The sequence below is a fragment of the Ylistrum balloti genome, unplaced genomic scaffold (assembly GCF_031769215.1).
Source record: "Ylistrum balloti isolate Yb309-2 unplaced genomic scaffold, AGI_CSIRO_Ybal_v1 Utg370120, whole genome shotgun sequence".
In the NCBI taxonomy this organism is placed as follows: domain Eukaryota; kingdom Metazoa; phylum Mollusca; class Bivalvia; order Pectinida; family Pectinidae; genus Ylistrum; species Ylistrum balloti.
In genome coordinates this window covers 1175640-1247728 of record NW_026782137.1, presented here as the reverse complement: position 1 = coordinate 1247728, position 72089 = coordinate 1175640, and the positions used below count along the sequence as shown (strand labels likewise).

General features: G+C 33.4%; 5 protein-coding genes across 6 annotated transcripts; 2 read left to right on the top strand and 3 right to left on the bottom strand.

Moving 5' to 3' along the window:
* Window positions 1-7388: 7388 nt before the first annotated feature.
* LOC132550334 (uncharacterized) lies at window positions 7389-8610 on the bottom strand. The gene is made up of 2 exons (XM_060214379.1): window positions 8503-8610; window positions 7389-8325 (listed from the first exon to the last, which is right to left on the bottom strand). Exon 2 carries the CDS (start codon window positions 8321-8323, stop codon window positions 7970-7972), a length of 354 nt encoding a protein of 117 aa, XP_060070362.1. The 5' UTR covers window positions 8324-8325; window positions 8503-8610; the 3' UTR covers window positions 7389-7969.
* A 16355-nt stretch (window positions 8611-24965) lies between these two features.
* On the top strand, window positions 24966-36010 carry LOC132550320 (uncharacterized). The gene is made up of 9 exons (XM_060214365.1): window positions 24966-26309; window positions 26666-26764; window positions 27115-27216; window positions 27516-27647; window positions 29288-29310; window positions 29624-29751; window positions 30950-31291; window positions 31844-31929; window positions 35921-36010. The coding sequence occupies exons 1-9, from the start codon at window positions 24966-24968 to the stop codon at window positions 36008-36010; spliced, it is 2346 nt and encodes a 781-aa protein (XP_060070348.1).
* Window positions 36011-41829: 5819 nt separating this feature from the next.
* Window positions 41830-48520, bottom strand: LOC132550365 (NADH dehydrogenase [ubiquinone] 1 alpha subcomplex assembly factor 2-like). Its single transcript, XM_060214415.1, has 6 exons — window positions 48402-48520; window positions 47462-47557; window positions 46550-46590; window positions 45532-45606; window positions 44713-44782; window positions 41830-42392 (listed from the first exon to the last, which is right to left on the bottom strand). The coding sequence occupies exons 1-6, from the start codon at window positions 48511-48513 to the stop codon at window positions 42292-42294; spliced, it is 495 nt and encodes a 164-aa protein (XP_060070398.1). The 5' UTR covers window positions 48514-48520; the 3' UTR covers window positions 41830-42291.
* Window positions 48521-48848: 328 nt separating this feature from the next.
* Window positions 48849-57400, top strand: LOC132550335 (telomerase RNA component interacting RNase-like). 2 transcript variants are annotated; one of them, XM_060214381.1, is made up of 4 exons: window positions 48849-49091; window positions 50108-50182; window positions 52204-52325; window positions 52952-57400. In XM_060214381.1, the coding sequence occupies exons 1-3, from the start codon at window positions 48849-48851 to the stop codon at window positions 52309-52311; spliced, it is 426 nt and encodes a 141-aa protein (XP_060070364.1). In that variant the 3' UTR covers window positions 52312-52325; window positions 52952-57400. The 2 variants fall into 2 exon arrangements, with proteins under 2 accessions (XP_060070364.1, XP_060070363.1); XM_060214380.1 differs by having other exon boundaries at window positions 52204-57400.
* Window positions 57401-59879: 2479 nt separating this feature from the next.
* On the bottom strand, window positions 59880-64149 carry LOC132550319 (uncharacterized). Its single transcript, XM_060214364.1, has 3 exons — window positions 63846-64149; window positions 61364-61507; window positions 59880-60499 (listed from the first exon to the last, which is right to left on the bottom strand). The coding sequence occupies exons 1-3, from the start codon at window positions 64147-64149 to the stop codon at window positions 59880-59882; spliced, it is 1068 nt and encodes a 355-aa protein (XP_060070347.1).
* Between the last annotated feature and the right edge of the window lie 7940 nt (window positions 64150-72089).

Below are 72089 nucleotides of genomic sequence, written 5' to 3'. Positions count from 1 at the left end.
AGGTTTTACTGGAATAGCCCTAAATCAAAACATAGCACCTGCATTATATAGGTAATTATAATATATAGGTTAATCTCAAACAAATTGATCTGTCTTTAAAAAGAAAATTTTTGTTGCATTTTTATATTTATATTTGTAATTTACGTTGTATTACTGTTCTTGGTGTTGAAATGTTCACCCCAAACATATTCTAAAATGATTGTTGATCTTTCAAACTATATGGCACTTTTGCTTCACAAATTATGAAATGTTACAAACTGCAGTTATATATGTATATACGGTTTTGTAGAGTTTTAGCCCACATCATCAGATGGTGGGCTATTTAAATCGCCTATGTCTGTGGTCTGTCTGTCCATAAACAATTTTTGCTATCACTATTTCTTGAGAAGTACCTTTCTCAAATTTCATTTGTAGGCTCCGCTTGGTCCCTAGTTGTGCCTTTTTTAAATTTTGGCACTGATCAGAAAAAGGAAAAGGTCTAGAGGCATCCATCTTGGATTTGGCAGGTATAGATTATCAGCACTATTTCTGCAAAACTTTCAAAGAGCAAATTTTAATCAAACAATGGTGGGTGCCAAGATCCCTCTTTGATCTCTTGTTATTGTTTCTTAGATGCTTCTATTATAAAGAATCAACTTCCTATTAAAATACATCCATGAGATTTGTAGCCAAAAGATGTGAAAGTGTGTTATATAATGACCTTGGTAATTTCATGAGAGCTCATTGGATCCAAACAACTTGCTGAAGAAGATTTCAGTATCCTAGTATTGAAAGACCATTGAATTTTGGCCTTTCTCTCATGTTTTGGCAAAGGCTTTTAAGTTTTAATTTTGATATTAGTCTAAACTGGTCAATCAGGATTTAGGTTTGAAATTATAAGAAATTGTTTATCTGCATTTTACAGAGTTACAGCGCTTTGATTGTTGCTACAATTGCTCTTGCTATGCAAGTGGTTATTGAATTATGATTTTGACTTCAAATAATGTGGGATGTGTTTTCTTCAAAAGATTTTAACTTTTACATAAATTACGAAATTCTGACAATGAAAATTGAACATTTTATATTGTATTAGGTATTGTAATGATTGACTGCTATGATATTTTCTTCTGAAAATGTAAACTTTTTAATACTGTAAACATACTTAATTTGACACAAATCAAATTTAAGTACATTTTGACATTTTGGCAAATTACTACATCAACAATGATTGCTATATATATAGATTCAGAAGCTGCAATTAGCACTGTCACATTTCAGTGCAATATTTTCAGGGCAGCAAGCTCTTAAGTAAAATAACTTCAAAGTTTGAACATTATATTGTTCTAAAAAGTTTTTTACAATTAATCTTGAGACATGTACACTCCATACTGTATTGAATTTTAAAATATTTGAAAGCCAGATAACTAATTCAAAATGGGTATTTCTTCAACTTTGTCATAAAAGTAATTATCATTTGTTTGAAACTGCCAAGAATTTGTAGCAAATAACTGCCAAATTATTATTCATTAATAATGGAAATTTTATGATAAACAAATACATGTGGTAGATTTTTTCATTATTTTTTTTTTCTTTTCATTTTAAGCCAAAAATTGTTACTTTACTGTGACTGGGGCTGTATGGATATGCCATTATTTTCAAATTTTTAAAATCTGCCAGAATTTACTCTACGAAAATTGTATTTAAACATGTTTATTGTTTTTCAAATAGTATTTCAACTACATCAAAGAAAACTGTCTCATTTAAAATGTTTAGTTGACTTCAAAATGCCATTCTATTAAGGTACACCACAGAACTTCTGTGAAGAAACTGAAAATAAACTTGTAATATTGTTTGGGTAAAACTGTGTTTACTTTTTCTTGTTTTTTATTCTGCTGCCATTTTATTAGGAGGGATGGGTATACATGTTTTTTTACCTTTGTCTAATTGTCATGTTCTGAACCAGTATCATATCTATAATACCTCTCAACAAGCATAGTATCATGACATCAAGTTCTACACCTACAAAACATCAAATTCTACATCTACAAAACATCAAATTCTACACTTACAAAACATCAAGTTCTACACCTACAAAACATTAAGTTCTGCACCTACAAAACATCAAGTTCTGCACCTACAAAACATCAAGTTCACATCAAGTTCTACACCTACAAAACATCAAATTCTATACCGGCAAAACATAAAGTTCTACACCTACGAAACATCAAGTTCTACACCTACAAAACATCAAGTTCTACACCTACAAAACATCAAGTTCTACAAGTACAAAACATCAAATTCTACACCTACGAAACATCAAGTTCTACACCTACAAAACATCAAATTCTACACATACCAAGCATCAAATTCTTCACCTACGAATCATCAAGTTCTACACCTACAAAACAACAAGTTCACATCAAGTTCTCCACCTACAAAACATAAAGTTCTCAACCTAAAATATATATTGAGATGGTCATTGTTCGAGATTAAAGTGTCAAAGGTCACATTTAAAAACTTTTGCATTTCATCAAACAGTGACAAAGTACCTGTTTGGGAACAAGAACATTCACGTCTTACAGACATTTTAAAGAACTTTTTTCTGGGAAATATTGTGCTCCTGTATTTTGTTTCACACTGCTCTTGACCCCAGCAAATTTTTTATATCAGTTTATAAAAGGGGCTGGATAAAACTAACGAAAAAAATGTGGAGAAAAGTAAGTTTCCTAGAAATCTGTTAAGCAGCAGGACAAAGTTTATACTGTACTTTTAAAATTGATTCAAGATATTACTCAACCTTTTGTTAAAGAATGTGTACAATTGGCCTCATTCTGATGACAAATTAATTTACTATTAAGAACTGTACAATTTTAGTGATGAACTTAACAGGTGAGTAATTTAATAGATCACTGAAACTACCAAAATTCTTGGGTGGAATAGAGAAACCCTATTAACAATAACACTGGTGGATTAGTGATGATCTGACAGAAAACTACCAAAATACTGAGGTGGAATAGGGGAACTATAAACGAATAACACTGTTGGAAAAGGGGAACTATAAACTATTAACCAAAAACACTGTTGGAATAGGGTATCTATAAACTAATAGCACTGGTGGAATAGGGTAACTATAAACTAATAACGCTGTTGGAATAGGGTTACTATAAACTAATAACACTGGTGGAATAGGGTAACTATAAACTAATAACACTGATGGAATAGGGTAACTATAAACTAATAACACTGATGGAATAGGGTAACTATAAACTAATAACACTGTTGGAATAGGGTAACTATAAACTAATAACACTGATGGAATAGGGTAACTATAAACTAATAGGGTAACTATAAACTAATAACACTGTTGGAATAGGGTAAACTATTAACCAAAAACACTGTTGGAATAGGGTAACTATAAACCAAAAACACTGTTGGAATAGGGTAACTATAAACTAATAACACTGGTGGAATAGGGTAACTATAAACTAATAACACTGGTGGAATAGGGTAACTATAAACTAATAACACTGGTGGAATAGGGTAACTATAAACTAATAACACTGGTGGAATAGGGTAACTATAAACTAATAACACTGTTGGAATAGGGTAACTATAAACTAATAGGGTAACTATAAACTAATAACACTGGTGGAATAGGGTAACTATAAACTAATAACACTGTTGGAATAGGGTAACTTTAAACTAATAACACTGTTGGAATAGGGTAACTATAAACTAATAACACTGGTGGAATAGGGTAACTATAAACTAATAACACTGTTGGAATAGGGTAAACTATTAACCAAAAACACTGTTGGAATAGGGTAACTATAAACTAATAACACTGCTGGAATAGGGTAACTATAAACCAAAAACACTGATGGAATAGGATAACAGGTTAACCCATTACACTGGTGGAATAGGGTAACTTTAAACTAATAACACTGTTGGAATAGGGTAACTATAAACTAATAACACTGCTGGAATAGGGTATGCTATAAACCAAAAACACTGATGGAATAGGATAACAGGTTAACCCATTACACTGGTGGAATAGGGTAAACTATTAACCAAAAACACTGTTGGAATAGGGTAACTATAAACTAATAACACTGGTGGAATAGGGTAACTATAAACCAAAAACACTGATGGAATAGGATAACAGGTTAACCCATTACGCTGGTGGAATAGGGTAACTTTAAACTAATAACACTGTTGGAATAGGGTAACTATAAACTAATAACACTGGTGGAATAGGGTAACTATAAACCAAAAACACTGATGGAATAGGATAACAGGTTAACCCATTACACTGGTGGAATAGGGTAAACTATTAACCAAAAACACTGTTGGAATAGGGTAACTATAAACTTATAACACTGTTGGAATAGGGTAAGCTTTTAACCAAAAACACTGATGGAACAGGGTGAGCTATTAACCAATAACATTGGTGGATTAGATGGAATATCGTCATATTATGAAATTCTCAAGATGAAAACATTTCGGTGGTCATCTGTCAAAAGGCTGCATGCAACATTTTTTTGAAAACAAGCATGTGCACAAGATATTACATGAAACCGAGAAACATAATCATCAGGTCACACCATCGTGTTTTACGCGTGATCGAATTTTACTGACCATCGGTTAAGGTGAGATGGTCATTGTTCGAGATAAAAGCGTCAAAGGTCACATTTGAAAACTTCTGCATTTCATCAAACAGTGACAAAGTACCTGTATGGGAACAGGAACATTCACGTCTTACAGACATTTTAAAAAACTTTTTCTGGGAAATGTTGTGCTCCTGTATTTTTTGGTCAAGGTCAGTAGTCAAAGATCACCCTTGACTTCATTGGAAATAGTGAAGTTTGTGTACAAGATATGTCATTATCTTTTTGCATGCATTTTGTATCTACTGCCTTCTCCTGTAAGGTAAGTAAAGTAGTTCTTCCTAGGGATTTCCACCGTTCAGTCCGTAATGCGCGGTTTCTCTCGAGTCGAGACAATGACAAAAAAATTCCCAATGCAAATGAAAATTCTAGTTGAAAACTCTACAATCAAATCTCAAAGATTCTTACACCAATCGGTGGGACAGTACATCAACATGAAAGCAGAGAAACCAGGTAGTGGATAAACCACGTGACATTAGTGTTGTAAGACTTTTCCCGTTCTGTTAAACTGAATATTTCGACTTATGTGTTGAATCGGCCTATTAAAGTATCATATTCTGTTACCCTTGCTATCCCTCAAATTGTCGTAATGATTATGACAGGGAGGGGAGCAACATGTACAAGTAGAACAATCGTACTGTGTTAGTGCACGGACTATACACCTTCAACGTGGCATCTGGAGCAATAGCTTCAAAATTCGTCTAACACGTAAAAAAAAAATCGTAAATGATGGAGACATCCCTATCACGTTTTTTATGTAGATTTTTTAAAATCCCTTATCCGTTTAAGGATATATCTTAAACATTCGAAAGTATACATTTTAAAACACAGTTTTTAAAGAAATTGCAGACATCATTGAATTTTAAATATATGAGATATCTCGATCAATTAATCGATATCATCTCTCAATCATTTTATGTGATACTTTAAGCTTCTAAAACTTATGGATCGTTTCATTTTACTTACATTTTACTTCTCTGTTTATGTGTTTGAACGATACCACCGTTTTAACTATTTTCTATGAAATGATGTGTAGAGGTTTCATGTCACCATGACGACAGATTTCCTCACCGACATGGTACGAGGCAGTAAGATTAGTCTCCCTTGGACTATTATGAGGTAGGGGTGGGGTTGCGAAGTATGGGCTTCTAGCTATTAACTTGTCTGTTGTTGAGACCAGATGCTATCTATATACACCCCAAGTAGTCAGTCAAAATCCAAATAAAGACCTAGTTCTCGGTACTGTCACATTGGTGTACAATTAATCGTACCGAAATTGATATGTACAGAACAGCCACTCCTCGTTTTAAAATAGATTTGTGATCCTATTTTTACTTCATGTAAGGTTATAGGAAATCAATACACTGATTTTTTCTCCTGTTCTGCCAAGAATGATTTAATTTAGTGTGTCCGTTGCCGTAAATAGGTGTGTATACACGTGACAGTCTGATGTTGCAAGTCTTCTGATTATATCTGTGTCGGTCGATTAACTCTGTATAAAGAATGTGAACTTTTAATCTTGTTTGGTAAACTTACATATATATGCACAAAATTCGTCACAACACTCGACAATGCAGCCAGCTGGGTTAACCAGATGTGTCTATAATTAGTTCAGTAAAAAAACACAAAATATTTTCAATGTTTTGGCGTGAATATCCTTTATTCACTCCAATGACGCCCATCTATAATCACGTGTACGGTACATCCGTTATTTATGGAAACGAAATAAACGTGCACAACTTACCATGTTTGAAGTAAATAGTCGGAGACACTTACTTTATGTCTACCGACACCTCGGCTTATTTTTTAAAAAGTATATCTGGTATAAATTGATTCGAGCACCAGAAGTTGCATCGAAAAAATAAATTCGTCTGGTCAGTGTAAACGATCATTTTGTCGGCCATCCACAAAAATACGTCTATCATGTAGGAAACAAGCGAATTTGTAAATTAAGAGTTTCAATTAATATATGTTTGCTAGTTTGTTTAAATCAGATTCTGTTGACTGATTTTGACTCGAGGTGACAGCTATTTATGTGAACTGTTGTTAACCCTATTAGCTTGACGAGCTGTTCTTAGGTAATTTACAGGACTTTCACTGCTGGGGACGGTCTCAACAACAAATTATGAAGTGAGCATTGTGGCTATACTACTCATGGTGTTCACCACATAGCTCGAACATCAACAATCACACTTCGTAAGTCATTCAAAGTACAACTATAGACGAAAGCTATTAAAATCATTAGTCATAAATCAACACGTGACCGACATTTTAGATCTCGGTCTCGAGAGCTGGTCACGCCGCAGTTCAAGGGCATGCATATCTAGATCAAGCTAGTCATGTCTTGGGTGCGCAGACGCAACATTCGGGACGCCTCTGGATTCTTCAAGCTCATCCAACTAGGACATGTTTTGACCGATCTTGTGGGAATAGACCACGTGGTAACTTTGTTTACTAACAAAGCAATCGACCCGGCCGCGTCTGATAGGAAGCGGACAATCAACAATTCCCGTTGAATGCTAGTTGTTCGCGATCGTGTTAAAACACATCAGCGATTAATAAGCATACATTTCCGTTTATAGTTCTGTACACAGTTTTGTCTCGCATATAAATAATTTCGGAACAATCAGTGTGCCCTTATTTTTTCTGAATGCATGAAAATGTCAAGATACCACAACTAGTTCTCAAGAAGACAAACATGAAACTGTCGATGAAATATCGAGTAAATAAAATACAAATGCATTTGATTTTGTACAAAAATACGATTTAATGAATGAATACGCAATCAATGAAAAAACAAATGTAAACACGCAAAATTTCAAAACCTCACATTTCTCCCTATATATACACAATCCCGTATTCCCCCGAAATGAAAACATTTGTTCAAATTAAACTAACGTTCAAAGAGTTTCTTTTGTTCATCACATTTACACACCTTATCACAAATTTGTCAATTATGGAAATTATCGCAAATTAAATCTGTAGAGACGTGACAGAGACTAGATAAACAAAAAAAAAAAAAACTAGTGCTGACACTACTATCTGCCCTTAAATTTTACCCATCGGAACAAAGATAATGATGGTAAATTTACAATAATTTTCAATGTTTATCGACACGACTGACTTAGAATACACAGCAGTATACCTCGATTACGAACTTGTCGGTATTTCCACTTCCAATGTCCGTAGCCTTTTTCAAGATTTCCGGAAGAACTACATGGTTGCAAATTGTTCCCCAATAGTACAAATATTTACCCCAACAATTTTGTGAAATATATACATAAGCCCAGTCCGTTTTCCGGCGAGATTCAAGTCCTTTATGATTAAGATTTGAAGTCAAATGCATGGTAGAATTGTTTCTCGGATTTTAGTTGCGTCGGTTGGGAGGCGAAGTTGCTGAAGGAGAAGGTAGATATCGGAGGAGAGTTTGGCATGGCCGACGACCCTACAGAACCAACGGACAAAGTTGGGGAACCGACCGGAGAACTGGGTTCATCCACGCTTCCTTGGCGTCCGATTTGTATAGACTTCGCCTTCGCAACATTGACTTTCGGTTTCTTCGCTGGTTGATTTAGCCAATTATAATCTACTGTCTTTGGTATCGGAACAGTGTTCAGATGTGGGGCATAGTGAGGCTCGTTTCCGCCCCCGATCTTGTGGAAATGTCTCCCGTCCATGTCTGGAAGAAATAGAAAAAAAACATCTACAATACTGTCGATATTGGGGAAATACATGTGTTAACCTTTACAAAACAAACGAAAAACCGACATGTTATTAATTTGAAATGACAACCGAATAAACAACGAAAATATTAAATGGCAGTGTGACATGCAACTAAATTGAAAGTTTTACTTACCGCTTTACAATTTTTCGGTACGTAATATGAAAGTGCGTTCACTTCTTTCTCTGCAGCCTGGGTTTGTTATGGTTAGAGAAGGCGTGCATTCGTTTATATACCCAGCCCCTGTCGCGGGAAATCAAACCCCACAGAATTTTTCACGTAAACAAGACGAGCTCGAACGACCTTGAGAAGCCACGTCGGGCGAATGTGTTTACTAACACTGCTCGGCCCGGCGAACCCATCATGTGACCAGTGATTTGATCATCAACAGATATTGATTGTATTTTGAACAATGTAGACACAAGTCTGCATAGATATGTAGCAATAATAAAGACAGTAACTGTTTTTTATCGTCTTTTCATCGTGTTTAGAAATGGGATTGGCCATTTAAATGCACATGTAGTTAAGTGTGTTGTAGCCTGTAACAGACGACTTAATTAAAATGAGGTCACATATCACTGTTTTGAAATCTACAACTATAAATACACAATGATCGACAGTGACTGTGTCGTGATATCTGTTAAGCATTGTTTCTTTAACAGCAGGCATGGGATTAGCCTCGAAGGGGGTGACAGCTGCATATATTTTTGACTCACCACTTTGCTGTTTTCTGAATGTTGGCATGTATACAGTTACATAAATTACATTAACTGTATGTAACTGCCAAAATGCCGAAGACGGATTCTGCACCAACAAAGGTGCATTGCAATTTACATGCATACGTTTGATGAGCAACCAAAAGGCCTAGGAGTCCTGTATCACACAGCCGACTGAAAATTTGTTTCTCGTCCTAACTCAAAAGATCGCAGAGTAAATTTGTAGAACTAGGATACAATTTTGTGATTTCCTTTTTCAGTGAATCATAAGGGTTAATCATGGTCAATAGGTACAGGTGGGAATCTGGTGGTTTGATTCAGTTTTTATTAACGAGGAAGTTTGTCTGGACCTTCGAGAGGGCATCACAACATTTTCCCATGCTATTTCTCATAGTCCCGATGAAAGGGGGTTGGGTCAGACTCGTGTGTTTTTCACTTCAGGTCCAATGCTGGTACATGTGTATTTTTCACTTCAGGTCCAATGCTTGTACATGTGTGTTTTTCACTTCAGGTCCAATGCTTGTACATATGTATTTTTCTCTTCAGGTCCAATGCTGGTACATTTATATTCTAAAGGATGGTGATAAATTTACGCGTCACTCGTACAGCATTTGTGTAAGGATAAATCAAATCTTTCATATAACTTACTACAGCGTCACCATACTAAAAAAAGGGGTCGGACGTGACTTAACTACATTTGTTATGTATACATATTCAACCCATTTGTATCTAAAAAAAAAGATCATTATAAAGTTAGAAAACTTAACTGAAAGCGAATAGATGTTGATAATGATGTAAATTCCATTAAAAAAAAATTAACCTAAGATAACACCAATACCACAGTGAATACATACCCACGTGTTTATGTGGACTGTAGGACATTCTCGCTGTACCAGGTAAGTGTAAACAGTCTGCTCGACGCGATGAATGTTTAAACAAATAACTTACAATTTAAACCTGTAACGTAAACAATAACATGACCTATAATTGTACGGTGACCTCGTTGTGTTGTGTTTATTTGCAGAACGAAAATAGTGCTGTTGTTGGCGAATTCATCACATTGCCAAAGTTTATGTAAGAAATTAGAATAAATAAAAACTTTTTCGTTAGAAAATAAGGGTTCATACATAATCAGGAGAAATATAATTTAAAATTTTCTTTCTAAATATAATACTCTAGAGACGGACAATCTGTTGAGTTATACTTACTACATAGAGAAATGTCACAGAGAAAATGAAATGATTTCTTTCGGTTTTAACAAATAACTAACTAACCATGTCACAATAAACGGACCATTCACAGATCAGGGTTTAGTGTCAAAAGAAAAAAAACAATGATACATTGTCATGCTTTTCTATTTATGCTACGCTCCAATGATTTTGAAGTACTCACCATGCATTAAATATAACTGATAATCGTATATAGTCGTATATGAAGTCAATGGGCCTTTATATTAAAATTATACTCGCGTAAGATAAAACTATGTGCATTTTTTAAAATCATACTAAGTCCCTACATATATATATATATATTGATATTTCAAAAAAATCTGTTTATCACACCAGCCTGTGTCATTTTCAGCGGAGTCTTCATGTAGTTGTTGGTGGTTGACTCATTGCACACAATACGCGAGGCCCATTGTATACCAATAGAAAAAACACAACAGCACAGGACGGTCGAATAAGTAAACATTGCTTCAACAAGTAATGCATTAGTTAGCTAGACCGGAAAAAAAATCTTTAAAAAGATATGACACCTTTGTGCCTCAACTATCTCAAGGCTTTCTGATATTACTTACTTCAGTTATTCGTTCTGAAACGTATCGTGTCACAATATGTAAGTCTTTATAAACGTCATTAAGAAATTATCAAATAATGAAATAAAAAAAAAAGAAACCAGATCATTTAATGAAGTGATGACGATATATAACCCCAAGTTCGATCATCTGCACATGACCACAACATTCAAAATTAATCAAGAATGCAAACTTTAATGTGATATTCCCAATGGTATTCAATCAACGTGCCTGGAGATATAACGAGATGTAGCGATAGTCACGTGATTTTCAACACTAGATTGTCACATCTTTTGCCCCTGACGTGGATTTCATTTTTTCTTGATGCTTTCGATATTTACCGATTTCAACTTCTTAAGTCTCTTTCTTGACAACATCATTATCTTTTTCAAAAGAACGTGTTGTCAATCAACCCAAGTTTAAAAAATCGTCACAAGGAATTGTATCTGTCTGAACCTAACCGTACATGGCATCGAATCCGTAACCCATATCGGCCGATGACCTGTAAGGACGCACCCCTGAATGGTATTTCTGATAAGCACGTGGATTTCTGCTCGGTTAGATTACAAACAAACACTACATATTACAACAAATGTTTTGTCAGGAGATCCTCTCTTAATCAAATGATAACATTAAACTGTCACCTGTATATCATCCTCCATTTACATGTTGTTTACTAGCGGAATATGCTCGACCTACTATTAATACACTGTCAACACATTAAATATAATTCACCTATGAAACATGTAATGGATAGATAAACAATGTTCGTGAACTCAGATGTTTACATCTTAACAACACAGTCTGTTTTAGAGAGAAATATAAATCAACCACATAATTCAGAATATTTCACGAGTCGACGAATATATCATTTAACCAAGCCTCTGGCAAGTTAAAAATAATCATGAGGGATTTCATAAATCTGAAATGGAAACGAATGTACATCTTTTAATACATGGCTTAGATATTTTAACAAATATTTGTAAAAACTTGAAATTTATTACACTGACGTGACATCTGAATTAACCCAGTCTCTTTCTATGGTTACATCACAATACATATGCTTTCAAAAAATTATGACATCACAATTTAAACAATGGAAACTTTCATTTCCACTAGGTGCTGCGCGTGCTATTATTTACATTCATAGCTGGGTAGCTAAATGGTTAACGTACATGTTTTAAACATTTTCATTTTGATCTTAATAATTCCTCTTACTGACATTTTTTGTGTGTGGATTATACAACTAAAGTTTTCTGAATAAAGGCATTCTAGTAGCCAATAATGCTGGCAGAACTTTAGCATTATGCAAGCTGCAAAAATGTTAATAATTTTTATAAAACTTTTATTACACATAATCAATTTCATGACACATAGTCATCATTTTAATTTTCAAGAATGCCATACATTATAATTCTAAGGGTTCCAAGCTGGTTTAGTAATAAATATATCCATATTTACATATAAATTCCAAGAGATACTTTATCGTAATACTTAAAAGATCTACCATTATGTAAAATATAGAATATAATTGATGACTTCAAGTTGTGCGTCACACCATCAGTTAAATGAACTTATCGGTGTAGATTTTAAGGTGAGCTGTGAGTCACTCCTGATTATCTACGATACATGTATATAATTGTCCAGTCAGCTGATTTCTATTGGTCTCGCGCCGGGGTAAACAACACCGCGGTCGTTAGTAAGAGGTCATTCACGAGCATGTAAACACGGTCCGGAAGTTCACTGCGCCATAATGTTTTTTATGTTGATGCTATTCAGGTCAGACTATCATACTATCCTAATGTAATAGTTTGAAAACTTCAGTGTCTGATGGAAGAACTAAACTTTGAAACGAATCTACTACCGATCGAAATAGATAAAGATGTATTTAACGAACCAACATAGATTACATGAATTTGTTATGATTGTTTTGATTGTGGCGTCGTTACTTCCTGGCATAATGCCTATTGTACTAGGGCTAATTGATAAGTTATGAACCTCATATTTAAGGATTTTCTTTTGGGGGACATATTGCTTTATTTTTCAACATTATCTCCTTCAGTGTCGATACTCTTTGACAGTGATGTTTTAAGGATTTCAATGCCACTTTTTGAAGAAGTCTTTTTCTTGACCGTTCAGAAATGGCATTTTTCAATTTTGATGAAAGATGAAGGTCTGACTTGGAGCGAGGTCAGGCTAATAAGGCGGATACGCAATCAATTAAAAGTCACTTCCGTTAATGGCAGCCATGACGATGACAGACTTGTGAACAGGGGCATTGTCCTGGTGGAACAACATACCTTTACCGCGTTTTCCGAGGTGCTTGAGTTTAATGGATTTATATAAGTTGTTTAACTTGTTTCCAATTCCAATTCCTCTGTATACTTTACTATGTATTATTCGCATGTTGTTATGGAATAAAATAAAGTTTATATTAATGTTTTCTCTTAACTGCATAAGAAGTGATGCATATGTGCCATTGGTTGTTTATCCTTTTTGCAGAAAATCTACCACCAGAATACCATTAACATCCCAGAAAACCGAGACCATAACTTTTCCAGCTGATGGAACAGTCTTTGCCTTCTTTGACGGGGATGAACCAGTGTGCTTCCATGGTTTAGACTTGTTTGGTCTCTGGGGTGAAATGATGGACCCACGTGTCATCCGTTGTCACAAACCTCTGCAGAAAGTTAGCAGGATCTTTCTTGTGAAATCCCAACTATACTATCTATTTATCTCTCTGTAACTCGCCTGGTAGCCATAACAATACCTTGGACTTTACTGACCATTTCTGGGGTTGCAATAGTGACAGGCTTCCCAGGACAGGCGTCATCCCCAAGGCTCTGCCTGCAACGCTTAAATTCCGCCAACCACCTTTTCACTGAAGCATATGAAGGCGCATCATTCCCTAGTGTTGCTGCTATACCAGTATGGATATTCGTAGGTGCTAGACTCTTCTTATTTAAATATTGAATCATTGATCTTTCAGCGATTTGGTCCATTTAGCAAAAATCACTTGCATTGTTTACCTTAGAGTGCTACCTTTTCGACATACAATGACCAAATGACACCACTCTTCGAGTACATAGCCTTAGATAGTAAGGGAATAGCAGAGCTGAATAATCTTGTATTAGTTTTCATTTCTTGTGAAATACAAAAAAGCGTTTGCAATTTTTCATTTTGCTTTGCGAGTGGCTCGATCGATGATATGAAAAGAATCCTCTCAGACTCGTTTCATAAGCAAAGGAAACTAATGGCCGTGTTATATATTCCTTATATCCATCTAATGACTTTGCCTATCTCTGGACGCGTTTTGATAAGGCTCATAAGCATGTTGTTCCAAAGCAATCCACGTTATAACCTTAGTGGTCGGCGGACCAATTCACGACATTCCTCTTTTACCTTATAGTACTTTACGAGGAGGTTTCGGGCAAATATTGTATAGAAAATGTCAGCATGTAATTTCTGTAATTTGACTATATCATGGAACATTGAGAAATGTTTGTATAGGAGAGAGAGTAAGAGAAAGCACACGAATTTGAATAATACTTAAAATACAAATACGGACTTCAGGCTTGGAATTGTGCCAATCACCAGTTCAGAAAATCATGATCATTTTTTTGTGTTTATGTGAATTAAACTCCAAACATTATTTTTCATAAATAGAATACATTGTCAACAACAGCCCAATTGTATTTAAAACAGTTAGGGTAGGGTAAGTCAGTAATGGGGTTTTATCAAACAATTTGAGCCATTATAACCACTTAGCGGTCATGTTAGGGGCATATATGTACATGTATACTCTTCTGTAGTCATATGGCATGCTTAACGTTATATAATGTATATGATGGAAACTGCAGTACCTGTTTAAAACATCGTAATTATACTCTAAACTTTCACAGTTATAATGCTGTATTATACATTTTATCGTCATTGTAAATTTTGTGTTAATATAATTTACCCCATTATGCAAAGGTTATGTGTTTATCGAAGGAAGAAATCTTTTAAAATGATTCATGATATTAGAACGCACATTGTGGGTGGAAATCTGCACACATTGTATTAACCTCTTTCAGTGAATTTATTATTTCGTCTGTAGTTTCAATGGGTATCTGTGCACATACTTATATTTTTATGCATTATTCCATGTAACATAAAGCATTTTGATAAAAATGCATTGGGAACCGACAGCTCTTGATTCAATGGAATAATAAGGACCTGTACATCTTCCTTCACCTATTTATTTTACTACAGTATATATCAAAAATATAAATCGACCGGGAAACTTTCCTCAATGCCTACCACTAGACTTTAGGCTTTTCCCGTGGGAGCAGGCTAGTCCGTCAAATTGTCTTCGTCTGGTGTTTGATAAAATGTCTGGTGTTTCATCAAATGTTTGTTGTTTGATAAAAAAATGTCTGGTGTTTGATAAAAACGTCTAGTGTTCGATAAAACGTCTGGTATTTGATAAAACGTTTGGTGTTTGATAAAATGTCTGGTGCTTGATAAAACGTTTAGTGTTTGGTAAAACGTCTGATATTTGATAAACGTTTGGTGTTTGATATGAATTATGATGTTTGATAAAACGCCTAGTGTTTGATAAAACGTTTGGTGTTTGATAAAAGTCTGTTGTTTGATAAAACGTGTTGTGTTTTGATAAAACGTCTGTTGTTTGATATAACTTCTGGTGTTTGGAAAAGTTGAGCTATTGTTCCAGCAGTTCAGTGTAATACGTTGTTTAAAGAACGTATATATCTATGTTTTAGTGTTTGCTATTTTCAGGTGTATCTAAATTCAAATTTGAGTTTATTGAATTTAAAACTCAACAATCTAACCGTAATGTAAATTGATATGACTTTCTTCAGACCATACCTTAACCAAACACGAGACGGAATGTGTTTTGTTAACCTTGGGTATTTATTTTAGTGTACTAGGTCATGCTGTCATGGCGATTTGGGGTTAGTTGTTATTTAATTCTACCTGAAGCTGATACCATATGAACATAGAACATATCATATGATTTTCACCATTAGACCGCAAATACTTGTGTGTAAAGTGAATACATACTTAGTTTGGTGTCTTTTTTATAAACTGAAACTGATAGACTTCAAGAGTTATTTAGGACCGACCGAGTAAAAATGTACTTGTTGGAAATGTGTCAGTTGGTGATATATATATAGATAGACAGTATATAGATAGACAGAAGTCATCTCATCAAGGACGCGTGCCAAGAGACAAGCAACTGCCGAGGATGTTAAATACTGTTAGGTTGATATTATCGCTTCCAAAGGATTGTACATAGATGTATTATTTTTAGATATAAACATCGAATGCACATGAGTTGGGTACACTGGAGTTGCTGTGTGCATTTGTGTTTTATAGTTCCAATGTTTAAATTACAACACTTGTGATGAAAAGTCAAGCATCAGTTACATAATAGTGTGGAAGTCATGATATACAGAGAATTATAGATACAAACGAGAGTATAGTTCTATCACTTAGTAATCAGCACAGGGATTTGGCACGAATTCTAGACCCACGGTCCATATATAGATATGTATTATAGTCACTTATAATACATATCAGAGCCCTGTGCTAATTAGGTGTGATATCTTTACATCCCAATATGAATATTGCTGTCTTATTTTTAACAAAGTAAATTGTATTTGCTGTAACTGCCAGAGTCCTATTGTGGTGGCGGATGTAACATTCAGGGCCATATGATGACGGATGTAGCAATCAGGGTCCTATGGTAACTGACGTAACAATCAGGTGTTTGATAAAACGTCTGGTGTTTGATAAAACGTTTAGTGTTTGATAAAATGTTTAGTGTTTGATAAAACGTTTGGTGTTTGATAAAACGTTTGGAGTTTGATAAAATGTTTAGCGTTTGATAAAACGTCTGGTGTTTAATAAAACGTCTGGTGCTTGATAAAACGTTTAGTGTTTGGTAAAACGTCTGTTGTTTGATAAAACGTTTGTTGTTTGATAAAACGTTTGGTGTTCGATAAAACGTCTGGTGTTTGATAAAACGTTTGGTGTTCGATAAAACGTCTGGTGTTTGATAAAACGTTTGGTGTTTGTTAAAACGTCTGTTGTTTGATAAAACGTTTGGTGTTTGATAAAACGTCTGGTGTTTGATAAAACGTTTGGTGTTTGATAAAACGTTTGGTGTTTGATAAAACGTTTGGTGTTTGTTAAAACGTTTGGTGTTCGATAAAACGTTTGGTGTTCGATAAAACGTTTGGTGTTCGATAAAACGTCTGGTGTTTGATAAAACGTTTGGTGTTTGTTAAAACGTTTAGTGTTTGATAAAATGTTTAGTGTTTGATAAAACGTGTTTGTTAAAACGTCTGTTGTTTGATAAAACGTTTGGTGTTTGATAAAACGTCTGGTGTTTGATAAAACGTTTGGTGTTTGATAAAACGTTTGGTGTTCGATAAAACGTCTGGTGTTTGATAAAACGTTTGGTGTTTGTTAAAACGTCTGGTGTTTGATAAAACGTTTGGTGTTTGATAAAACGTGTTGTGTTTTGATAAAACGTCTGTTGTTTGATAAACGTTTGATGTTTGATAAAACTTCTGGTGTTTGATAAAGCGTCTGGTTTTTGATAAAATGTTTAGTGTTTGATAAAACGTGTTGTGTTTTGATAAAACGTCTGTTGTTTGATATAACTTCTGGTGTTTGGAAAAAATGGGCTACTGTTCCAGCAGTTCAGTGTAATACGTTGTTTACAGAACGTATATATCTATGTTGTAGTGTTTGCTATTTTCAGGTGTATCTAAATCCAAATTTGAGTTTATTGAATTTAAAACCCAACAATCTAACCATAATGTAAATTGATATGACTTTCTTCAGACCATACCTTAACCAAACACGAGACAGAATGTGTTTTGTTAACCTTGGGTATTTATTTTAGTGTACTAGGTCATGCTGTCATGGCGATTTGGGGTTAGTTGTTATTTAATTCTACCTGAAGCTGATAAAAAATGAACATAGAACATATGATTTGATTTTCACCATTAGACCGCAAATACTTGTATGTAAAGTGAATACATACTTAGTTTGGTGTCTTTTTTATAAACTGAAACTGATAGACTTCAAGAGTTATTTAGGACCGACCGAGTAAAAATGTACTTGTTGGAAATGTGTCAGTTGGTGATATATATATAGATAGACAGTATATAAATAGACAGAAGTCATCTCATCAAGGACGCGAGCCAAGAGACAAGCAACTGCCGAGGATGTTAAATACTGTTAGGTTGATATTATCGCTTCCAAAGGATTGTACATAGATGTATTATTTTTAGATATAAACATCGAATGCACATGAGTTAGGTACACTGGAATTGCTGTGTGCATTTGCGTTTTATAGTTCCAATGTTAAGTTACAACACTTGTGATAAAAAGTCAAGCATCAGTTACATAATCGTGTGGAAGTCATGATATACAGAGAATTATAGATACAAAAGAGAGTATAATTCTATCACTTGGTAATCAGCACAGGGATTTGGCACGAATTCTAGACCCACGGTCCATATATATATATGTATTATAGTCACTTATAATTCATATAGGTGCTAAATCTCTGTGCTAATTAGGTGTGATATCTTTACATCCTAATATGAATATTGCTGTCTTATTTTGAACAAAGTAAATTGTATTTGCTGTAACTGAAGAGCTGATATCTGACTTTTGGTAAAGGCATACAAAATCTATTTTTAATACACAGCATAAGAACAGAAAATACATCGATCAAAATGCTTATTTGTAAAGTAGAGGGTCCTGTGGTGACGGATGTAACAATCAGGATCTTATGATGACTGACGTAACAATCAGGATCCTATTGATGACATATATGACAATCAGGTCCCATAGTGACGGATGTAACAATCAGGATCCTATTGTTGACGTATATGACAATCAGGTCCCATAGTAACGGATGTAACAATCAGGTCCCATAGTGACGGATGTAACAAATATGTCCCATAGTGACGGATGTAACAATCAGGTCCCATAGTGACGGATGTAACAATCAAGGTCCTAAGATAACTGGCGTAACAATCAGGATCCTACTGTTGACGTATATGACAATCAGGTCCCATAGTAACGGATGTAACAATCAGGTCCCATAGTGACGGATGTAACAATCATGTCCCATAGTGACGGATGTAACAATCAGGTCCCATAGTGACGGATGTAACAATCATGTCCCATAGTGACGGATGTAACAATCAGGGTCCTACTGTTGACGTATATGACAATCAGGTCCCATAGTGACGGATGTAACAATCAGGTCCCATAGTGACGGATGTAACAATCAGGATCCTATTGTTGACGTATATGACAATCAGGTCCCATAGTGACGGATGTAACAATCAGGTCCCATAGTGACGGATGTAACAATCATGTCCCATAGTGACGGATGTAACAATCAGGTCCCATAGTGACGGATGTAACAATCAGGTCCCATAGTGACGGATGTAACAATCAGGTCCCATAGTGACGGATGTAACAATCAGGGTCCTACTGTTGACGTATATGACAATCAGGTCCCATAGTGACGGATGTAACAATCAGGTCCCATAGTGACGGATGTAACAATCAGGTCCCATAGTGACGGATGTAACAATCAGGTCCCATAGTAACGGATGTAACAATCAGGGTCCTACTGTTGACGTATATGAAAATCAGGTCCCATAGTAACGGATGTAACAATCAGGTCCCATAGTGACGGATGTAACAATCATGTCCCATAGTGACGGATGTAACAATCAGGTCCCATAGTAACGGATGTAACAATCAGGTCCCATAGTAACGGATGTAACAATCATGTCCCATAGTGACGGATGTAACAATCAGGTCCCATAGTGACGGATGTAACAATCAGGTCCCATAGTGACGGATGTAACAATTAGGTCCCATAGTGACGGATGTAACAATCAGGATCCTACTGTTGACGTATATGACAATCAGGTCCCATAGTGACGGATGTAACAATCATGTCCCATAGTGACGGATGTAACAATCATGTCCCATAGTGACGGATGTAACAATCAGGTCCCATAGTAACGGATGTAACAATCATGTCCCATAGTAACGGATGTAACAATCATGTCCCATAGTGACGGATGTAACAATCATGTCCCATAGTAACGGATGTAACAATCAGGTCCTATGGTGACGGATGTAACAATCAAGGCCGTATGGTGACGGGTGTTACTAACAGGGTCACATGGTTGACGGATGTTACTTACAGGGTCATAAGGGTGACGGATGTAACATTCATATATGATAGGTGCAGAATCACAGAAGAAAGGTATACAAAGAAAAGAAGGGATAGGGCAGCAGGTTACAATCAAGAATACACCAAACTGTTCGTTTGGAGAAGAAGTAGTTGTAATAAATATAATTTAATATACAAGACGCGATAATCAAAACAAGAGGTTCAAGGTTGTTAACGGTCTACTGAGTTCTATATTTGCTGCTGTTGTTCTTGTAACATATTTCATCTTAATCATCTTAACAAAGTAGGATAACTTGAACTACGTTGTACGTCTAATGCCGATGTAAAAGGAATATTTACTGACATCCCGTGATAAGGATTCTAACCAAGATTGAATTAAAAGAAATTATGCTAAACAAACTAGTTTTCCTATACAAACTGAAGTTAACTGAAGCCCCTCTACTGGGGAATGCGAGGATGTGAATCGGTCATCAAATTCCTAACTGTAATAAAGCACTTAAAACCATCCCATCAATGAAGAGTGTTGTTTTCTACTATGTCTGGATCTTCAGAAGAAGTGTTTTGATTTTGGCCTCGCCCATTAGTTCTTGTGGGTCAGTAGCAGTCAGTTTGGTCATTCCATACTTATATTATTTTGTTCAAGTTTGAAATAATCCAATTGGAAATGAAGCAAATTATCCTCAAAAATAAATGTGATTTTCGTTTATAAACTATAGCAAACTAAATCTCCTCCCCAGGGGGAAATGTGAAATAACTAGACTGAAGTAGAAGTACCTTTAAAATGACAATTGAGAAGATTTTAGAAATTCGAGGTAGATTGATTTCTTTAGGGCCCCTTGGGATTGGAGATCATATAATTCGCGAAATTTTGGTTTACATTTGTACATGGAAAGTTACTACAAAATTTCACTGTAATCCATTCAGGAAGACTTTGTCTAAGGTGACAGTTTCATTCTAAAATGAAGCTTTGAAGATTTATTCCCCTTGGCAAGCCGCGAAACGCTAAGTTTTCGGTCATTTCTCATTCCTTTATCTCTCATTTCTTAACATTATTACAACAGTCAGGGTCTTACGAGTAAGGGAGAAACGCTCTACAGCTAGTCACTTACATCCAGGAATCACCAGACAATGAATAAATAGATAGATAAATAAATAAACAAATAATTAAATATTTTTTTATTTCACCTTTCATATGAGTTATGATAAACGAAATGATCATAACACGATGACCCTTTTATTTACGTATGTCTTGCTTGTCTTAATATTTGTAACTCATAATAGTTATTATTCAAAGAAATGCAGAATGATTCGTTATAAAAGAGGACATCCTTGCAGGACGAAATAGCGGGCACCTGCATTGTCTAGCTTATTGTATCTTCAAATGTACAATAAACTCGTATCAAAATGTGCTGCTGAACATTTTTCTTTCTTTCTTTTTAACCACTTTATTAGTATCAAATACATAGTGGGACTGGGCAACAAAATAAGATTAATTACTTACCGAGCCATCTATGAAATATCATATCAACTTTTTGTGTAACACGGATTAAGGTACAAATACTAATAAGTAAACAAAACAAATTATCCAAACAAATCAATTAGAATCATCACACTGAAAAAATGCCACACCATTAATATCGCTTTTGCTATATTGTGTAAAACAGAATGTTACCTTAATTAAGATCAATATCGATATTGGCTTGGAGGAAAAACATTTGAATATGACATGTGTACTTAAAAAGTTCATAAATGAGAGGTTGTGCTTTCATACATTCAAATTTATGGTTTTTTTTTTTCAAAGTCTGAATTGAACGATATTTTAATTTTACGCAAGTAAGATTTCAGAAGCAGCTTCAGCAATTGCTGAAAAGTGCTTAGAAAAGTTATTCTCCGCAGAAATGTAATATTGAATTAGGATATCTGCAAATAATAAATAAAGAATGTGTTTTTTGGTGTGTTTTATTCTATTGTAAAATCATTTAACATGAATTTCCACCATAACATGGTCCTCTAGATTATGGGGAGTTATGGTTAAGGTTAAGATAAATCGTAGTTTTTCTTTCATTCGTTAGTACAGAATGGAGGATACGTTCTTTTCAAGAAAATGATGAAGTTTGGGGATTGTTTAGATTAAAAAGGATTTACTGAAAACATACGTTTTATGATCGTCTTCATAGAACAATTATCTATAGATAGGACACAACTTGTACAAAGAATCATAGACTTTCGGCGTGGAAGTAATATTATATGAGACGAAGTTTGTGAATTAAAAATCCCTCGAGTATCTTCAATAAATGCTGCACAAGTCATACACAAATGACTACATAATGATTGTATCACTCAATGTGGGCAAGACATAACACAATATCACCACAATTGGCCAAATTAGATGGTTAATACATTTTTGAAGGTAACTGTACCATTTGTCATGTATCAGTGTTAGATAAAATGTATTGTTTTAAGAAATTGAAGATAAACTCATATTGTTACTAAGGTTACTTAATAATATGCTCTGCATTTTCAAGAAAACAAAAACAGATATTGTCAAGTCCATAATGCTTTTAAGCCATATTTTTTGTTCAATGAAAATATCTCTGCTGGAACATTTTAGCCGATCTGTACAATATTTCATTTGGTCTTGCTATCCAACTAATTTTATGTGTTCAGTATTGCAAAAGAGATATATCTTACCCTTCTAATGTGATCAGACGTATGTGATTTTTCGTATTTTTTTTATCCTTATCAAATGCCATTTATTTTTTGTCCTCAAATTTGTCTTCGTTTGTGATAATTTATTCTCGGTATATATAATACTGATAACTACCTTCCAAAATCAAGAAATTCTGTTGCAGTTATTTGATGTTAAGTGAAATGGCTGGATTATGACATTGATTTTGTCTTCTTCTAGAAACCGGTAAAGGACCAGTTGTATAAACTTTTCTAACAGTAAACATGCCATCCCTAAATATATAAACAATGACAAATACTTGGTTGGAACCAAATGGGATGACGGCAGATTAAAAAAATCACATTAAAACGAAGGACAACGCACAATATCATCCAAGGTGTGACAGATTTATCTCCCTTGTAATTATTTGTGACAAACCGAAAGTAGCAAACTTCCAAGTATCGCAGTGTTTCGTACTAGTAACTATGGAGAGGGTAAGGTATGTATTGTGTTACTTTTTCATTTTTAAATGCATTAGATTTTACTTACTCTATGTAATACAAAAATATACCATTTTCTCTACATGAAAACGTGATAAAGCGCTCATGTCGAATTTATCATTGATAAACAAGATAAATAAATAAATGACAGCTTAAATGACTCAGTTCCTCGTTAGAACACGCCTGTCTCTTCCGGCTAACGTTTTGATTGAGGGAAATGGTAGTATTAACAAAGTAAAGTTCATGACTTATTTGAATTTGATATGAAGGTCACATGACAGAATGTCAGACACTCGAATTATAAAAATCGTGTATGGACAAGATAATGTTTACAGTATACACAGCTAAAATGTAGTACGCATACAGTACACGGATATAAATGTCAGATCCGAATTGAGGGCACCCAGCAGGGTAGTGTTTTAATGCTTCACTCCAACTAAAAAAAAATCTATATACGGATGTGATTTCCGTAAAACTTGATCGCCGAAAGCTTGGATTAAATTGCTGTGAGACTGCTGACTAGTACAGAAATTTGCGCGTATTATCCTTTCCGTTTAAATAGACATAATTTGTACTTTTCTGTATTGGTAAAATATCCATTTGGTATAAATATTTTTTATATGAAGTAACCTGGATTATAAGTAATCAAACAACAATATTTTATGACGTAATTAATTCCTATCCGCAATAAAACACATTCTTTACGTTGATGTCACACGGTCATACGAATGTAATTTTGGGTACAGAATACATGTAGCAACATTGTAAGTAGTTGATACCCTACATAAGTCGAGAAATCAGCCAGTATATTGGCCATATTTGTCTGTAAGCAGATATTGATATCTAAATATGAAAACACGCGGAAACTGGACTTGAACCCTTATTTATTATTATCATTCAATGTGTGCCTTATTGGTCTTGATCGATGTAAAGCACAGGACCAATGACGAATTGTAAATCTGCTTTCGGGATAACTGTGTCTTAATATAGAATACATTCATCTTGAAAGTGGTGTGTTTGCAGTGAATCTCGCTTTCAATGTTACGGATAAAGCTTGGTAATGTTAAAGAGAAGACGATATTTGGCCAGAAATCCCTGAAAAAAAGTATATACATAAAATTATAATTTAAAAAAACACTCGTACCGAGTTTACTAGGAAGGTACAGTGTATAAAGAGAAAGAAGAGGAAGTAAGTTCAAGATGGACTGCATAAATACGTTACGTTTTTGGTCAAATTTGATTTTTCAGTTTTTAGATTTCAGGGAACGCATACGTGTTTTTGAGGATAGGATTAAAGTTACATCTGATAACACTAGATTAGGTTCAGCTGCCTTAAAGTTGGTACATGTGTGCGCTGTGTGTCAATTTCGTGCATATTTCTTAAATTAGCAACTAATTATCTGTAACCCCCACCCCCCAAAAAAGACCCACACATACGACATGTATCCAAGCTAAAGTTTCTGATAATTAGCCATTGGATATAGAAATTACCTATCCAAATTCACCCAAACAGAAAATTAATTTTCCCCTTTTATTGATGGTCACATTTAAGTCGAATCTTTGGTAAACACTAAACATCTTTCGTAAAATTAACATGCACAATTTCAAACCCAAATATGTATTTATCCAGGGCACGGTTGGTGAAAGAGTAAATGGAAGGGAAATAATACGAATGGCCAATAGGCATGTGGTCCTAGACCAACCAATCTGTGATACTGAAGATAGATCTAAATGTGATCACCCTGAGGGAACACCAAACGAACAACAGAAAAACAGTATGGAGGAGGACGACAAAGTAACGGATGTGAACAAAAGTATGGGTGAGAACGATAGGACAACGGGTCTAAACAACATTGCGGTTAAGGACGGTAGGACAATAGGTCTGAACAATAGTACGGATGAGGACGAAAGGACAGATGTTCTGAATAACAGTACGGATGGAGACGACAGCAAGAGCGACGAAGACGACGACGAAGGTATGAACACAAATTTGAAGAACAGTGTTGATGAAGTTTCCGGGAGTAAAACGAAGCCAAACAACAGTGTGGAAGAGGAAGGCCCCGTCAACGCAACAGGTCTGAATACCAACGAGAGAGAGGAATGTCCCGCTACTGCTATATTTCTAAACCGAAATAATGCTTCGGAATCGCTACAAAATGAGAAATCATCACATATAGGAAACAAGAATGCTGACGATAACTCCAAAGAATGCGCCGATCACTGCTTAAAGGATTACTCTGAATATCATTCTGACGGAAATCCCGAAAATCAAGTACATGGAAGCCATTTGGAGGACATAAATTCGATTGTAACAAAGGGCGATACCACAACATTAATCAATGAGGAGGAGAAGGAACGAAGAGTGAATATACAAGAATATACTTCTCAGATTTCTCAAAAATTTACCGAAGTAGGAAGTAAAGGTGCTACTGCGGAAATCGTGGATGTAGAAACCGACGATTGCTCACCGACATATCGTACCAATAGAACAGGGAGAACTCTGAATCAGAAGGTTAGAACGCATGTCGTGGGAGTATCTCTTGGGAGTGGGAGACCTACTTCTCTACTACCAAGAATCAAAGGAACCGGTTCTAAAGAAGACCTTCGTTTGAAAGCTGGCAGTACAGTCACAAATCTATCGTCATGTCATACAAAAACTACAAAATTGAACACAACATTAAGACAATCTTACATGACCAAGATACAGCGTTGTGAACAGACCTCGTTCGCCTTTTGTACGTATTGCGAACACAAAAATGTAGCACGCTATTCTTGTGAAGAATGCCTTATAAATTGCTGTTCGGAATGCATCTACGCTCTACATCCCCCTCAGACACGTTATAGGAACCACACTATCTTGAGTGGACATACTGCATTATATTGTAAAATTCACGATGAATCATTGTCCTGGTACTGTAGTACTTGTGATCAGCCAATATGTGCAGTGAGTTTAGCCTGTTCCAGCCACGCCTCGCACGACGTGGAAAATTTGGATATTTACATCAAAAATGAAAAAGTAGGAATCTTTTTCTTCGTCTTGTTTTAATTTTTCTAATGATCAAAATAGCGTTGCTGTATACAGTCCAGTTCATCTGACTTATTGTCTCCAGACAGAAAGACGACCAGAGATTGTGTGTAGTTTTAAATGTATTTGTTGTGTGAGTTATGATTTTCTTTCTCAATTTATTTATTTATTTATATTGTCACTACCAGCAGTACGTAAAATGGCACATTGTATATATATAAGGTTATTCTCATTTGAGAAGGAAATCGAGTTAACAAATGTTGAAATATACCACGATATTCAGACATACAAATTCTGTATGAATGATATTGGAATGTCTTTGTAATATATATAAGATATGTCTTCAGAAACAGCTGCTAGACTTACAGAGACAAGTTGGGTCGAGATGTCTGGACAAAGCTCACGTCAATCTGAATACGCTGCGAGAGGTCGAGGAAACGGTTAGAGTAGGTATCGATAATCCTGCGGAATTTTTCTTATATATACATATGTATAGATTATATTTTGTTATAAATAGAATCTAGTAAGAAATACTTATATTGCTTACTAAATATAAGTAGTACTGATATTTCATTATATATATAAATACTAGATTTCTTTGTCTACTGCAATATCCTTTAACTCTTAGCAGGAATCTCTAATGAATTTATTTCACAAATACCATTATCACCAGAGTAACTCAAATGCATTAACTACTATTGAAACGATGAATATGGCTAAATAACGTTTACACACGGAGGCAGTTATTTGCAATGGAATGTTTCATAAGATTGTATATTCTTTTTAATCCTAATAGCTGCAATGGATACAAAAGAAGCAACACATACGACAAGAATTCGCAAAACTAAGACACGTAATTGGGGAAACAGAAAACATGATGATTAAAGATGGACAGAAGGTACGTTCGGGCAAGACTGAAAGTTTGGTCTACCAATGAATTAGATTAAAAAAAGGTAAGTGTCTAGGCAAGACGGGAAGGTTAAGTGTCTAGGCAGACTGAAAGTATGGTCTAACAATGGATAAGCATGACTAGTAGGTAAGTGTTTGGGCAAGCCTGAACGTATGGTTTACAGATATATTTAGTATGAACAGGAGGTTAAGTACGTAATAAAGTAAAGGACATATGTGTGAAATAATCAAAGTAACACCTCATATTATAATTATCCTAAAAGATTATACAGCTTTGCTTCATTTTAGGATTTCGAATTGAGAATACAACATATTAATTCAATGAGGCGTAAATACGGAGAAGTAGTGGACACAGAAGCGAGACTAACCCAGATGTCACTAGACAGCGTGAACGGAACTACAAAATCACAATTCCTCGAGGTACACATTTTCCATTTTTCAATTTCTAATCAGTAAACATGCTTCATTACATAAATAAATATGATAAGTAGATCACGGCACTTCTAAATCAGAGTAGATTATTGTGTTAACTAAACATTTTGCAGAAACAAAATTTATTTTGGTGCGATGCTATGGCTTGTTGTCGACCTCAAGGGATAACATTATTCTTGTGTGGTGTTGAACTTGCTCCAGTTGGTTAGAGCTAACCACTGGTTTAGTGAAAATTTTAAAACACGAATTTAACACAATTTGAACAATTCTTTCTCATTTCATGGTCGTATTCTTGTTGTAGGAGGTCTCGTTGATGTATTTTCAGTGTTAGTCTTGCTTTGAAAGTACTTGTTTTTTTCAATGGCAACAATTTTAATTTCCCACAAACCACTGATCAACTCTCAACAAGCTTTGAGCAAATGTAGCCTGGTTATCAGATTGACGTAAGAAGCGTCGGGTACAAGACAATAACGTTGTGTAGTGGACAGTGTTACTAAGTTACTAGTACTTCACACCAAAATTAAGTATGCTCGATTCCTGATTCTGGTGCTCTCTTTGTCTTATAAAGGTTGTTACTAGTATCGTAGGTTTAAACAAGCATCAAATTAACAAATCAGTATACACGAGTGATATGGCAACTAACACGAGTGATATGGCAACTAACATGAGTGATATGGCAACTAACGTGAAGGATATAACAATTACCATGAGTGATATGGCAACTAACATGAGTGATATGGCAACTAACGTGAGTGATGTGGCAACTTACATGAGTGATATAACAACTGACATGAGTGATATGATAACTAAAGAGAGTGCTATAACAACTAACGTGAATGATATAACAATTACCATGAGTGGTATAACAACTAACATGAGTGATATGGCAACTAACATGAGTGATATGATAACTAAAGAGATTGCTATAACAACTAACGTGAATGATATAACAATTACCATGAGTGGTATAACAACTAACATGAGTGATATGATAACTAAAGAGAGTGGTATAACAACTAACGTGAATGATATAACAATTACCATGAGTGGTATAACAACTAACATGAGTGGTATAACAACTAACATGAGTGATATAACAACTAACATGAGTGATATAACAACTAACATGAGTGATATGATAACTAAAGAGATTGCTATAACAACTAACGTGAATGATATAACAATTACCATGAGTGATATAACAACTAACATGAGTGATATGGCAACTAACGTGAATGACATGATAACTAAAGAGAGTGCTATAACAACTAACGTGAGTGATATGACAACTAACATGAGTGACAATTCATGTTGGATATTTTGCTAACATCGTCTATTTTTTTATCGTCTAAAAATTTGGTGGTGTTTGGAAAGGTTATGCTTTATATTTGGTTTTTTCAAGATGACGTCGGTTCCCTTAAACATCAATAAGTTGTCGACTACGTTTTTAATTTCGTAATTGTCAACGGTTTGTGGGTTATAGATGCCTTTATAGCACTAAAAGCTTTGCGAGAAATAGCTCTTCCTCTGTCAAGCCTATATAGGAATTTGAGTAAATCTTAAAGTTATGATACATTCGTTTGCTTATTGTAGAAATTTTTTTATTTTTTATTTTTCGACATTTTCAGACAGTGAATGACATACAGGAAAAGTAAGTACAACATTTCATTTAGTGCGTTTTCGATAACTATGGTATTTTGCATAATATTCTAGTCTTTTTTCTCTCTATGTTTTTTATTTTAAATCTGTTATCGTTTCTATATTGAGAATATACATATTTTTTTGTGTGTTTTAGGTTATTTGACCGATATTGTTTGATGTATTTTTCTTTTTTTTCTGATATTGACCTTGTGTCCGATTTTGTTTAAACAGTTTCTGTTTATTAATATTTTTATATTTTTATCAAACACTGAATGTGATCACTCCGTTGCTTTTACCTTTACTATCTATAACTTTTTAAATAGATTATCAAGCTTTCAACTGGAAACTGAAGCCACCCCGACTGTTAATTTAGCAGCCTTTAGGCCTTCATCGACCTATCTCAGCCTGTTTCAAGTGACAATGCATTTACAACAACTGAGACAATCACTTAGTAAGTAAACATATTATACAAAATTATGTATAATTCTAACAGTCCAGTATTTTTTTTCATTTTATACTGAGGTAGTTAGGATAGAATAGAAGGCTTAATTCTTCTATTTGGTTGATTGTATTATTCAAACTGTCATGTTTATTGTGCTATAAATAGAATGAAAGTATTGAATATATGGTATGGTATTCGAATGAAACAGATGCGGTCGTCATGGTGATCTCATTGAGAGATTTTCTGTTTCTTCGTGCGATATGAGGCTAGACTTGTTTGGTACTCGTTGATTTGTTTGTCTGATGGTTACGTTGTATAACTTGTTCTCATTTGAGAACGTGACATTAATTATTGGATTGACCAAGGTTTACATGGCAGGTGTCGTCGACGAAGCAGAAGACGTATATTCTTGCGGAATACCTGGTCTTATTCTCCTTGTAGTTTAGGAGTCTCCGTGTAAATCTTTCTTTTGTTCAGTATTTTGTCCTAGCTTTATTGAATTTGAATTTCGATTTTGATCACGTTGACATGTTGGTGTTTTCTTTTTTATACTGAATGGGTCATTTCAATCTTCAGATATCGGTTTATCTTATACGATAGTATAATATAATGTCCATTATTGAGACTGGTCTGAAAAGCAAAATGGCTGAAAGGCGACTATCTTTGATTTTTACTATGAAAGGTTGTATTGCTATTTCTTGAAAAGCACAGGATATAATTTTCTCTGATTGAAAATATAGGTACCCCATGGTCCCTATTTGTGTCCTTGTGATTTTATGACTGATCAGTGGATTGAAGGCCATCTTGGATTTAAACTTATTTCCATTTCTTGATGGATTTTTCTCAGATTCTATTTATAGGTTCCCCTTGGTCCATAGTTGTGTCCTTTTAATTTTGGGACTGACTAGAAAAAGTGACCGACATGCAAACATAAATATCATAATTATTTTTGAAGGAATTTTCAAATATCATGAAATGAATAGCAACAACAAAGAAAAAAGGAAAAAAGTTCAACCTTTGAAGACCAGTAAGGATAAAACAATGGTGGGCGCCAAGATCCCTGTGTGATGTCTTGTCTAATAACGACAAAGGGACATTTGTATACATGATAGTAAGAATGAATTATTATCGCAATAAAAGATAAATGACTTTTTCGTGTATAAAGTGAGTCTAGTCTTTGTGAAAATGTGTCTGTCATCATCAGGAGGAAGCTTAGCCATACGTCCACACCAAAAGGTGTTATTTGTACCTGAAAATGCTGTGCGGATGCCAATTACAACACATGACTTATGGCAAACACCCGACACTACTCTCGAGTTGGCAATATTCAAGTACTCCATAGAAATCAAAGAAGGCTGTTCAAGCAAATCGCATTTGTGGAAGGTCATGGTGAATCCTGGTGGTCTTGTAGTAAATGGACGAGGGACCTGTAACTTGGAGACAAGCAGCAGGTATCTTATGAAGGTCACTCCCCAATACCGCACAATGACTGGCTGTGTTACATATGAAACCACGCATGGGATACCTTGTCATATTTTCATCATTACAGGTAGGTTTTATATGTCGCCATTTCTTAAATCAAGAAATCTTATCATGTCTGTCGTAAAGTTAGATGGATATGATCCATTATAATACCAACTTAACACCACGTAAAGACATTGATGTATTGAAACTAAATACCTTGTAAAACATACCGTGAGATTTGAGATTGAATGATGCTGAGGGGAATTGAATTCGTTTGTAAAATGATCGAGTATGTCTCTATCTAATCCACCGAGCTATAAGTAAGGAGCACTGTTCGATCAATTCAAAATCTGGTCAACAAAGTCATACTTTGATACACCTTTTTCACACAATGCAGTGAACAAAACGAAACATCGCTACACTGCAGCAATTGGAGAAATAAAATATGTTTGTGTTGATATTTATTTTCCTGCAGATATGATGTTTATGTAAAAATAATGAAAGTTTCATGTCGATTTTTGTAAAGAATGCGCTATCAATCTGCTACGTATAGAGACAATACATATATATGGTGTTTTATCATCCAAATAATTTATTTTATATGTTTATCTATACCTTAAAGATCTGTATGTTTTAGCTACAGACGCTATGGATGAATCTCCTGACCTGCTACTGTCGTCACAGTTGCAAATAGATTCTATTAATTTATCGCAGAGCTTTGAGGTAAACAAATCATTAAACTTGGTTCAAATAAATGCCGTAATATGTAGACTTTTTTTCTAACATCTATATTTATTCTGTTTGATGAATTTTACTGTTAAAACAATAACATAAAATATGTAAAAAATTACTGCTTAAGTAACAATTCTACAAATGACTGTTTTCATTTCAGGAGACACGTCTTGCAGCCTTGTCACAAAATTCGCTTTCACAGAAAGGTATCATAGTTTGTTTGTTCATTTGTTTTTATTGATTAATTCACAGTTAACTTTTAGCGGTAGGAAATTAATTTCACCAATTTATGTCATAAAAAATAAGTTAGAAAAAACTCTCTCTGGTGAAGTAGGATTCAAATTATACGCGTAAGGGGAATAGGGCCGTTTGTCATCGAACCTCTATGTAATTCTTTGTCAGACAAAGAAAGTAAGTAATGTCACGTTCACAAATGAGAACCAGATCTAAAACACGTTGCTTGCGGTCTATTTTCGTAATACAAGTGTGATGCATTAAAGTTGGGTTGTCGTCATGGTTTTAGTTGTTGCTATATAGTAATACAAAAAACTGTGTATTTCGACTGTGAAATTTATACGTATAATAGTATTTCACATTTTTCACCAAATATTCATTCACGATGCATTATTTTCATAACGACTCGATGAATTTGACAATCTGTCAATCGGCATTAAAATCTATAGCCACAGTAACTAAAGGCATGCATTTCCAGTTACACAAGTTCAGTACCGTGTTAATCAACCATTCGCATTTATCAATACAACATACATATATGTGTTGTCCTGCTGCAAATGATGATGGTACGGTTGATATTACGGATAAATAGAAAAAAAGTAATGGCGTATAATTCTATACATCGACACAGGTCAAGTTGCCTTCCACTATATTAAAGGTGGTCCTTTCATGCGCTTAATTAAACAGTCACTGTAACGTCTCCTTAAAAAGCATCTATCGTATCATTTATCGTATGTGAACCCCAAACTGCCTTGTCACTTTATTCTGAGATATCCTAGTCTTTAGTATGCTGATAACGCACAAACGTTCAATCTTACCCATACGTTGCATGCTTGACAAAATTCTCTCTCTCAAAAAAAAAAACAATCTTATTAAGTATATAGACTGCTACCCATCAACTTTACAACTTCGGATTGTTCTCTTAATATGCGATACCTAGTTTGCTGACCAGTGATGAAAGCAAAAATTTACTTCAAAGTATATTTTTTTAAAATATAGATGAGAATAAATATTCTGCTTATTTTTTTCTTCAAATTTTTAAGCTTCCATAGTTTCTTTTTTTCCGTTAGCATATAAAGGTTTCTTCATCAATAAGTAATTAGTATCATAATATAGTATTATGTATATATATTAGTCATGTTGTGCTGAAGAGAGATTTATTTTTATATTTGGTGATTTGCAAATAATTTCTAGGACACGACGATAAAAAAGAAGAAGAAAGAAGAAGACAGTGGAAGATGAAAAGAATAAAACTAAGATGAAGAGTTTGTTTCAGGTTGGAAAGTTCGCATGGTTTCTGACGCTTAACGTAGTTTGATGCTTAAATATGAACAACATAGAAGTGAGACAATGATGTGTAGATGTGTGTTCAAATATTCAACCATATAGCACTAAAACAAACTGGATCAATGACTTTCTTCCTCAGCTCTAATGGCTGTTTCATAAATAAAAAAAGTCAGGTATGAAAAACGACATAACTAGTATTTCAGATTTCGTTTAGAGACTTCAGCTTGTCTACAATAATAATAAGTATTCAGGATTTATTCTTTTTGTCGCGTTACGATTAGAAATATGGGACATAATTCTAAGTCCGAAAAATTGAATAATTCTGATGCAATAATTTAGGATGAGCATATCGACTGTCGATATCAGTTTTTCGTACCCTTGGTTTAAACAAACACCGATTTGGAGTTAATCTAGTTCTTCTCGGAGTATATGGTTAACTGGTTTTCTACCAAATTGTGTTTACAAAACTTTTAAGGTATTCGTTCGAAGAGAGATTCGTCTATGCAAAATAACTAGTCATAAGCTTTACCATTTCATTAGTATGATCTTGATCTCAATAAGATTTTTTATTCTAATTCGTGTACCAAATTTCGAAGTTATAAGTTCAGTTATTCAACTAATACGATTTTCAAAATAATGTCTTGTCTCGGTGGTAACATTTTTAACCCAGAAAGATATCTTAATTCAAGTTGCGGTATCGCTTTATATCCTTTGACAGAGTTGCGAATAAGATGAGACATGTGTTTTTGTTTTGCTAAAACAAATCCTTAGTTAGCAATTCAATGTTAATGTAAACTCGGGGCAAGTTCAGGTTCAAGTTGCGGTATCGCTTTATATCCTTTGAAAATATGAAGAAACTAGATTATTTAAAAGAATGTACGTAGATCGTGATTTTTCTCGATTTATTCTCTTACATAATAGTATACATCCTTACCCGGTTTGGAAACTTGCTCTACGTTTTCCACAACATGGTTTTTATATCAAACGAATTGTTAAACTAAGCGTTGAAATGAGTGAAAATGAAAATGCTCACTTGTGTCACTACTGTGGCCTCATGTATAAAGATGTCATTATTCATAGCGTGCTTGAATGCTCTCACACGGAGAGTTTACGACAGTGAAAGATATAGAATTTGTAGTTTACCTCAATAATTTTCATCATCAGAATCCAACAACATTATCATGCTATATAATTGTAATGTTTGGTCATTTTGACTTCAATATGAAATATTCACGTCTTAAATCCTATGGTTGTAATATGCACATTTATTGGATTTAACTGGGGAAAAATACCCGAAATGGTTTTTTTAAGAAGAAAATTAAGATTTTTTTTCTTTTGCATTACTTCATACAATATTATATATAAATATCTTGATATTGTACTTCTTGCGTTTATTTTCTTTACTTTAGGAGTTGGTGTATGTATACAATATACGCACGTAAACTCTGTGTCTATTGTTCACTTTGTATGTAATTGAAATGATTCTTGTATTTATATGTGTTTACTATATAACTTTTCTTTATATTATATCGTTCCATATGGAAAACGCTTACTTCGCGCGTTTATATTCTTAACTATCGGAGTTGTTGTATGTATACAATATACGTACGTAAACTCTGTGTATACTGTTTACTTTGTATTAATTTAAATGCTTCTTATGTGTATATTTGTGTACAAACGCACTATTACTTTCTGTAATGTCAATGTATGTTCTTTTTGTACACCTCTTCACACTTGGAGGAAATAAAAGAAATAATAATAGTTAACTGGTTTTCTACCAAATTGTGTTTACAAAACTTTAAAGGTATTCGTTCGAAGAGAGATTCGTCTATGCAAAATAAGTGGTCATAAGCTTTACCATTTCATTAGTATGATCTTGGTCTCAATAAGATTTTTTATTCTAATTCGTGTACCAAATTTCGAAGTTATAAGTTCAGTTATCCAACTAATACGATTTTCAAAATAATGTCTTGTCTCGGTGGTAACATTTTTAACCCAGAAAGATATCTTAATTCAAGTTGCGGTATCGCTTTATATCCTTTGACAGAGTTGCGAATAAGATGAGACATGTGTTTTTGTTTTGCTAAAACAAATCCTTAGTTAGCAATTCAATGTTAATGTAAACTCGGGGCAAGTTCAGGTTTAAGTTGCGAGGCCTTAGATTTAATAAGCACCTGGCCATTTACAAGGTCAGTGAGATGATTTACATAACTGCAACAAAATATATAGGATTTCCTTGTTATCAAAAAGAAAAAATGAAAATGTTGAGAAAAATCAGTCTTGTATAAAATATTCCATTCCCTCTAGGAATTCCAAATTGTGGGTTGCACATTTTATCTGAAATGAATTTCATCAGTCTGCTATTCGCAGTGGAATTAAAATTTTACAACTCATATTAGCCGTTGGATCGATTTGTTTATGTATGGTTACGATATGTTCCTGATATCACTATGGTTAAGAGAAGACGCCACTGAGTTTTAGAAAATGCCACGTTGTCGCTAATAGATCTAGATTGGTCAGTATGATTATCGATGCAATGCAAATATTTTAAGTGTCCTACAAAACCGTACAAACTGTTAGGGTATTTTTCATTTTCATTTCGTGATTTGAGAAAGGCTGTGATTTATTGAAATCTCGAGGTTGATGATTATCGATTTCGTTAAGAAACTTAGTACGGGGAGGAGGTTTCTTTCCTCAATTAGGTCAATTTCATGAGCTTTTGCGAGACAAATGTACACCTTCAATAAAGATTGTCCAAGTATTGTTTTCAGCTTGTCTTAGTTCTATGGTAAAGATTGACTGTACTGTGCAGGTCAAGATATCCTCTATCTGTCTCAAAATTTTTCTGTTGATCAGTTTGTTGCCTCTTCAATAATTTCTTCGCAATTTAGATGGCACAGGTAGGTTTGGATCCTTCATAATGCTTTATTTAGATATATTGCTTCGATATCGGTTCCAGAATGTTATGTATTTCGGACCGGTCACTTTGTTGACTACCTACGTAACCTCATACCTGGATGAGTTTGGTTGCTGTAACATGTCATGCACATAAAAAAAGAGACTGAAATACTGTATCGAGATACACGCACCGTAGGTATATTATGGGTATGTATTCCATTGACAATTTTGTGTACTTTACGGTCTTAATACTCAAAGTGATGTGTCTGGCATCCTCCCAGTTATGATAAATTAACGGTTATTAATGGTTTTTTTTTGTCTGTAATGTGAACAAAAATCAACCATGAATAACAGCCCACATATCCTTTCAAATTTTTGGCTATGGAAGTCAAGACTTGCACGTCTTTTATTGTTAAAAATTATGAACCAAACAAACAATAAAATTTTGAATCAAACCCTTTAGCACATATCAACAAAAATATCCACCGATTTTTACACCATCATTTTATCTAAACTGCTTTGCAATCGAAATGGCATTACTGTTTAGGTTATGATTTCATGTAATACATGTTTATTTCTGGGTCACTGTAAACTAGCTCAATTGTCTCTATGATTTGGTGATGTCAACAGAGACTCGGGTACAGCCACATGCCCGATACACATGTCGGTCATTCCACGGGAGCGAATTTGAGGTCGTATCTGTGAATATATGTATATAAAGGCTATTGTTTAACCGATCAAATTTTTTAAAGGAATAAAACTTACAGTATGAACTCATTTCATTTCATTTCATATATATATATATATATCGATAAATGATTCTTAAGGGTCCGAAACTAATGCGTCAAGGATATATAGGTAGTATGAAACGAAGGGAAATAACTCTGGGAGCAGTCCAATATCAGAGTAATCGAACTTGACAATTATTTACTTCCGTTTGAGATCGCCGGTCTATCATAACAAATGTGAAAGGAATGTAATTTGACATATCGATGGTAAGTATCGCTCTTAAAATGACTTAGTTATGAATAACACATAGTGATCTGTTTAAGTAAAGTGTTCGAGACAGTTATTAAGGTGAGAGAAATCGCTGAACATTTACTCTCTCAATGGACACGTCACAGTAGTGGGGTATATCTTAAATATATATAAATATATATACGTATATGGGGTCCTAGTTCGCTTATTTGCTTCGATAAATCTGCGACGCTTGTCAAAAGTTACTCGCCATGTTGAACTGCGAACATTGATGGAGTGTGCAGAAGGACTACTCTTCACTAGGCCTACTTAGTTGTGGAATGTTGCTAAAAATAAATTGCAATACCTGTATACATTGGCACGCCTATAAAAAACGTATATATATCCTTAGCGCGTAAGTATAAGGCCCCTTATTAATCCTATCTTGGTAGCAATGTTACGTTGATGATTTGCAACCAGACCTATACACAGATGAATTGAAACGTGTTCATACAATGAAATTAATTCATTAAAGTGATCACAGATCAGTAGAACTCCAGTATTTTTCTGAAAGATATCCACAAATACCACCTTAAATTCGCTCACCTGAAAGGACAGACATGCGTATCGGAATATTGTTGACACTTCCATTTCTGTTGACATCACTGAATCACAGAGAAGCTCATAAAGTAGCCAAATAGTGGCCAAAAAGTGTGCAAATTTTACAAAAAAATCATCATGTGAATAGTAATGACATTTTCATGAAAGAAAACTCAAAATAAAATAATGGTGCAAAAATGCTTATGGAGGATATCAGTGTTATGTGTGAACTTTTTCTAAAGGGTTGGACTTAGTTTTTATGATTTGGTCCTTTTTCTCAAATGAGCCATATTTCTGATTGGTAAACTTCTTTTTCGTAACACAAACTATTTAAATAAAGTTAATATTTCGTTTCTTGTTCTACAACTCCCTAATCTATTAAAATCATAAATGAGTCATCAAAAGAGATAATTTTAAAATCAGCATTTTTCCAATATAAGTCATGCATGTTTGGAATTCAAGAAAGTGTGACCTATTGTTCATGGTTGATTTGTATTCACCTGACAGACAACAACAAATCATGGTATCTGAAGATGGATTGATTGGTTATTTTATCATAACCAAGAGGATGTTTGACATGTAAAAAAGGATTTTAAGAGAAAGTACACAAATTTGCTAATGAAAGATATACTCTTAATACTTTATGGTGAATGGTTTGGAACCAATGTCCAAACAATATATATATATATATACATGTATATACTATTTTTCATTAGCAAGCTAAATACTGATAATCAATGAATTAAGTTCTGAATCACTTAAATGGATAATACGTGTACATGATATACTATATCCAAACCTGCACCACTAATCTTTTCTTACTGTCTTTTGTTGCAGACACTGTACAGAGAGATTCTTGTCAAGAAATTCCACATACATCACGAAAGAGCTCTATTAATTTTCTTGTAAATACACCTGACAGACTATAACCATGTTCGACTGGAGAGAATGGTTAGAGTACATCTTAAAGTGGGCAGCAACTAGTCCTTGGGAGTTTGTGTTCACAATTCTTCTTTGTTTGTCTCCGTTCTTCTTCATCAGTGCAATTCTGGCATGGAAACTGGCACAGGAGATTGAAGCAAAAGAAAAGGAAAAGAAAAAGAAGGCAAAACGAGAGGCAGCTATTAAGAAAAAACAGCAAAAAGCAGACTGATTATAGTTATATATATGCTGTGTTTGCATCTATCATTGAGTGACATTTGATACCCATATTCCTTATTTTTTGTTAATCTTCGTTTAATTTTCATTGTTTCTTATTCCCCAGTAAGGTGAATAACAGAATTTCAGGGTGTTTGAATCGAACAAAAGAAATGTATGTCTGTTTGAACTGAACAGTTCCAAAAGGCTTGGAAGGTGTATGCTATTGATAGGACTTGTGAATAGTATGACTGTTTTAATATGAATAACTGAAATTTATTTGTATGTTAAAAGTAATATGTATGATTAATAATTAATATGCAGGTGTAAATCTTTAAACAATGTTTAATGTTGACCTGAAGTTGTTCTCAATGGGCAGAGATTTGTGACTACTACACACTATGTGTATCTTGGTGTACATATACATATAAAAGGCATTCTCATTATATTTCCTTAAATCTGTTTCAGTGAAATAATACCTTTTGGGGAAAAAGAACAGAAGGAAAATGATTTGCTCTCGGTTGGGACTTAATATCTTAATTTAAACAAATGTCTGATCTCATAGAATGCACACACATATATTATACTCTCTCAACTTCAGGGAAAATATTTACTGTGACACCAAAGGCCGAGAAGCTTTCATTCATCATCCATTTTAGATTCACTTTGAAAATGATGAGTGTTTAATTTGAAATTTTACAATATCTTAAGAATAAAAACAATGCCAAACATTGCTGTTATGCAGATGTTTTTTTCTGGTTATGTGGCTTCCTGCTGTATCACAATGATTTTTTACACTAGCCTCTTATTTGTACATTATGACGTCAGTAATAGACTACATCAGTGTAACCCGTGTATCATCTATGATGTCAACTGTAAATAACGTAGTTGCTAGGTAGAGATAGTATATAAGTCTTGTATTTTGAAAAGTTACTCTGTTCTAAGGACGGCATACCTGGTATGCCGAAACACGTCAACTATTAAACAGTTTTAAATTCTTCTTACGGATGTTGTCTGGTCCTCTATATTTGCTGTTTACACATCTTTGAACCAAACTCCTGTATTCCACTAGGAATCCATCCTCGGAAGACTGCTGATATTACTGAATCTACAATACAGGATGTTGGATCTGATTTTCTTTGTATTGTAACCTCTTATTTGGCGACCTTAAACCTACAGAAGTAATTGAATTGCCATTTGGTTCCATTCATCTTAACTATATAATGTCATAATGAATTAAAAAAACAAACAATTCAGTGAATGACAGTCCCCCACTAACACACCACCTCATAAGGTGCATTCATTAAATAAAGTATTAAGAGTAAGTGACAAGAAGTGTAGGAGTAAATTACAGGCAAACTTTTTTCTTTGCTATAGGTCAAAGGTCAAGTGTAGGTCAGATTGACTACTAATGATACATGACACACTGTCTCACTAACGTGAACTCATACAAAAGTTTCAGTAAAAAATACTGTAGAGGTTGAGTTAGAGCCCTCACAATCTTTTTCTTTAATGTAGGTCAGTGGTCAAAATAAAGGTCAGAGTGACCTTGCTTTATATTCATTATCCACTACTTCTCTGAAATAAACCAATACACAAAGTATGAAGTTCCATTGACAAGTACTGTAGGAGATAGAGTCCAAACAAATATGTTCTTTGATGTAGGTCAAAGATTTAAAATATATCAGAGTGACCTATCTTTTGTACTTGACATTCCACCTCACCACAGTTAACCTATTTCCCAAGTATGAAGTTCCAGTGGCAAGTAGTGAAGGAGAGAGTGCTTAGACAAGGTAATGCAAGGACAGCAGAAGGATGGAGGGACTGACAGACGTGTCATAGTCCTCCGCATTTCCCTAAGGGGACTAATAAAGTCAAGGTATCTATCAAAAGCATCGCAAACAAAACAAATTCACTTTCATTTCTTTCTTGACTTGACACAATAAAGAAGAGGACCAATTATATAAAAATAGCAACAGTGACCTTCAGCTTGACTTTTATAATTGTGTAGAGTTTAACAAAAAAAAAAAGCCCTCAAGAAATGAAGCCGACAAGAAATGAAGCTGAAAGCGCTGATAAAGATTTTCCAATATAATGACAATGACCCAATACCTGAAAGTTCAAAAACATCCAAGATATTAAAGTTCTTAATGAGTGTGTGAAGTTTGATAAAAGTCCCTTAAGGAATGAAGCTGCTAGAGTGCTGACAAGGATTAGTAATATGTACCTAGGTACTTAAACACAACAGCTTTCAGCTGAAGGTCAGTAACCAATAACAAGGTTTTAAGTTTAGGCACAATTTCAAACTGTTTCAAAAGGTATAGGTAGGAACTTGTACTAAAACTTTTGCACTTATTTGATCTTAAGGTCACATTGACTTAAGATAAGTACATTATCAGAAAAGAAAGTTAATCCTAGAATAAAAGTTGACTAGTTTTTCAAAACCAGCTGAACTCAAGAGGTATGATGAACAAAACTGTTCTCAAGATGATAATTTTAGCTCATTATGTGCTACTTGAATACATATAATGCATTATCAATGAATATCATGATCAGTTGACCGCCATTTAATCAACCTATCTGGAGTAGTTCTACTGTGCTACTGCCACTTTGTATGTGTAGTTAAACGTAATTTGTAATACAAATAAACAGGGTTTGTATTATAAATTTATTATGAAAATCTGAGAACGACTGTATGATAGTTATCAATTGCATTTATGAAACTGCAAAATGTATTATCAGAAATTACAAACAAAAAAGAATACAATATCTATGATGTCATATATTGCATATACCAAGTTTATTATAAATAGTCATAAAAAACAGTTTATCACTTGTAGCTTTCAGAGATAATCCATTTGGCATCAAAATGATCTGCTACAATCACAATATCACAAACATCTATACAAGCAAATGCTCCTTAAGAATTTCAAAGATGTCCTACGTGAAAAGTTATCAAAGGTTAACAGTAAAATAGATGATGTCCAATATTTTTTTTTAAACCTGCACAACAGTATTAAATATCTTCCATTACACACCAAACACCATATTTGCTTCGGTAAAAGACTGTAAATTGTTGTATTTAAATATTTTCATGTCTACCAAACTACAGTCCTAAATAACAGAATTTTTTCAGGACATCAGTATTCATAGCTTTGGCACTCCCCATTCTTCAGAATTTCAGCTTGTATTCATTTTATGAACTATCCTATGTATGTAATAAGAACATTACAGTGTATGTCAGGAAACTGTTCTGTCTATAGGTTTTTCCTTATCTTTATAGTCAAACTTTCTTGGAATTCCAGATTTTATTTCCATGTCCTCAAAATCAGGATGTGCTTCTGAAAAAAAAGAAAAAGAAATGCTTGTTCAGAATCTTATATGCATACATTGCGAAGGAAATGGAAACAAATGCAAGATATTATGATCCCATGAATTGGATACTTTTGCAACATTTATGAAAATTTTTCTTGACTGATAAAAAAATCTGACTTTTTATTTCTCTTTCTTTGCTGACATCAAAATGCAAAAGATGCCATGAAGTTGTGACATTGCAATAGAAACCATGGGAACCTTGGTCAGTCCAATTGCAGCTCTGCTAGGTCATATAACATGTGGTCACAAAATTTCTAAAATGGGCAGTCTTTTGGGGCAGTTATGTGGTAAACTACACTGTAATATATAATTATATACCCTGCAATAAGCCTTATTGCAAATATATTTCCTAAATTCTGACTCAAATTCAGAGGGATGGGCTTTTAACCAGATATTGATTTTTTTGTACTCAATTTTTATTACATCAGATATATTTTTGTTGTAAGATTTGTGTGTTACAGTGATAGTCTATTTCAAATTGACAAGTTTGATAACACCAGGATCATACTTATATGCACTCTGTCAATTTTGCCGCGTAGTACTTTATGTTCAACCAAACATTGTATTGGTTGATGTACAAGCTTGTCAGAAAACCTACGTCATATGGCAAAAGGAATGATATATGTTGGGAGGTGAATAAGAGATGTTGCTTTTCACTACCATGTTCACCCTTCAACAAAGACCTAACTCAGGACCTGTTATCAGATGACAGAATTTGTTTCTGACTGTCCTCGATCTGGGTGACCTAGAAAAATGACCATATGAAAGGACTGTTTTATTGTAAAAAGTCAAGAGATCAACATTTCCTTTCTGCACCAAAAATTTCTGATGAACTTCACAGAGCTACAAGGCTTCATGTTTCTTGTTAAATGGTGCAGAATTGTCTTCTCGCTATGAGTTTACATGGTAGCATTCAGTAACTGTTGTTTCATTGACATGACGTCATCAGTCAAACTGCCTCAAGTAGGCTGCAACACATCATCGGTGGATTCAATGCCATTGGAACATAGAAGTTTTTACTGCCAGGTTGTGTTTTATGTCTTATAGGCTGATGGAAGAGACGGGTATCATAAGTGATATGATGCTGTTAACATTATCGGTATGGCAGTGGTATTGTGAAAGTGTGAGGAGGCATCAGCTGGAGAGGAAAGACTGATTTAGTGACAGTCCAAGGAATGCACAGCAGTACTGTGATGAAATGGTAGTTGTACCGTTTATAAGTTAATGAATTGCCACATTACTCCAGCAGAATAACACTCATCCATACACCATGCCTCACACAAACTAATTTTTGCCTGAAATAATGTCCATACACTTGTGTGTTCTGTAAGATCATCAGACTTATCCCAAACTGAACATGTGGATGTCCTTGGACATCTTGTACACCAGTGTCACAATGTTAATTCTATTGCAGAACTCTCACATGCTCTTTATCAGGAATGACAAAGGATTAACATTAGTGTCAGAAATCTGATCAGAAGCAGGAGGCTACACTGCATAGCTGTAGTGGAAACAAATGGAGGAAATTCTTGCCTATTAACTTTTGGTGGAACCTAATTTCCATGCTATTACCCCTGTCAAGTATAACATAATTTTGCAATTAAATGCCAGAAGCTACCATAAGGAAAATGTACATATTTGATTCCCAAGGCATCACAGTTCTCATTGATAAAAAACTCATTATTATTGGCTTGTGATTTTTAGTGTAATAAAATATTATAGACTGTTTTTACCTGTTTTGTTGGGTTTATATTATTGTGATATATCTATCGAAGAACAAAGATACGAGTGAGAATATTCGCAGAACGATATTGATTGACTGTTCCTATAAAGAATTAAAATGTTTATATCAAACAGTGTATAATGTGTGTTAATGCTGTTTAAATTGTTTTGTTCTTTACCATTACATTATTGTGTAGAAACTAGTGCTACTTTAATAGAAATTTTAAGCAAAGTTTATGTGCAATGCAAAGCCAAAGACTAATCAAATTGTTATTTATATATAGGTAGCAAGAATAACATTCAGCTGAAAAGGATCCACAATCAAATTTCAAAATAAAATGATGTAGTGCATAAAGCTCAGCATTAGTAAATCACAGGGCAGTTTTAACAAGGTAAAACTCAAATTATTGTGTAGAAAAAAACCCATCAGTCCAACAATAGTGTGACAGGTTTGTGACCTCAGTTACAATAACCCTCTCTCAGGTCCTATTATTTGTGGCTCTCTTCCTTATCTTATTTTCTTGTCAAAATAAACAGTGATTTATGACACAGATTTAAACTTACGTTTCTCGTTTAATTTTGAAGAGTCAAGGTTCGTAGTCATTTCACTATTCGCTACTAGAGATGATTTTTCCTGAAATCAGAGATAATACAAATCAGAAGACAAAATCAGGACATTTCAATAATGACATGATACTGAGCAAATCTGGTTATTTACAATTCTATATCACATAACTATCCTGTTAATCAGTGTTATAAAACCCATCACATACATTTTTGTTACAACACTTGTAATATGACCTAGCAGAACTGTGATTGCCTAAAGGTTCCCATTGTTTCTATTGTGATATCACATCTTCATGATGTATTTGGTGTCACCGAAGAAAGGAAAAGAGAATGAAAAATCTACAACTTAAATTTTTCGTGTCAAATAAAGTGCTTTTTTCTCCAATATTTGCAAAAGTATCTATGTTATGTGATCAACAGAATCTTACTTTCATTTCAGTTTTATACAAGATTTACATTATGAAACTCATCACAAATTTTTATTTTCATGTCAGTAAAATGAAAATTCTGTTGCTCCTTTAATAATTCTCATATGAATGGAATGTCAAGTAAGATCCCAAAACAAATGATCGGTAAAAAAATTCATGTGCTCATTTTTTAAAAATAAAAACCCCCACTAAAACATGCAGAATGTTGACAAAATGTAAGTGAATATGATACTCAAATGATGTCGTATTACTGTTTGTAATTTATATATATATACATTCCAGTGAATACAATTAATGTTAACACTAATTCAACGGGGAAAGAACATACTAGCAGGAATAATGTAAATAATGTAATTTGAAAATTTATTATCCAAGTAATTAACATTACCTTATCATCAACAGCATCAACTTCTAGCGCTCTCTGTCGTGTTCTCATCATCAACAGATTATTTCTTTCAATTTCCTTCATTAAAAAAGAATAAAGTTTGTTTACATAGACATACAACAAATATATTAGCTCCTACTTTTTAAGTGATTTAGATATATGTACATCACCTTTTTTTCTTCACACTTTTATACCACTGCAATGAAATGATCATGACAAAAACAACAGATCCAAGACAGATCTTGTTGCATAATATCTGTTTTCTTAAAGGTTGGATCTTTTCTGTTCTTTTCTCTTTTTTCCTCTACTCTTGCTCTTATATGAAAGTTGAAAATTCCACTCAGGAAATAGTAAAAACCAATCTGTAACTGTCAAATCCAAGATGGTCACCTGTTCGTCATTTTGTTTTTCTGGTCAATCCCAAAATCAAAAGGGCACAACTAGGAAGTAAGGGTAATCTATGTATGCAATTTGAGAAAACCCCCTACATTACTATATTTCAAGACAAAGACAAATCAATCCCAAACTCCCAATGTGATTGAGTAGGATGCATCCGGTTCCTCTCATTAAATAGTGACTGCAACATTTCAGATTACCAATCCAAGAAAGCTACCGCGTTTTCCTCAATAGGACCAAAATAAATAAGGCACAAGGGAATAAGGGGGAAGCTGCATATAAAATTTGTGAAAGATCTATCCAGTATATCGCAAGAAATTGAAATAACACACTTTCATTGTTAAATGCAAGATTGCTGGGTGTCAGTCAGTTTGTTTTTCTGATCAGTCCCAAAATCCAAAGGGCACAAACAAAGCAGCTAAATTTATACTAAATAATCTGCTTTGAGTATATTTAATGTGTATCAAATTATATCTACTATATAAAAAATAAGAATAAATAAATCTTCTATACTTATTATAGTTTATACCGAATATAGAATTTAGTTAAACATGCTAAACAATAAAATCAATATTGCTAATTACATATGAATCCTAAATGCTTGAAGTACAACAGGTTACTGTACCTCAATAGTTGGAGGGTTATTCCTGCTGTTTCGTAGCCATGCTGAAATAAAAGCATATTTACAGGTATTGGTAAGTTATATGATTCTTCCATAGCATACACTTCGACTGGATAAAGTTTTGTCATGTATTAGATTTTAAAAAATTTCTGGGTTTTCAAGAAAAGAATTGAGAATTTCTTTTAAAAGCACATCCTGAAAAATTTCAATGTGATTTTGAATATACATATGTTGAGTTCTAAAACTTAAGCATATTTTTAATAAAGATTACTTGCACTAAATCAGCAAAGTTTATTAGTTGACTGGATGCTGGATGTCCATTTTCATAAGTACACAATATCATATTTTGCACATGTTTATAAGAACGTAGAAGCTGAGGTCATATTCTTCTTGTGCTGTTGTGGTTGTGTGTTTAGGCAAGACACTGCTCTAATTGCACCGGACTGCACGTGGTTGGCATCCTATGTTTTGTTTTGCCACCATCTTATCAAGTCATTACAAAAAGACTGACCCAAAAACTATCCTGGCTAATATAACTGTTCACTGGGTGATTCAGGGAGAGGGATCCAGCAAACAGCAAAAGTCAAGGTTATGTCAAGATGTGATCCCAGAGATATTTAAGATGGACAGACCACTGACTAGTAAATCAGTCCCTCATACAGTATTACAAATTATTTGCTTTATATCACTCTGCAAGATACAATGTAGCTAGATGCTTTCAAATAAAAAAAATTGTGTCAAATGTTAAAATATATTTGATAACTGACGTAAGGCTATATCCTTGAAAGAGTACCAATATTCTTTGTTAATTTATATATATAATTAGAACTAACTTGAATGCCCATGATCCATAATCCCACAAAAGTGACTAAGACAACTGAGTAATGAGCATATCTGTATGATAAGAGTTCTTACCATTCCATTCTGTTGGAATTTCCAGCTCACTGTTCACCTTACGCTGTCCATCATAAGATTTCACATACCGATAACCTTTTTTCTGTCTCTTCTCATCTAAAAATGATTATGAAATTAATCTTAGCTGTAAACAATATGACAATGTATCATTTTGATTTTTTTTCCTTTACAAATATTTCTTGTTTTATCTTCGCCATGACGCCCTGTTAAATAATTGAAAATTCATGGTCATGGAGTTTGTAGACGAAGATTTCCCAGGGATTACGATTACGTTTGCTCTCTTCACCCCTGGAACATATCGTGGGAAAATTGAAGGCACAAGTTAAGTTATTTGATTGGTTCTAAGAGAAAAATAGCTGACTAATCACAAGCTGATATGCTTTTTTTTTTAATAACAAGATTATACCGTTATGCGACCTTGCGATTCGTTTGATGTACATCAACGGAAGGTTCCATGTGCAACACGATGTCTTGTCCACATGGTGTTGCACATGTAACCTTCAATTCTGCCACATGTTATATAGGTGAAATTAATGAAAGGGATCGCAACTCCCGGAGTATCGAAGATGTGTACCACATCCGTTTACATAACGGAAGTTTGTATGAAATTAGCCCAAAATTAATGTAACAGTGGTCAATATTTATTTCGATGCCTTCGCTAGGATTTGATGCCAGAATGCTCAACCAATCAAGCTAACGTCAAGTTCTCTGTAGCCGAGCGTAATATTGTTATTATTTTTTACCAGGTTTACATTAAAGTGTTCCAGTCAGGAAAAATTCAGATCGATTGGTGAGAGAGTCTTTCAGAATATCGTGTATTTGGAGTATTGGGACATCGGATTATCGGGTCTTGGGACCTTCGAATTAGCAAACCACAGTACACATGTACAACTGATGAACTTTGTTATTCATGTGCAAAGAAAAAAACAAGCTTCTTTACCAGCAATTCTTTCGTAGTATTTGTTTCCGAAGTGATCTTCCCCAATAAAATTTGATTTTGAAAGTACAAGGGAATTCCTTAGATTTCGAAAAATACGTGCAAATGCTTGCATATTGTTTGCACAGTCACTTTACTTGTTCTGTATACAGTTGAACTAATGACCGAAAGCCCGCGAGAAGAGGATACTAAGCACCAAGGCCGGCTTACTGTTCTAAAGTAAAAGTACCACAAACCAGTACGATAATATTGGTTGCTCCAATTATATTACTTACATATAATCGTACACTATCTCAAGTAGCATAATGATCTTAATGGAAAAAATGATATCAGAAAGACTTAAACATTTAATTCAACAAATCGCTATTAGATTTTCATTTTAAAGTTTTGGTTGATTATGATATCTTGTAATTTGACCAATCACAACGCATGTTACATTAATTATGAAACATGGCTGCAAGAAGAGGGTCCGGATTTTCGCCGGCGACAAATGTTACTGGAAATAAGTTTTCAAACGATGGAAGCTTCTTGGAAATGTTTAAGAAACAGATGGAGCAGAAAGAACGACTAACTTCACAAACAAACAATGAAACAGATTCCACAAAATCTGAGACTTCCTCTTCCGTTGATCAGGAGAGTCCCGACTCGACCCCGACAGCTGCTACTGAAAAAAAGCCAGTTGCTTTGCCTACTGTAAGGATGGAATGGGCGTGACAGAACATTTTAATGCTTTTACTCATCTAATTTAGCTGTACTGTTGATGACATTAATGTCTCTCACTTGATTAATATTTTTTATCGAAGGGAACTAACTCTTCTTTAGTTGGCATTGACATACTTTTCTCTGTACTAATATATCTGGACAGGTAAAAGGAATGTCAGATGAGACTTTCTCATGTAATTTATTTTCCTCTTGATGCTGTCGATGGAAAACTGTTATAACCACAGTGTGCTGACGTTTTGTCAATAAGAATGAAAAAGGATAATTATTATAAAAATAGCTCATATACTATGGTAAACCACACATTTTCATAACCATCACAATCAACCCACAATTAAAGAGGAAAAGCATAGTTATCTCACTCATTTAAGGACCATATGCATTGTGTTCTAACATACATCCCTGACTACATACATATTTGTTTGTCACACGGTAAGATGCCCAAAGTGATATTTCTGGGTCTTGATATATGTGAACTATGTGTCATTATGTAATGTGAAAGTAACACCAAATGAGCTGGGTGATATCTATTAACCAGGCTTGTATATTTTTTCACATCAATTGAAATAGTTTTTCATTGATCAGTATGAGTACGAAAGTAGTAGGAAATGAGAAGAAAATGTCTGCATCACCTACTCATTGACAATACTTGTAGGTATTTTTTTTAATGGGGATTGATATGTTGTCCGCACCTAAAAAAAAATCACTTTTCTGCATACGTTCCTTTTTTAAACTGCATACATAAAAACAAAAAACATCTTTGTCATTAAGTCAATAAAAGTGTAATGTCAGATTGGCATGGGGAGTCTTTATTCTTAATTCCAACTGTTTAGCTACAGTATACATGATTTACCAGATAGTTAGAAACTGTCAGTGCAATGCTGTACGTGTGTCTTCAATCCTGTAATCATTGTACATGTTTCTGCAGACAACATACATGGTTTAATGAAAGAATTTTAGTCTAAATTTGTCAGTACTTCTGTTGTCAGGTAGGGAAGAGGAAGGGCGCTAATCGTGCACTCAAAACTGGTATTGTGGCCAAGAAACCAAAACCAGAGAAAAAAGTAAGTAGTTAGAGTCAGTTAGCAGCATATAAAATAGCTTCCCAAGATAATAAACCATCTGACCTATTTTTCTTATCATATTCCAGCACCAAACATGATGTTTATCTGACATGGTTATGTTCGGGTGAACTAAAGCATACACTGAACATGTACTTTTTTATGCTCCGCTTTGAAATGTAATTCAGTCATGATTTTTTCCACTCATTGACTGATAAAGATAAAGTTCTTATTTGGTTCTTGCCATTTTGTTTCTATAGTTACAACCCTTTAACTTATGAAAAAGTGAAGGTACATGTATGATAATTTTTTGCTAATTTTCTAACAGCTAGTTTGACATATTGAACTGAAATTCAACATGTAATATTGTTGTATGAGATTAGCCAGGTCAAGTTTCTCTTTAATTTCCTTTCATTTTTATATTTATCAGATTTAGAGCCACTAAACTTACAACATTTCGAAAAAGTATCAGTTTCCTCTAATATTTATCTGAGAACTGGATGGAGCAAGTATTGATCAGAAATTTGGCATGCACCAACATGGTATGTCTAGTTGTATTATGAGGAGCTGTAGATCAAGTTCTTTATGGTATGGGGCAACTTACTTTTTCTTGAGTAACGGCACTTGGACTTACAAAGTTTCAAGAAACTTACGCAGTTAATGTCCATTTTCACAGTGCTGAGTAAGTTTATTGAAATGAAATATTATAAATAAGTTTTATACGATATTGTCAGCACTCAGTAAGCTATCAATTATTATCTCAGCTTGGTATCATCACTGTCAGCATTATTGATGCCAGCTCACTAGTATCATCACTGTCTCTATACTCGTCTCTTTGATTAAATAGCACCTTGTTAGTGATAAACTGAATAACCAAATCTACGTCTTTGTCATGTTATTTTGACATGAGTTAAATTAGATAATGTATTCCAGGTTTGTTTTTTTTACTTCCACAATATCCTATTCAATTGCCCTTGATAATACTGTTTTGTATCCCAAAAATATCTGCAACAAAGTAACAGTTGGAAGTATACTGTAGATACTAGATCTATCCATGTACACATTGGTGATGTACTTTAGGTTATTCCAGCTAAAGCCCCTTCCATCCATGTTTCAGTGGTTGCATTGGTACTTTTGTAATTTCTTTTGGATATAAATGGACATTCTTCCAACTTTGCCATATTCACTATGGTTTTATGTGAAGTAGCTAGAGATACACTCGTTTTTGGTTTGTTTTCTGATTTAATCAAAGGAAAGGTCTTTTTTTTTCTGCCAACATTAGCTGTTTTTTTCTGTTTCTGTGAATGTTTCTGTCATTATTCCTTTTCTATATATTATCATCTTCTATTTGAAGTCAATCATTTAGAGGTGATCCTCTTTGATTAGATGAGAATTTTTTACTCATAGGGTTTTTTTCTGCTGACAACATCTTAACCATATCTAAGGTATCATCACCTACATGTCTTGGGGTTGTTTGGGTCAGTAAATCAGGTATACCAGTAGTATTGATATTAATAGACTATAATGAACCATTCAAGGTATTGCTATTGTTATTAATAAATTAGATAAGAATTAACTTAAGGATTCTTCTATAATGTGGTAATTGTTTTAGATTATCATGGAGGATATTCTCAAGAACTTAAGTTTGTAACATACTATTGTACATATGTAACATTGCTAACCTTTGTACACATGTCAACCTTGCATTGTAATTTTCAATGCATGATATGTACATTTATTATACCAGTAAGTATAACTGAAGAAGGTAAATTTTTGATATTTTCATTATTGTACATAAATGAAATAAATGAAAAATGGATTTATTTTCAGAGTGTCATTTTTTGTCCTGTAGGTTTTAAGACATGCTCTTCTTGCTGTAGAAGATTGAACAGTTTTTATAAGAAAGAAAAATGGTAGCGTTTTAAACATATCTGTTTGTATACTTTCCCAAGGATTAACTTATTACTTTAAAAAGATTTAGAAGAAATTTTGGTTGCTGTGTGAAAAGATTAGATTCTTTTCAGGGTGAGGACTCTGATGGTAGCGCTTGGTCTAAGTATTTAGCAGAAGTGAACGAGTATAAGTCTAAGATGTGCATGGATGAGGACAAAAGCAGACCACTAGTGAAATGAGTAATCCATGCGAAGTGAGTATACAAGGACAAAAGCAGTGCAGGCTACTAATGAAACAAGTATTCCTTGTTGGATATTACTGTCATTCTATCTCCAAGATGTATTTCCATTGATGAACTGTACTGTTACAGTACTCATTAAAATTCTGATTAGTTCTTAGAGTTTGAATTTCAAGTCTCTGGTACACTTTAAGGGAGGTTGGAACAAACGATAAATATTTCTTAAAGCTATATCTTTCTCATATACATATATAAAAGTTGTGCTAATTGTTTGCATGGACCAAATTTTATTGCGGTTGAAAGGTTGTTAAAAGTCTATCCAAAGTTGATAATTATGATATATATATGATATATACTAAAGTGTAGTAAGCTCCAAGCTGTTTCAAGGAAGACCTCTTGCACTGTTCTGTAAAAATCACAGATTTCTTGTGGCCAAGTTATTTTGTTGGGGCAATGAAGTTAGAGACTTTAAATTTATTATGGTTTTAATGAAAGACTAGTGCCTGAGGTTTGTTCGTTTTGATATAGTAAGATTTTGATTACTTCAGTGTGCATTTTCATGTCTACCCTGAACAAATCTGAAAGTGACTTTGTCAGGAAAAGGTGTGATTTAGTGACATATTTGTAACTCTTCATTGTAGATATAAAATGCATTGACAACCATAATGGGGACAAGGTCTCCAAGTGAATGGATATGATACATTGTATAAAACCTAAGTACAGATCAGCATTATTTATGTCATTGCTGTGCCAAAAGGTAACAGTCATTTTAAGACCATTATTCGGAGGTCTCATACAAATTATCCCAAATGAAAGGTTACAAATGCACCTGCATCCTCTACATGCATATTAAAGTTCAAATGCTTTTAAACCCAGTACTACATGGCTTACTTTGAAGAGTAATCTTTCTTGATAAATTGTGTTGATTATATACACTGTTGTCACTGTTGTAACTCCAAGTTGTTGTCAGTTTAGTACAGGAACCAATATCTCTATAAGAAAATTCTTCATAAATTGACTACGCAATATAACTGTCATCAATATAAATGTCTTTTTTTTTCACTTATAGTCTCATTTTGTTTGGTTGATGTGATATCATAATGTCCCATACCTTTTTGTACAGTATCACCACAGTTTAAATTCTGTCATGTGTTGTATTGGTGCTAACATATATCAGGGCTTTCTTGTCCTTTGTTATGCACATCCAATCCTAATTCATCATCATAGTGGATATTGCTTTTTATACACTGTAAACGTTAGATATGAAAGTGCCTCAAAGAACAAGGTCAAGGTCATCGTAAGGCATGTAAAAAGGCTTTAAAATAATCTTTTACCTGCCTGTGTACTTAGTAACCTGCCAATGATTTTTTTTTGAAGCTGTAACAGCAAACAAAAACGTTTTTTATTCTTTGCTACTTATAGAAATCTGCCTATCAAACACTTACTTCGCCAAGTCATGTATTTGGATCAAACTGTTACTATTTATAGAACTGTTTAAAAAAAATTTGATAGTAATCTTTACTGGGCATTGAGCTGGTATTGTACAGATATTTTCTAATTTATTATCAATATTTTTGTAAATATACTTGTCTAAAGTTATGTTGCTAAGTTTTCAAAAAGTTTGCTCACAAATTCATTGTCTCTGTGTTTAGCTCACCTGGTCAGAAGGACAGGTTAGTTTATGCCATTGGCGCCGTCCGGTGTCCAGTGTCCATCATCTGTCTAAGAATTACTTCTTGTCATGAACGACTAAACAAGTTTTTAACAAATTTGGTCAGAAGCATCCATCCGGGAAGGTTGGGGCTCAATAAGAATGATAGAGCAAATTCTGTGAAATCCTACTCTTCCTTTAGGAATTTTTGGATTTTGCTTAAATAACCAGTAGGCCTGAACCATTCTTTGGTGATGGGGAATCAATTTTGATAAAAAAAAAAATGTTAAGAAAATGGAGCAAATTCTTTGAAATCCTTCTGCAGGAATGATTGAATTTTGCCTAAATTTGGTCTGATGCATCCTTGGATTAATTGAAATCAGTTTTGTATAAATGGAGCAAATTCTTCAAAATTGTTTTAGGAATGGTAGGATTCTGTCCCAAATTGATATGAAACATGAATTATTTTGCTGACCCATTGCCAGAGGGGTGGGGCTTAATGAGGAAATAGGTACACAATGTAGTGTGTGTTGTATGCTTAGAAATTAGAATTCCTTTTCTGTTGGCTTGGATGATGCGATTTTTAGCCAAACAAGTCAGATGAGCGATACAGGCCATATGGGCCTCTCGTTTTATTGTTTCATTTGACAACATTCAAATTTGACCTCACTACGCATTTATAAAGTGATCTTTGCAAACCAAGGGTGTTCAATACAATTCTCTTTTAAATGAAGTAAGTGATCATAACCCCTGGAAGATCGAAAATTTTATGAAGTGTACATAGTCATATGCTGTTCATTATTATTTCTGCTTTTATTATGATTGATTTACTCTGATGAAACTTTTTGATAGAGGGAAGAGAGTCCCATCATTTAATCTATTGTAAACGTACTCTGTTATGATTTGTATTCATAAAAAAATTTGCAATGGTCTATTGACCTAATTATGTAATTGTAACATTTTGAATTATTAATTAATATTAATGTTGCAAAAATATTCACTTGACGGCACCCTGACTTATTACTGATGATAATCTCTTTGCATTTTGAAAAACATCAGATGATCAAGCTCCTGAAGTTGATTGCGGAAAGGAAAATTACTTTGAGACAATACAAATCTTTCGATGGTGTTAAAAGGCAAACAACAGCTATAAGAAATTTTTTAGAAAGTAATTCATAAGAGATTTAACATATACTGCTGGGACTCTCTACCTCAGGTATTCGTAAAACAAAGGAAATTTGATACAAATGTCACCCTCTAGTGTATGAGAAAGTGAAATTTAGAGGCTAATGATCTCCTTGAAAGACGACATATTTGATATTTGTCAACTTCTTTTTCTGATGGTTATTTGATATGCTTTTTATATTGAGAGCTTTAGATAAAATGTTTGTGTAAACTAAAGATGTACAATTTATGAAAAATAAGCAAATGTGTGATGTGGAGAAGGAACTTTATCTACTCTAAAATGTATACTTTTTAAAATTTGTCTCTTTCTATTTATTACCATCTGACTTGATGCAAGCTATCCATGTAAATATGAACCTGCTTTGCTGTTTAAGATATGTGATGAAGGGGTTGTTCATTAGTTAATAGAATGAACCCTTTGATATTTGAACTTCTATCAGGTCAATATGTTAAGTTGTTTTGTGATGTCACTTTTTATACGGGGTTTGATTATTATATAATTTTTCCTATGATCAAACACGGAAATTGTATGGAAAATTGATTATTGAAATTGTATAAGTGTTATATAAACATAATTCTAACCTTCTTGTGGTTAAGATTGTTTAACATTTTAAACTTGTAAATTTTAAGTAAACAAGCCTTTTTAAAAATGAGCAAGTTGAGGTGGAGGTGCATGAATGATCGTGGTTGCTTGAAGTGAATGTTTGATACATATTTGAAAGCGATTCTTTACTACATGTTGTTTTTTTGTCTTGAAGGATTATTCCATTTTTCAAGTGAGAAATACTGGTGGTAATATGGGTGTGCAGACTTCCATCGTTCTTTTAATACATTCAGTTTGAGATATTACAATGTGTGTATGACTTTATTATTTATTGGAATATATGTCTCTTACCCCCTTCCTCTTGCCGTTCTTCTCTGTGTGTGTATATTTGAGGAAATGATTGGACAGGGATATGCTGTAAAATGTTCTTAACATCCATTAAACTTTGCTGTAAAATGTCCTTAACATCCATTGAACTTGAGCTTTAAAATTATTGAAGGTGTCTGAGTAATGAACAGTTTAAACAAAAGTCTAGTTTGTTGATTTAAAGTGAATTTGGTACTGAAATTGAATGTTAACAAAAATGCAAAATATGTTGTTGTGATTATCAAAAGCTTTACCTTTATTTCATTATTTCTTTTTCCTGAATTTTTTATTACTTGATATCGAGCCAGTCAAAGCAAAGCAGACCACGAGTCATATCTTATCACAGTTATTGTTTAAAATGTATTTAATTAAAAATTGGCCATTCTTTCCAGTGATATACATTCAACTTAAAAAAAAATTTTGTTTGAAATCTAAGCATTTAAGAAAGATATATTACCTTGACTAGTTGGTAACAGTTGTACTGTGTTCGCTTCAGCACTCGGTGAGGATTCAAACATTTGTCGAAACTTATGATTGCATAGTGAAACTGTACATGACATTTCTTTCATGATTTTAAGTATTGAATATTGAGTTATTCTCAACATCATTATAACGAGTCAAAAACAAGCTTACTTTTTGTTGTCTATATTTCAACAACAATGTTTTTGAACTTGAGTTTTCCTATATTACAAATAAATAATGATGATGCCTCGATTGTTCAGTAACAATAATTCATCGCAAATGGACGAATTTTGGGTAAAAAAAAGTACAGAAATAGTCGAACCTTATTCTTCACCACAGTTTGAATGATAATCAAATTCAGCAGTGTTTGCTTTATAACTAAGCATAAATTGATGTAGTGATGCTTTTCTGTGCAATAAGATCTTGGTAAACAGTAAAAGAAAAATAAAATAAGTTTGATGATAAAAGAAGTTTTTATCGTTTGAATCACGCTTGAAATGCTTTCATTGAAATATTTATAATCATAAGTCTCATTTTGAGGGTTAGGATATAGTTCTAAGATTGAATTTGGTTATACCTTATTTTTCTGTTGATTATAAATTGCCTGATTTATGTATTCTGTGATTTTAACTTTCCTGATTTATGTAGTCTGTATATAAACACAGCGTATGACCACAGTTATGTTTACAGAAGTCATCAAACATGAACAGAAGAGATATGTGTTAGTTGTTTTTATGTCGATTTTATTTGAAAGAATTTGGATTCAAGAGAAACATGTTCATGGTCTGTACCAAAATATATTGTTTATAATTATCACAATCCTGTTTTGTTTGGTTGATTTTGTTTTGTTTTTTTTTTCTACAAATATACAAGTCATTACGTCACAACACAATAAAAAAATTACAAATTTTATGCTGCTTCCTTGTTACATTATTATACATATCATCTATTAAGTAGGCATGAGTGATGAATTAAGATTCTACTTATCTTCTAACTCGTAAAGAGGCAGGAGAATGTGGAGCTAAATTGGATGATTTCTCACTGTAGTGTAGGGAACATTCCTTTACTTGTTATTTTTATTGGACATGACATTTTATAAAGAATATAGCCTTTCAGCTGAGTTTTGTCCTTAACTCCATGCTTATTTCCTAGGGACAAATAAAAGCAAAGAATTTCCGCTCGTTAAAGAAAGTTAGAAAAAAGTTTTTTTTTTTTTTTTTTTTTTAAGTTTATTCAATTGAATGACCGTAGAATTCTTAAGTCCCTGAGAAAGGACAATCTAATCATATTATTACGAGAAAAGTTGAGATTTGCATTTTTTACGACTTCTGATCACATTTATATAACGTTTTGTACTGTTCAGGAATGTCCTTCATATCAGCTCACAAATTCTTATTCTCGAGAACAACAATTTTAAGGAGGTGCAATTGTAACAAAACCTCAATTGCTAAAGGCTTATCCATTGAAACAGCAAACATAATTACGCCTCTGGAAGAAATTGATTCTTTAAATCAAACTGAAAGTTGTTGGCGATGTGGATTGGAATAGTAGGAAAACATCAAGCTAATGAAACAGTCGGTTATAAATTTCTCCTCTTCATATACGCGCAATTAGTGGAGGTTGGTCAATCAGGCCAGCACGATCACATTTGATACCATTTAGAAAATGATTTTTGTTTTTCAACATCTGTGGAAAAATCCTCGGTCACTAATTGGATTATCAATAGAAACCATTCCTATTTGTCTACTATCATCTCATTCTTGTTTCGTCAATATTTGAGTACTTTGTATTACTAATTTGCTCTTTGTCACATCATTCATATGTTCGCACGATCGTAAGTTGCACATGTTCAGTTTTGCGGCTGATCAGGAAACGGTTATGGCAGTTGACTGTTCTCGCCACTTTTTAAAAGTCAACTAGGATGCGTTAAGTTTTTTGAGATCGACTGGAAAAAAGTAGGTGACAGATGGTCCTGAATATACGTCATGCAAGACCTTATGTTTGCAGGTCTTCTCTAAGAATTGAGACTTATAGAAAATTGTCATTAATAATTTTTCTAAGCGGGTGGATGGTAGTTTAGAAATTGCATAAATATCAATATTTTGAATAGTAATAAACTAATTAATGGCATATAGCCGACGCAAGAATGATATAACACATTTCTTACAAGCCATCTCCTTAATATTTATTCAACGAACATTACAAGCCATCTCCTTAATATTTATTCAACGAACATTACAAGCCATCTCCTTAATATTTATTCAACGAACATTACAAGTCATCTCCTTAATATATATTCAACGAACATTACAAGTCATCTCCTTAATATTTAGTCAACGAATTTTACAAGCAAATATTTATTGTGACAAAACACAAATGAAGACGGACAAACATTTTTGACTGCACAGCGCATATCTTGATTTTTGACACTGCCAGATATAAATCAACATAATACGTTGTTTCATCGCACGTTAATTCACTCATTCCAAGTACCATGCATAGTTATCATCCTTTGGTAGATCATGAATAGACTACAGATAGACTAGAGATCAATATACGGTATAGAACAAGATTATATAACATATTTCAGGATAAACTAATCTATTGGATGTTCATTTTTTTGATACAGATCATCATGAAAATGCATTCGAACTAAGTATGACATACCACAATAGTTTGCTGCTTTCTACAAATAATCTTATCCACATCAAAATCATCCGAAAACCTTTACCTCAGCAATATACAACTTTCAATGAAGTGATGAAGGTATAAACTTACACTATTTACAGACCATACAAGTAACACGAAGAAGGGAAAAACATGCTCAATTCAACTTTAACGAGACTGAAATATACCAATTGTGTACTGTTTTTATCTTTCCTAAACAAAATCTGATACTGTTTTCAAAAGGTGTGCAAGCATGTATACTGTAGTTCCTGATTATATGTGCTAGTATAAAAAAGCTTTCTCTTTAAAAAAAAACCCACGCTGTACTGTGTGTTTAGATAAAGGAGGAACAATCTATTTCAAGGAAAAATAAGATGTGCATTATACGTATGAAAAGCTTTATGATTAAGCAAGGTAATTTTCTTACCAATGTGAAGTTGGGTTAACGTTTTCTTTAATATTTTTTTTATATTATTCAGAGACCGTCACATGCTACATTTAAGACTGTAAGTAGTAACGTTATCAAAGTATATTCGACTTGTGAATGATTTGAACTGGGATATTTGTCTTTTTCTACCAGTATCGGATGATTAGAACATTATGAATTCTTGTTTTGCTAACAAGATTTAGAAGTCTTCGATATATAAATCTGTCAGTGTCAAACTCAGTGTCAAAATCACCATGTAAAACATTGTCACCGGCAACCACATGACGTCACCTGCATATTGTCTAACCGTTCCATGACGTATGTATCGCCCATGCTTTCCCTATAGATTACACTGAGAGGTCTGTATGTAATAGGAACACAACAGGTGCTCGGCACGGAATCTGTCATTGTGTAATTCGTCACGAAATGGTACAAATTCTTGAAGTATGCATGATGTGTGAAATTTGTATCAGTAGCATAATTCCTCATGGAATCACAGCTGCCAATGCAGATGTTTGCTTCGTAGGTGACAGGGTACAAGACACTTTTTAATCCAATCCCAGAGAAATTGATAATCCAGGGTTGAAGGTGGCAGGGTCCAGATTGCGTGGGTGTATCTGAGCTACGGTTTATGTCAGTTTCGCTTGATCTTCGAGCACGTGAATTATTGTTTGTTCTCATGAATGGCTCTGAATCAATATTTTCAAATACCGCAAGCACTGGCTGGAGACGTTGGACCCTACGATCATGAAACCGGAAGTAGGAGTCCTGTTGATGTTGGAGTTGTACGTTTACCACCAAATCTGATTGAGTATTTATCGTTTCATTGTGGAGTATATCACTGACGTCAATCTTATATCCCGAGGACGTGGGGTTACCATGTAACACTGTAAATGAAAAAAAAATAATTTCATAGCTTTACTCTTTGTTTACATTGTAGTTTACGGGATAGAAATGCTTGTGCTAGAATAGTGTTTTTGGACCGTATTGTTAAATGAAAATAATTACTATTTTTGGTAATTTCTTAAAGTCGCCTTCTACGATCACGACTCTGCAATTGAGTTCTAATGCAAATGACCTTGAAAAACAAATGAAGTAAATGAATTTATGGCACGACAACTAAATTGCACCTTATATTGCAATTAGAATAAAAAGTACATCTGTAAATTATATACAAGTTTATATGAAGTTATACGCCTTGAAAGGTTTTCGTTTGTTTAGGGATCTGATTTGGCTTTTGTTCTCGGTTGAAATGTTGAGTGATAACTTAAATCACTGTTTACATCAGTAATTCATCAGTAAATGCCATTTAAACATTTCCACAGGACATCAATTACTTTCATTTCAACGATGTTTATTAAACATTGAGCTGTCGTGAAATGGAATTTATAACGACCAGAAATGCCACAATAAGACAGTTCAATGTAAATACATGTATTTACATTCCTAAGGCATGTTGCTGTCTTGTGTTATAAAAATAACATGGTTAAAACTTAAATAAATCATTATACGTTATCGATAGCAACCGCTTTCGTTGATAAATATTTTTCAATTAATAATATTGAAGCGCTATTATTATCTCCTCTTTGATGTAAATTAACTGTTTTTTTCGTTTATCTTTAATCGGTTTAATGTAGTAAAACTTGATAGTTACATTAACTATGATTGAAAAACATGTACTGTTTTTAAAAAGCTACAAGTATTTATTTGTTGATGTACGTTTAACTCTATATCTGACAGTTATTCATTACCTGTTAAAGAGCCATGGTTCTGTACCGTTATCCCGACAATCTGTGCAGATGAATGGGGAGAAGTGAAAACCACCTCTGCATAGGTGATGTTAACTTTTGTAGGAATTGAAGATAGGTTGAAGTACAAACGCCTTCCGAAGTTTCCTGTGAATGAACAGTACGAGAAAGGGGTTAGTCATCATGTAAATATTGTACAAAAGACACGAAATCGGGTAGCACATTTTAATGCACTTTAGAATTATATGCAGCAGAGGCGAACAATCATACAGCTGTTTCGTCTTGCTAGGTCACGTAATATTCCTTCAGTCGCTGGACTAATGCGGGAATATTACTAAGTAAAGCGAACAGCAATACGAATTTTAGAACTAATGAAAACAATTAACGTTACGGAAATCCGTTCCCTAACCATTCCATTATGTTTGAGTTTTCCTTACTATCGGCGTCCTGATTATCGCGACCCATTGTGTACACATGTATTGGATGTTCTTTTGAACTTATCCGAAAATAGAAATTACGAAATTTATGTCGTAATGGGACTAGAACACCTTTCCATCGATAATTTGACATTTCGTACGGTAAGTGTTTGTCTCCCCAGTCACCTCTAAGGTTTTAAAATTTGGGTCCTAAGCATCACATTCGATACAACTGTATGACGAAGTTTACCTCATTATTCGGCCCTACTGAATAAAACACTTTGTGCAATTACTGATAGATTTATATTTCGGTGCGATACTTTACCAGGCATCAGTTTGTATTTGTAATCCTCACTTAGTTACTGCATATTAACGAATAATACCAAACAAGTGTCTGATTAAACGTAAAATGTGGTTATGATCACTGTACCAGTTCAAACCTGGTTCATGATAACATAATACCAACATGTCAACAGAATCAATTAGAACTCAGATTTAGTGAAACTAGGGCAAGATATGAACTCAAGAGAAATTTACATGGAAAACTTGAAAACATACCAAGAAAAAAAGACCAAGTGGCCTTGAAGAGTTAGCGTCTTCTGATTCACTGACGCCATCCGCCATATGAATCATGTAATCAGTTAGTGACACCATGTTTCAAAATGAGACAAGGTTAACAACATATTTACAGACATCCTTTATTTTTGTGCTCCAGTACAACAACTGTGTAATATTAAACCCTTTTTTAGGGAAACATAATTAGAACAATGGTCTAAATATGGTATATCATCATGTCTGCTGACATTTATATATGTTACGTTTTTATTACCTACTTATCTCCAGGTCACCGATATTTCAGTTAAACTCACGTGTAACAAAGTAAAACAGAACGTTTCAGACAACCTATAAATGAACAATAATGTTCTGCGAGAAATCAAGCTTCTTTTAATATCGTATACATTCGGGTAAGGCTGTCTTCAAACAACTCTTGTTTACAATGCTTCAAAACTTTCTGATCACGTAAAGTTGGTTTTTGGCGTAGTCAATCAGAATTAAGGTTGGTCTACAGTTGACCAAGCATGACGAGGTATGTGCTTTTGGCATTGATGTTTATGCTTTTCTGTTTCGTTATGGTCTGCTAAATTGTTAAATTGCTACACGTAACCATTTGTACTGTTTGGAATGGTACCACAATCTCTTAACATATATAATTTAAATAACAAACATAAGAACTTAGTATTTATGATTAAAAATTACTGCTTAATAATTAATACAACTGCATCAGAACGATGTTTTTTTTTTCTTTGAACTATTCATTCTCTAGGGAAAAAGCTAGTTGCATCAACGAAATGCTTTATCATTAGCTATATAATTTTACGTACTTAAAACAACCTGAAACCATGAAGAACGAATCTTAATACCATTGTTTTACATTAGAAATAATATCTTACACTAGCATGTTAACTATGTTCGTCAATTGTTCATAAGATGGTTAAGGTTAAAAATCTACTGATAAAGAAGAAGTAAAATAATAAAATCTGGGACCAAAATCTCAGTCCACTCTTTCTCTGAATGAGGTATAGCTACATCCTCACATGTTAAGTGTTTCAAATAAATCATCTACGGTAATTTCTTTAACATCCATGGATAATAACCGAGAATTTAAGAAATGACATGACATAAAATATATTTCATTCCCATTCGCAATATGACAATACAGGCAATAGCATAGAAAATCACATTTGTTCCCAATATTTTCCGAATAGGACTACCTACTAGGAGTAGCTGAAAATATTTTTTATATTTTCTCAGTTCTCAGCTTTTGTTATAGACGAAAACAGCTGAAAAGTATATGCAGTATATCATTTATGTAATTATATGGATTATGAATTTTCTTTTGACATTTTTTTGGTTAAAATTACATCCAAGTCAATAGCACCGTCAGTTTAATATTGATAAACAGAGTAAAACCAAATAGTGAATTTGATTGCATCATACAGCTGTTTCGTCCTTCTTCGACATATTTTCATGTATATTAATATGTTTGTTTATATTTACAAGTGACTTACCAAACTGCGGCCTTAGAAAACGGATGGCTTCCCGAGCGGATTCTTGATTAAAGGTGTCATCCGCGGTCATTCGTGCAGGATCAGAATCTTGACTTCTCATTACTTCATACACATCCGATTCATACTGCGTGAACGGACGATCAAAATGAGTCGAAGTCGCTGAAATATCAATTCCAAGACTCTGCTGGATAGCGTACGGGTCCTCAGATACATTTTCACTAAAGATCGGAATGCAGGAAACGAATTTATTGTGAATAATAACGATGAAATAAACTTTCTTTAAAAGTTCTCGCAGAGATGCCATATTTTCTGTACCTGTACACACAACTGATTCCTGGTTCGGGAACCGACCGCCTTTTATGGGATGGAATGGTGTGACTTGTCACTCTCCAGAAAGGTTAAATGGAAACACAATGGAAAGGTCAACAACTATAGCTATATCAACAGGATTTACGTTTTCATACCGACTTCAATAAACAATTATACTGCATTTCTAAATTTGTCTATTGAATCCCACCATTTATTTGAAATGTGCATACAAATAAATAAATAAATAAATAAATATATACATAACAACAACATTAGTGATATTATTCAATGAATTTTATTTCCTTCTCAGTGACTCGATTTAATGCTGAATGCTGAACAAAATGAAGAAACATATCAGTGTAACGGTATATTGATGTTTATAAATAGACTTATCTAGTAATGGAAAGGGTAAGAAAATACGCATTGAATTTCAGTTATAAAGAAACCTTTCCAATGGGAAATAAACAGCTGTTTGGTGAAATCTTTTCGCCATTTTGTATGTAGTATATCATTTAAATAAATTTATGTTTACAGATGAAACCAGGATGTACAAGTATTTTGTAAAAATAATTTAATGATCTTCTCAAAAAGACCCCATCCCCTGTAGAAGATTTTAGATACAAACAGAGATGAGGATTGGAAAATAAGCAAACACAAACAAATTTGTTTGCGAAAACAACCTTAGTTCCAACCGCAGAAAAGAGAGAAACGTTTCTATCATACACTAATATGTAGTTTGAAACAGTATGTGTCCCTAACAATGAGCTTTTATACATAATCTTTTCAAATGCAGTTTAGCAGCATGTCGGAACGATAGCATTTTAAATAGATAGCTCAGAGTATCCATCTACTATGCTAAGTAACTGATTACCAAATATACAGTGTTACAGTAAACGCAATCACTTTTAACTGCGTTGACATGCGACCAATGGTAAACGCAAAGATTAGTAAGTGGTACACCAAAATTAATCGTCTGATGACCCTTTGTATGTTTGACCAGTATATATATATCACGATTTCAAGAGAAAAATATCTCAGTCGGTGATCCGTTTATTGTACATATCAACAACCAAACCAAGTTACCAAATATGATTTTTATCTCTCACCTAGTTTTAATTGCGTGCTGTTAAATGTCACTAGAACACATGACTGTCACTTAAAGTAAACAAGGTGTGTAAAAACTGTTAACCAGTCAAATAACAGTAAAAGTGTCTTTGTTCTTTTCTTTTTTCTTTTTCGGATTCGATCTTCAAGAAGATTTTTTGACAATGTGGATTGAACGTGATACACACAGATTTTAAAAGCCTTTGAACGAATATATTAGATGGAAAAGAAAGAAAAAGAATTTTTAGAAACTATGTTGATTACCCTTTCTCTAAACCATATATCGATTTTACCTAGAAGCATGCATACAACCACTTGGATAATTATAAAGAAAGCGTTTAACAGTTTTCATCAAATGCCTGTTATTGTATCTACCATTCTTCAAAGGTCGGCATTCATATTTTATACACTGTGTTGGCGGTCGTCAGAAACTACGAGAAAGGTCATGACTTTGACTGTCATTCAGAAATAATGATGACACTTGTTTGTCTACACTTTCCCCAAATTAGCTTTTGTTTCTGAACAAAATATAAAAAAAATATATTGCGAGTAACTTATAAGGTGAGAAGGGTTTGCTTTGTCAACTGGTGGCTAAAGACTAAAAAAATATGGCTTATTGAAGTACTACTGAAGGCATGAACATTTCATAAAGCTATGCGTATTTCGACACAAAATGGAAATCTTTCGTCAGACCACGAAAAGGAGTTTTCAGAATTTTTATTCTCTCATGGAAAACTGGAAAACAGTATATAAATTTGATTCATTAAAGTTATACCTTTTACAAACATAGTCATGAAATATTTGCTTACCGTGTTTACGAATTGAGGTCATTGTAAATAAATGTAATATGTAAGGTTAAATTGCCAGATGTCCCCCATACTTCATCAGGTGCATTCTCATGAATAGCAAAAGCCAATCTGTTAAGGTCAAATGCCAAAACAGTGGTTATTTTATTATCATTACATGTTTACATAGACATATTTGTATTTAATATATGTTTTGTTTTATATTTTTGTGTGTTCACCTGTGTTGGAGCGTTAGGGACACGTGTGTTGGTGAAATACACACAATGGGTTTGTTAGATCGAAAAACAATCTGTCTGATTATCTTATAGTAATGTCACTTATGATGGATAAAATACTTGCATTTCTGAAACAACTGTGGAAGATATGATCGAGTATATCAGTATTTATATAGAATAGAGTGAAAGAGTTTTTATTAAAACAAAGGCTGTTTATCATTTTTTGTTATATTAACGGCTTATTAAAACTAACAAGCAATTTACTGGCAGTGGCAAAGGTTTACTACTACAAAAACAAATTGTAGTATATTGACTCATTCAATACGTTTAGAAGAAATCTAGCTTGTCGAATTACCGGTTTTGTTTAAAATACTATTTAATTGGATATTTACCAATTACAATTATATGGTATTTGCATTTGAAACACCCCTGAATACAACAATAAATTAATCATAACTCTTTACACCAACCGATCTAATACAAAACTGTAAGTTGTATGTAAACAAAAAAATCTGTGTATGTAAAATGTAATCTTTCAAACAAAAAATGGACACCTGATTCCATCTGAAATAACTTTGTAAACGAAATAGGAGTTATATCTAAAAAAAAGAAAAAAAGAAAAATTGGAATAACACATCTAAAATATCACTATATACAGGATTACATCTAAAATAACACTGTATACAGGCTTACATTTAAAATAACAATGTATACAGGATTACATCTAAAATAACACTGTATACAGTATTACATCTGAAATAACACTGTATACAGGATTACATCTAAAATAACACTGTATACAGGCTTACATCTAAAATAACACTGTATACAGGATTACATCTAAAATAACACTGTATACAGGCTTACATCTAAAATAACACTGTATACAGGATTACATCTAAAATAACACTGTATACAGGATTACATCTAAAATAACACTGTATACAGGATTACATCTAAAATAACACTGTATACAGGCTTACATCTAAAATAACAATGTATACACGATTACATCTAAAATAACACTGTATACAGGCTTACATCTAAAATAACACTGTACATAGGCTTAGATCTAAAATAACACTGTATACAGGATTACATCTAAAATAACACTGTATACAGGATTACATCTAAAATAACACTGTATACAGGAATACATCTAAATAATCACTGTATACAGGCGTACATCTAAAATAACACTGTATACAGGATTATATCTAAAATAACACTATATACAGGATTATATCTAAAATAACACTGTATACAGGATTACATCTAAAATAACACTGTATACAGGATTATATCTAAAATAACACTGTATACAGGATTACATCTAAAATAACACTGTATACAGGATTACATCTAAAATAACACTGTATACAGGATTACATCTAAAATAACACTGTATACAGGATTACATCTAAAATAACACTGTATACAGGATTACATCTAAAATAACACTGTATATAGGCATTGTATACAGGATTACATCTAAAATAACACTGTATACAGGCTTACATCTAAAATAACATCTAAAAAATAACACTGTATACAGGATTACATCTAAAATAACACTGTATACAGGATTACATCTAAAATAACACTGTATACACGATTACATCTAAAATAACACTGTATATAGGCATTGTATACAGGATTACATCTAAAATAACACTGTATACAGGATTACATCTAAAATAACACTGTATACAGGATTACATCTAAAATAACACTGTATACAGGATTACATCTAAAATAACACTGTATACAGGATTAGATCTAAAATAACACTGTATACAGGATATAACACTGTATACAGGATTACATCTAAAATAACACTGTATACAGGATTACATCTAAAATAACACTGTATACAGGATTACATCTAAAATAACACTGTATACAGGATTACATCTAAAATAACACTGTATACAGGATTACATCTAAAATAACACTGTATACAGGATTACATCTAAAATAACACTGTATACAGGATTACATCTAAAATAACACTGTACACAGTATTACATCTAAAATAACACTGTATACAGGATTACATCTAAAATAACACTGTATACAGGATTACATCTAAAATAACACTGTATACAGGCTTACATCTAAAATAACACTGTATACAGGATTATCTAAAATAACACTGTATACAGGATTACATCTAAAATAACACTGTATACAGGATTACATCTAAAATAACACTGTATACAGGATCTAAAATAACACTGTATACAGGATTACATCTAAAATAACACTGTATACAGGATTACATCTAAAATAACACTGTATACAGGATTACATCTAAAATAACACTGTATACAGGATTACATCTAAAATAACACTGTATACAGGATTACATATAAAATAACACTGTATACAGGATTACATCTAAAATAACACTGTATACAGGAATACATCTAAATAATCACATCTAAAATAACACTGTATACAGGATTACATCTAAAATAACACTGTATACAGGATTACATCTAAATAATCACTGTATACAGGATTACATTTAAAATAACACTGTATACAGGATTACATCTAAAATAACACTGTATACAGGATTACATCTAAAATAACACTGTACACAGGCTTACATCTAAAATAACACTGTATACAGGATTACATCTAAAATAACACTGTATACAGGATTACATCTAAAATAACACTGTATACAGGATTACATCTAAAATAACACTGTATACAGGATTACATCTAAAATAACACTGTATACAGGATTACATCTAAAATAACACTGTATACAGGATTACATCTAAAATAACACTGTATACAGGATTACATCTAAAATAACACTGTATACAGGATTACATCTAAAATAACACTGTATACAGGATTACATCTAAAATAACACTGTATACAGGATTACATCTAAAATAACACTGTATACAGGATTACATCTAAAATAACACTGTATACAGGATTACATCTAAATAATCACTGTATACAGGATTACATCTAAAATGACACTGTATACAGGATTACATCTAAAATAACACTGTATACAGTATTACATCTAAAATAACACTGTATACAGGATTACATCTAAAATAACACTGTATACAGGATTACATCTAAAATAACACTGTATACAGGCTTACATCTAAAATAACACTGTATACAGGATTACATCTAAAATAACACTGTATACAGGATTACATCTAAAATGACACTGTATACAGGATTACATCTAAAATGACACTGTATACAGGCTTACATCTAAAATAACACTGTATACAGGATTACATCTAAAATAACACTGTATACAGGATTACATCTAAAATAACACTGTATACAGGATTACATCTAAAATAACACTGTATGCAGGCTTACATCTAAAATAACACTGTATACAGGCTTTCATCTAAAATAACACTGTATACAGGATTACATCTAAAATAACACTGTATACAGGATTACATCTAAAATAACACTGTATACAGGATTACATCTAAAATAACACTGTATACAGGATTACATCTAAAATAACACTGTATACAGGAAAAATAACACTGTATACAGGATTACATCTAAAATAACACTGTATACAGGATTACACATCTAAAATAACACTGTATACAGGATTACATCTAAAATAACACTGTATACAGGATTACATCTAAAATAACACTGTATACAGGTATACAGGATACATCTAAAATAACACTGTATACAGGATTACATCTAAAATAACACTGTATACAGGATTACATCTAAAATAACACTGTATACAGGAATACATCTAAATAATCACTGTATACAGGCGTACATCTAAAATAACACTGTATACAGGATTACATCTAAATAATCACTGTATACAGGATTACATCTAAAATAACACTGTATACAGGATTACATCTAAAATAACACTGTATACAGGATTACATCTAAAATAACACTGTATACAGGATTACATCTAAAATAACACTGTATACAGGATTACATCTAAAATAACACTGTATACAGGATTACATCTAAAATAACACTGTATACAGGCTTACATCTAAAATAACACTGTATACAGGCTTACATCTAAAATAACACTGTATACAGGATTACATCTAAAATAACACTGTATACAGGATTACATCTAAAATAACACTGTATACAGGATTACATCTAAAATAACACTGTATACAGGATTACATCTAAAATAACACTGTATACAGGATTACATCTAAAATAACACTGTATACAGGATTACATCTAAAATAACACTGTATACAGGATTACATCTAAAATAACACTGTATACAGGCATTATACATCTAAAATAACACTGTATACAGGATTACATCTAAAATAACACTGTATACAGGATTACATCTAAAATAACACTGTATACAGGATTATATCTAAAATAACACTGTATACAGGATTACATCTAAAATAACACTGTATACAGGCACTGTATACAGGATTGTATACAGGCTTACTAAAATAACACTGTATACAGGATTACATCTAAAATAACACTGTATACATCTAAAATAACACTGTATACAGGCTTACATCTAAAATAACACTGTATACAGGCTTACATCTAAAATAACACTGTATACAGGCTTACATCTAAAATAACATCTAAAATAACACTGTATATTACATCTAAAATAACACTGTATACAGGATTACATCTAAAATAACACTGTATATAGGCATTGTATACAGGATTACATCTAAAATAACACTGTATACAGGCTTACATCTAAAATAACACTGTATACAGGATTACATCTAAAATAACACTGTATACAGGATTACATCTAAAATAACACTGTATACAGGATTACATCTAAAATAACACTGTATACAGGCTTACATCTAAAATAACACTGTATACAGGATTACATCTAAAATAACACTGTATACAGGATTACATCTAAAATAACACTGTATACAGGATTACATCTAAAATAACAGGATTACTCAGGATTAAAAAATAACACTGTATACAGGCTGATATCTAAAATAACACTGTATACAGGATTACATCTAAAATAACACTGTATACAGGATTACATCTAAAATAAAACTGTATATAGGCATTGTATACAGGATTACATCTAAAATAACACTGTATACAGGCTTATATCTAAAATAACACTGTATACAGGATTACATCTAAAATAACACTGTATACAGGATTACATCTAAAATAACACTGTACACAGGATTACATCTAAAATAACACTGTAACCTTACGTTAATTTTGCTGACGAAGAAAGACAACTGTAACTGGCTAGTCACATAGTTCACAGCTGAACAGATACATTATGTTACATTATACTCCACATGTGCTTTATCATTTTTGCATAACTATAGAATGATTACAACAATATAAATATATGTATTTATATCAATTGTCACGAGAGTAACTCGATAGTAGGTGAGTGTCGATAAGAATAAATATCATGTTTCTCATTCTCTGTTTGTTAGTTTATGTGGCATTTCTCGCTAGCACAAAGGGAGGCAAAATTTACCATCAAATCAAAAAGTAACGGTAGACTGTTTCAACTGTGGTATGAGAAAAGTAATAGGATCACTTTTGTTGAGGTCAATTAACGTTCATAACAGACCCAGAGTATTTTACCATAAATGTGATAATTTCTAATACGCTGGAAACCCAAAATGATTGTACAATCTATAATTTTTATAAAAACAGTGAAAGGAGGGACTTGTGATGGATATCGTGGGCAAATTTCATATTTTGAAATTTTGAAAAAAAAAAAAAAAATCTTTATACCGACAACCTTGTTTTATGTAAGAATTAAT

What these genes read in the sequence shown, in the direction of transcription:
- LOC132550334 (XM_060214379.1), bottom strand. Translation starts at nt 8,323, where the DNA reads ATGGACGGGAGACATTTCCACAAGATCGGGGGCGGAAACGAGCCTCAC.
- LOC132550320 (XM_060214365.1), top strand. Translation starts at nt 24,966, where the DNA reads ATGGCCAATAGGCATGTGGTCCTAGACCAACCAATCTGTGATACTGAA. An exon ending in TTTACATCAAAAATGAAAAA is followed by an intron (nt 26,310 to 26,665) that starts GTAGGAATCTTT and finishes ATATGTCTTCAG; the next exon opens with AAACAGCTGCTAGACTTACA. An exon ending in ATTTATCGCAGAGCTTTGAG is followed by an intron (nt 31,930 to 35,920) that starts GTAAACAAATCA and finishes TATGGTTAAGAG; the next exon opens with AAGACGCCACTGAGTTTTAG.
- LOC132550365 (XM_060214415.1), bottom strand. Translation starts at nt 48,513, where the DNA reads ATGCAAGCATTTGCACGTATTTTTCGAAATCTAAGGAATTCCCTTGTA. An exon ending in ATACTACGAAAGAATTGCTG is followed by an intron (nt 47,558 to 48,401) that starts GTAAAGAAGCTT and finishes AATCATTTTTAG; the next exon opens with ATGAGAAGAGACAGAAAAAA. An exon ending in TTGATGCTGTTGATGATAAG is followed by an intron (nt 44,783 to 45,531) that starts GTAATGTTAATT and finishes CTCTGATTTCAG; the next exon opens with GAAAAATCATCTCTAGTAGC.
- LOC132550335 (XM_060214381.1), top strand. Translation starts at nt 48,849, where the DNA reads ATGGCTGCAAGAAGAGGGTCCGGATTTTCGCCGGCGACAAATGTTACT. An exon ending in AGCCAGTTGCTTTGCCTACT is followed by an intron (nt 49,092 to 50,107) that starts GTAAGGATGGAA and finishes TTCTGTTGTCAG; the next exon opens with GTAGGGAAGAGGAAGGGCGC. An exon ending in AACCAAAACCAGAGAAAAAA is followed by an intron (nt 50,183 to 52,203) that starts GTAAGTAGTTAG and finishes GATTCTTTTCAG; the next exon opens with GGTGAGGACTCTGATGGTAG.
- LOC132550319 (XM_060214364.1), bottom strand. Translation starts at nt 64,149, where the DNA reads ATGGCATCTCTGCGAGAACTTTTAAAGAAAGTTTATTTCATCGTTATT. An exon ending in TTTTCTAAGGCCGCAGTTTG is followed by an intron (nt 61,508 to 63,845) that starts GTAAGTCACTTG and finishes GTTCATTCACAG; the next exon opens with GAAACTTCGGAAGGCGTTTG. An exon ending in GAACCATGGCTCTTTAACAG is followed by an intron (nt 60,500 to 61,363) that starts GTAATGAATAAC and finishes TTTCATTTACAG; the next exon opens with TGTTACATGGTAACCCCACG.